This window comes from Mytilus edulis, chromosome 10, assembly GCF_963676685.1.
Source record: "Mytilus edulis chromosome 10, xbMytEdul2.2, whole genome shotgun sequence".
Lineage (NCBI taxonomy): Eukaryota > Metazoa > Mollusca > Bivalvia > Mytilida > Mytilidae > Mytilus > Mytilus edulis.
The window spans coordinates 34,450,545-34,522,633 of NC_092353.1; the positions used below are offsets into that span (position 1 = coordinate 34,450,545).

The 72,089-nt window shown below is 31.9% G+C and overlaps 5 protein-coding genes across 7 annotated transcripts; 4 read left to right on the forward strand and 1 right to left on the reverse strand.

Annotated features, from left to right (window-relative positions):
- Positions 1 to 5,021: 5,021 nt before the first annotated feature.
- Positions 5,022 to 25,321, forward strand: LOC139491000 (uncharacterized). Of its 2 annotated transcripts, XM_071278241.1 has the most exons (13): positions 5,022 to 5,320; positions 12,838 to 12,996; positions 14,290 to 14,399; positions 15,496 to 15,624; positions 16,113 to 16,220; positions 16,439 to 16,543; positions 17,815 to 18,138; positions 20,508 to 20,528; positions 21,323 to 21,574; positions 22,161 to 22,400; positions 22,966 to 23,037; positions 24,176 to 24,583; positions 24,998 to 25,321. In XM_071278241.1, the coding sequence occupies exons 1-12, from the start codon at positions 5,253 to 5,255 to the stop codon at positions 24,538 to 24,540; spliced, it is 1,953 nt and encodes a 650-aa protein (XP_071134342.1). In that variant the 5' UTR covers positions 5,022 to 5,252; the 3' UTR covers positions 24,541 to 24,583; positions 24,998 to 25,321. The 2 variants fall into 2 exon arrangements, with proteins under 2 accessions (XP_071134342.1, XP_071134343.1); XM_071278242.1 differs by having other exon boundaries at positions 5,161 to 5,320; positions 15,499 to 15,624; positions 24,176 to 25,321.
- A 2,432-nt stretch (positions 25,322 to 27,753) lies between these two features.
- LOC139491001 (uncharacterized) lies at positions 27,754 to 38,843 on the forward strand. Of its 2 annotated transcripts, none has more exons than XM_071278243.1 (5): positions 27,754 to 27,938; positions 32,814 to 32,927; positions 35,313 to 35,434; positions 37,399 to 37,461; positions 38,024 to 38,843. In XM_071278243.1, exons 1-5 carry the CDS (start codon positions 27,859 to 27,861, stop codon positions 38,422 to 38,424), a joined length of 780 nt encoding a protein of 259 aa, XP_071134344.1. In that variant the 5' UTR covers positions 27,754 to 27,858; the 3' UTR covers positions 38,425 to 38,843. The 2 variants fall into 2 exon arrangements, with proteins under 2 accessions (XP_071134344.1, XP_071134345.1); XM_071278244.1 differs by having other exon boundaries at positions 27,755 to 27,938; positions 37,405 to 37,461.
- Positions 38,844 to 41,977: 3,134 nt separating this feature from the next.
- Positions 41,978 to 63,044, forward strand: LOC139491002 (uncharacterized). Its single transcript, XM_071278245.1, has 5 exons — positions 41,978 to 42,100; positions 42,946 to 43,053; positions 43,841 to 43,965; positions 51,402 to 51,476; positions 62,620 to 63,044. The coding sequence occupies exons 1-5, from the start codon at positions 42,018 to 42,020 to the stop codon at positions 62,886 to 62,888; spliced, it is 660 nt and encodes a 219-aa protein (XP_071134346.1). The 5' UTR covers positions 41,978 to 42,017; the 3' UTR covers positions 62,889 to 63,044.
- On the reverse strand, positions 56,277 to 62,488 carry LOC139490998 (uncharacterized). The gene is made up of 3 exons (XM_071278239.1): positions 58,654 to 62,488; positions 57,745 to 57,884; positions 56,277 to 56,557 (listed from the first exon to the last, which is right to left on the reverse strand). The coding sequence occupies exon 1, from the start codon at positions 62,027 to 62,029 to the stop codon at positions 58,673 to 58,675; it is 3,357 nt and encodes a 1,118-aa protein (XP_071134340.1). The 5' UTR covers positions 62,030 to 62,488; the 3' UTR covers positions 56,277 to 56,557; positions 57,745 to 57,884; positions 58,654 to 58,672.
- LOC139490999 (uncharacterized) lies at positions 56,437 to 58,019 on the forward strand. The gene has a single exon (XM_071278240.1). It carries the CDS (start codon positions 56,437 to 56,439, stop codon positions 57,907 to 57,909), a length of 1,473 nt encoding a protein of 490 aa, XP_071134341.1. The 3' UTR covers positions 57,910 to 58,019.
- Positions 63,045 to 72,089: the final 9,045 nt, after the last annotated feature.

Sequence of the window (72,089 nt, forward strand, 5' to 3'; positions counted from 1 at the left end):
CCCCTTAAACGGCTTATCTGAAAAATTAATTCTAAAACCATAAATATTTGGTATTTGTTAAAACATTTCAATAATGCAATGAATAACTAAGTTTTCTTTATATAAAAAAAACAGAGTAACCAATAAATTGCAAATCTGTCTCCAAATTTGCAGATTTGGACAAAGAACAAGACCGTTTATTTTCTGAGTTTGTTCAATTCAAGATGACTGTATAACCCTTAACTACCTTAACCGACCGCGCGAGGGCTGAAAAGCCAGTCAAGGTCGTTAAACACTTCCATCGTCGAACTACATTAAACATAATTAAGAATCACATAACTGTCTGCCAATTCGCCTCTGATCAGCTTATGATTTCTCGCAACATTTGTACAATTGACTTTTCAGAAAATGTTTTAACAGGTAGGAAAAAGATGCACAAATCCTTTCGGGATTTCATCAGGTAGCACCTGTATAATATTTCTTAGAATATTTTGAATATCATTTGCAACGGTTACAAGAGAAGGGAATCCATTTACAATAAATAGATGTGACTATGCGTTCTCATGGAAGGAAGATTCCGCAAAATCCCTTTTAAATTTGTTTATTTCCAAAAAAGAGGAGTCCTGAATATTGGCCTTTGAATAATCCATACATGTTCTGATTAGGTACATGTATTATTTCACATAATGTACTGTAACTAACTAAATCATGTAAAAATTATAATAAAAAGCATTAAGAAAAGCGCAAAATTACATAAAAAGGTAAAACTAACATTGGTTAAATACTTATAGGCATAAAAAAAGTTTGGTGGTTGGAATGATGCAACGACAGGCAGGAGCAAGGTTCATAAAGAGAAAAAAGAAAAAGAGAAATACGTAGAGTTATTCCTGTTTCTCCTTTAAATCGTAATAATATAATAATATTCTATATAATACTGACTTTCCTCAGTGAAAATGTATTGCAAAATATCTACCAATCGTGTTTAACCTACAATGACATAATTGTAAATATTGGGTATAATTACTATTTTACAAGCTAACATATGTATATAACTATGAAACCTTTCAAACCGATACATACATAGAGAATAGATTCCTAACTAAAATAGCGCAAAGATTTGTGAGATTGTGGGGGTGGAGGGGAGGTTTTATTTTGATATGAGGAATAAAAAAAGTAAAGTCTTCTTTGGACCTTTAAGATAAAAGATTATAAAGGGTATAGACTAATTGTGTTAGTATTGATACACATGTGTTGTACAATGTAAATTTGTAATCATAATTGATATTAATAATTGAAATGATGGTTATACATGAGACAATGCTTTAACATGAATAAGAGAAAACGCATTGTACTCGATGAACTCATGGACCATAAATTGTTAATGCTTCGGCATAAACAACAATCGTGTAGAGAAAAAAAAACCAAAAGGATAACAAAACAACAAAAGTATTTTTTTGGGACACTTTTGTTCACATTTCGACTTTTCTAAACGACTAGCTGACGATTTTTATGCCCCATCTAGGGGCGTTATGGTTTTCGATCTATGCTGCATCCGTTCGTTCGTTCGTTCCTCCGTCCGTCCGTCTGTCTCGCTTCAGATTAATCTTTTTTTATTAAAGTTTAAGTCCTATCAACTAATCCTTAGTTCACATATTACCTTTGATATGATCTTTTTAAGCTTAAATCAAATTAGTTTGGACCACAAAATCACGGTCCGCTGAACAGATAATACCATAGTCCGAGTGGGTGATTCATGTACTATGAACAAATTTCTGTTTTCTTTTTTCTTGTATTCATAAAACAGGATTCAATTTTGACCAATATGTGACAATTTATTTCAGCGTTATTTGTTAACTCGCGAGAGTTGCGAACATGAAATGCTTTCGGAATTCGCTATAACACTACATCATGTTTAAAAGGAAATCCAAGGCATTTCATGGAATTAGATAAACCACTTCATTGGTACTAATGTGCTGCAATAAAACTCCTGTCACGCGATATCGTGTGCGATTGCATGAAATGTTTTCGTCCTTTTTGTGTATAATAAATCATTATAAACGATCATACAACTTCCCGCCAATTTGCGTCTGAGAAGCTTAAAGTTCCACGCAAAATTTGTACAATTGATTTTCCCCAAAATTACCACCTGTCTAATATAACTTTGAATATTACTTGCAACGGTTACTAGAGCTGGGTATACATGGCCAATGCATATATTAGACTGTGCAGTCTTAACGAAGGAAGTTCCTCCAAAATCCTTCTTTATATCTGTTTATTTCCAAAATGTTGGTTTCCTGATCTTTGCCGATAAAATAATCCATACATTATTATGGTCATTCTCCTGAATTTATGTTTTCATTAATATTAAGGTTATTTTTCATTTTCTTTATCATTAAGAATAATGTATATTCTATAAAATATTCATGTATTTGATTTTACTATCAAGTTTTTCTGTAACTCTGTAACTAAATGATATCATTTTGCTTATTTTCTCTATTCATTATTTATTTTTGACCGTCATTCTCTGTACAGGTATCATAATTAGGTCTTTCCACTTTTCGTGGAAAGACCTTTTGTTTTTCTTCTGATTATTAGGTATTTCCACTTTTCGTGGAAAGACCTTTTGTTTTTCTTCTGATTATTTTTTTTTCTTCTGCCGTCTGAGATGCTTTTTTGTCTTACAACATATCGAATGGATTTTTGGCCAATGATGTTGTACAGTAATGAGGGTTTCAAAACTCACCCTGTGTGACCGAACACTTATTCCTATAGGAGTTATCTCCCCGCATCCCCTTTTTCTTGTTATCGCTATATCTCTAAAACCGTAAAAGATTTTACCAAACTGTTTTCATCAAATTGTTCGTCTACTCTTGAGAATGATTTGGTTTATTTAGACTTTAGTGATCGGAAGACATCTTATGGGAGTTATTTCCCTTTGAAAATTTAAGATAGGCGATTTGTTGGATCAATTCATACGTTTAAGTCGTAGAGGCCTACAGTCTTTTGATATGAAGTCCTTGGTCCATTTGAAGGAAATTGAGGTCAAGGTCAAAGGTCAAGGTCATGTTCTAAATTTTGAATTTTGCTTGTTTATCGTTATACCACAGAAACTGTGACAGTAAATGATATGATGTGTTTGCTAAATAACTGTTTACAATAAGGCGCAACTTCAACCTATTTCAGTCAAAGTGTTTTGGTTAACCCTTATAGGAGTGTTCTCCCTTTATGTATTTCAAATCAGTATTTCTCCACAACAATACAAGTGATTGACCTCCGGTCTTCCGTTTTGTGTTCACTGACCAATGACCTTGACATTGAGATCAAGGTCAAAGGTCAAGGTCATGTTATAAATTTTGAATTTTGCTTGTTATCGTTATTCAAAAGAAACTGTTACAGTAAATGATATGATTTGTTTGCCAAATTGTTGTTTACAAAAAGGCGCAACTTCAATCTATTTCAGTCGAAGTGTTTTGGTTAACCCTTATAGGAGTTTTCTCCCCTTATGTATTTGAAATCAGTATTCCTCCACAACCATACAAATGATTGACCTGGGGTCTTTTGATTTGAGATCCCTGACCTATTACCTTGAAATTGAGGTCAAGGTCAAAGGTCAATTTGACATTCTAGATTTTGACCTTTGCTAAAAATAATTTCAAGTCTTCTGCATATACCTATTAGTCTTATTTTTTATATCAATTTGAAGAACCAAATAATATCAACAAGGAGTGACATCGTTTTTTAAATTTCATTCTGATTATCGAGGTGGAAAGACCTTCAATTGTTTTCTGAAGAATTGGTTTTTAATTATTTATTTTTTTCTTCTGCCGTCTTAGATGCTTTTTTGTCCTACAACACATCGAATCGATTTTTTGGCCAATGATGTTGTACAGTAATGGGGGTTTCAAAACTTACCCTGTGTGACCGAACACTTATTCTTATAGGAGTTATCTTCCCGCATCCCCTTTTACTTGTTATCGCTATATATGTCTAAAACCGTAAAAAAATTTAGCAAACTGTTTTCACCAAATTGTTTGTCTCCTCTTAAGAATGATTTGGTTAATTTTGACTTGAGTTATCAGAAGACATCTTATGGGAGTTATTTCCCTTTGAAAATTTAAGATAGGCGATTTGTAGGATACATTCATACGTTATAAGTCGTAGAGGCCTATAGTCTTTTGATATGAAGTCCTTGGTCCATTTGAAGGAAATTGAGGTCTAGGTCAAAGGTCAAGGTCATGTTATAAATTTTGATTTTTGCTTGTTATCGTTATTCCAAAGAAACTGTGACAGTAAATTATATGATGTGTTTGCCAAAAAACTGTTAACAAAAAGGCGCAACTTCAACCTATATAAGTTGAAGAGTTTTGGAAAACTCTTATAGGAGTTTTCTCCCCTTTTGTATTTGAAATCAGTATTTCTCTACAACCATACAAGTGATTGACCTGGGGTCTTTTGATTTGAGATCACTGACCTATGACCTCAATATTGGGGTCAAGGTCAAAGGTGAATTTGACGTTCTAGATTTTGACCTTTGCTAAAAATTCTTTCTGGTTCATTATAAAACAATGCATAAACCTATCAATCTTATTTTTTTTATATCAGTTTGATTTACCACATAACATAACACGGAGTGACATTTTCTAACATCGTTTTTTTAAATTTCATTCTTATTATCGAAGTGGAAAGACCTTCAATTGTTCTCTGAAGAATTGGTTTTTAATTCTCATTGTGTTCTTCCCGGTGCATTGTTGTAAAATCATAATCATAAACCACGTGACTTTTCAATATGACAAAATAACTTATTATTAAAGTACTAGTACACATATTGTACTGTGACAAGCTAAATCCTTTAAAAATCACAATAAAAAAGCATATAAAAAATTGCAAAACTACATAAAAAAGAAAAACTAATATAGTTAAAATGATTGAAGACAGATAAAAGTTTGGAGGTTGTAGACAGAAAATAACAGTTAGTGAGTAAACGTTACATGAAAAAAAAAATGAAAAAGAGGCAAACATAGAGTTAATCCTGTTTTTCCTTATCTTTGTTAAGATATTCTACAGCATACTGACATTTCAAAGTGAAATTGTGCTGCAATAAACCTACCCATTGTGTTCTAAACCTACTATGATACTTATAAATATTAGATAATAATAAAAGTGTCATTTAATTCGTGTACAGCGCCACCATTCATTTTACCAGGTGACATGTATATATAAATAGAAAGCCTTAAAAAACAGATACATACATAGAGAATACATTCCTGAAGAAAATGGCGAAAACAATTATACTGATAATTGTGATTGTGTCTATTTTGTTAGTGCTGGCGGAAAGTAAAAGGTAAGTATATGAAATATTATTTCTAATTAATAACTAATTTCACCCAGGGCCGCTAGTTTGCAAGGTAAATTAGCGGCAGGTAATTTTGTCACTGCGGTTATATAAATTGGGTAAAACAAGGTTTTTATGCATTTATCTGTTAGCATGTAATGAGTATCGATTCACCAGAGCAGTTTGTCTAAATTCCTATTATGATTTTTTATATAACAGAATTTTAAACTGATTTATTCGTAAAGTCTTGCGGTCTCCTTAATTTATGTTTTTATTAATATTAAGGTCGTTTTTCGTTTTCTTTATCATTAAGAAAAATGTCTTTTCTGTAAAATATTCATGTATTGGATTTTTCTATTAGGATTTTCTGTAACTCTGTAACTAGATCATATCATTATTCTGTTCATCGTTCAATTGAAATCAGTTGTATATCACTAGATTCTCTTTTATCCAAAGTTTTGTTATTTTTTTTTGGATACTTGTGCAATCCATTGTCCCAAATTTTATCATATTTTTGGATCATTTTCCTTAGTAATTATTTATTTTGGTCGTCATTCTCAGTACAGTCAAAGGTATTATTCCGCGAAACATGACTCTAGTAATGATCTTCCCGGTGCATTGTTGTATAAACTAGTCATAAATCACGTAACTTTTCAATATGACCAAAACTATCAAGGAAGTACGCTCCTTAGTTTACAGTTAAACATGTACGTGTGTGCATATACATATACTTAGTATTCGAATTAGAAATATTTAAAACAAAATGTCATTTACAAAAAGATATGCTTTGAACAATTGTTACAGTGCTTCGTGTAAAGCCTTCCAATGTTTCGATATGAATAGAAAATAAATATTTAATTTTTATATTTTGAAATGAAAATGAGTTGAGCCCTTTTCAACTATCTTATGTAGATTGTTCTTATGTTGTACTGTTAAATAAATGCAACATTAGTGTACCGCTGTTCGAAATTCATAAATCAATAGAGACAAAACAAATCCGAGTTACAAACTAAAACTGAGGGAATCGCATCAAATATAAGAAAACTACGACACAACAGAAACACAACATTAAAATGTAACACACACAGAAACGAACTATAATATAACAATAGACATTTTCTTGACTTGGTACAGGGCATTTTAAGATAAAAACTGTGGGTTGAATCTGGTTTTGTAGCATGCCAAACCTCCCGCTTTGGCAATGTTAATTATAACATTAAAATGACAGCATTACAAGACAGGACTACAATACAAATAAATAAACCACTATCTCAGATTAGGGTGAAGGTTTGGCATCTTCAAACATGTTGATACCTCCGCATTCATTATTTGCCTGTCTTAAGTCCAGACCTTGTAATTCAGTGGTTGTCGCTTTTTGTTGTATAATTTATTTGTGTTTCGTTTATTGTTTTGAAAATAAATGAGGCCGTTTGTTTTCGATTTAGAATTGTTTTACATTTGTCATTTCCTTTTTTTATAGTTCACTATGGTGTTTGTGTTTTGCTAATTGTCGATACGTTTGATTGTTGTTGTACTTGAACTTTTATATCATTTAGTATCTTGTGACGAGTTGTTATTGTCATTGAATCAAATATATCACATCTTCTTTTGTTTATTAAATTTATGCTTCGCATGTTTATCTTATATACGAGACTAACAAATAAAAATTATATCAAAATGGAAGTCCGAACTTTAAGTTATTTCATTGAAATTACTTCACAAAAATACATAAAATGAAATAGATTTGCACTGAAAAAGTGCATACGATTTATTGTTATGAACCCTTAAAATTGTTTCTTTTCACACTAAAAATGTATTAGTGTTGATTACGAAATGGTAACTCTTTAATAAATAATTTTTATGTCATACACCTTTTTAATGATACTTACGGCTATATCTTCAATTTTTTTTCATTTTCCAACCAGTCTCGCGCAGAATGATATCATAGACATCGTTCGCGACAGTATACTTGTGTCGTAAGCAGTATCAAAATTTTACGTTTTTCGTTAAAATATTTTCATACTGTAATATTTAAAGTGCAGTATACTTACGATGTAAGATTCCCTTGCACTGCCCTATAACTACCCAGTTATTAACAGTTATGGTCTAACATTCTGTTAATGCTCCTATTTTGGCAATGTGTAATTGGATGATGCTTCAATTACTTTTGATCTATTGGAGATGTGCTGATAGAAATTTATTCGGAACAAATGGTCCCTATATTAGTTGGCTTGGGTTAACTTTGAATAACTGCGAATACTCTTATGTATATTTTTGTGTACGTTGTCTTTTGTAAGTAATTTTTGTTTGTGCTTATATCAGCTGTCGGATTTGTCAAACTCTTTCATAATAATGGTGTCTTTATGTTGTACTGTTTTACTACATACCAGGTAAAGGAAGAGAAACACTAATACGCCGAATTTTCTGTCTGTTTGTCCAAAGGTCAGAAACCAGAAATGCAATGATTGCCATTGTTTGCTGTCCACATTTTCCATTTATTTGTTTAATTTTAACCATAAATCAGAGACTTCAGTTTTCTCGTTTTTAATGTTTCTCATTTTCTCATGTCAGTATCGTTATAGGTTACTATAAAAAAAAAAAAAAAAAAAAATTCTTAACGGCCTTAAGGTGACTAGTAGTTGTTTACACGATCGTCCATTTTCAACTGGATAATTTTGGTCGAATGGTCGAATTTTCGTTACCCACATACTAATACGCACATGTATGTAAACTACATGCTGTTCTGGCATTCGATAAAACGGTTTTCATCAATGAGGCATTTTATTTTGTCCTTTGTGTATTATCAAAAGAAAATATAATTAGCCGACACAACAATTGTGAAAATAATATAACATAAATTTTCAAACTGTTGATCTCCTTTATGACCGGTCAATACACTTTTTATGACGTACATTCTGTAATCTTTAATTTTCTTTTTGACCAGTCGATATATTGTTTATGACATACATTATTTATCTATTTTGCCCACTACGTAAACAAATAGATAGCATTTTTATTTTAGAAATAGCTGTTTCATGCCATGCTATATTAATTCCGAGCGTCAGTGAGGTGCTTAATGTTAATAAATAAAATGCCTATCGATGTTAAAATGAGCATATAGAATGGCATGATAGAATTATAACGATTCTAATAGAAAAAATTATATTTTCTGTACTTCGAAGCGGACCTATAATACACGCTCGAAGGGCAGCCATTTTGATTTGGTGAACCGAAAATGTTTAACATAATCAACAGTTTTACGATATAAATGAACAGATTCATTTAAACTTACTTTTAGAATGATTTTATTTAATTTCCTAACGAACAACACCAACAAATATGTCCATTTTGTTCTCCGTCGTTTTTCAAAATTGTACTGACGTTGTAATTTTCAATTGTTACGTCAATCACGTGCAACCATGTGAAAAATAATGAACTATTTGTGCCATTTCATTCTTGACCAGTCGATACACTGTTTATGACATACATTATACACTGTTCATGACATACATTAAACACTGTGTATGACAAACATTAAACACTGTGTATGACATACATTAAACACTGTGTATGACATACATTAAACACTGTGTATGACATACATTGTTCTTGTTGCTGTTGTTCCCCTATTTGTGACAATTTACCTATTGTGTCGTGTTGGAATTTGATGTGATTGAGAGGTTAAGCTAGCTTTAAAACCCGGTTCAATACACCATTTTCTACATAAAAAAAATGCCTGTACCAAGTCAGGATATGGCTTTGGTTATCCATTCCTTTGATGTGTTTGATTTTACCATTTTATTAGAGACTTTTCGTTTTGAATTTTCCTCGGAGTTCAGTATTTTTGTGATTTTACTTTTCATTCCACAGATTATTTCCCAATTTACAGTTTCAAAAACTATTACCCCGGTCAGTAGTTTTATAAACATATCTGTACTTTTTTATACTTATTTTCATTGGAAAACAATGAAGTCGTTGACTATACTGCTTGGATTTGTGCGCTTGTCAACGTTAAACGTTTAATTATCCCAAACGATATAATCTGTATGACAGTGTGTCGGTCGTCGTAACTTCAAATTCACATTTCACTTTTTTTAAGACCTAAAACCTTAGAAATATATGGTATTGGTCTTCACTTGTCGACTTCATTATTTGGGATTGCTTTGGTATATGGTAAAATATTTAAGCTAGCATTTATTTTATACACGTTTTCTGGTACCTTAAGCGACTGTTATGCAAGTGAGAGGTTTTGCTAACTTTATAACCAGGCTCATTCACCATTTTTTACACAAAGAAATGCCTGTACTTAGTCAGGAATATGACAGTTGTAATCAATTCTTTTGATTTGTTTGAGGTTTTTATTATGTCATTTAATTAGGAAATTTCCGTTTTGAATTTTCCAAAAAATTCGGTATTTTTGTTGTTTTACTTTTTCCATGAATGAAGTGAAAAATCTCTGATTTAGAATCTAGCAAGTGTCAGAATATAATATATGCATATTTCAAAACGTTACAGTATCATGAAAATGATTTGATTGAACCTAACTATCAAAAAATCTACAAAACCAAAAAAAAAAAAAAAAAAAAAAAAAAGATAAGATAAAAAAGCAAAGTCGAACTCTTTACCTCAATTTGAAATATCTTGAAAAACAAATGAAATACTCGAACTATGTCTTTTTTAGCCTAATATAGCAGATTAACTTTTTGAGGTTTTGCTCATTGTTAAAGGCTGAATTGTGACCTATAATTGCTTAAATTATCGTCATATTGACTCTTTTGTATAGTTGTCTCATTTGCAGTTATATTACATCTCTTTATTCCATATAATCAGATTGATGTACAAAAACATCAGCTTCAGATATATCGATACAACTAATAAAAGTCCGGATATATTAAACTCTGTTCATAAAAAATCGTCATACACTGATATATAAAACTTCTAAATCAATATCTTCTATTACTATTGTGTAATTTGAATACGATGGACTTATAGACTTGGGTAGAAAATATCATATACCAAGGCCAATTAGTGTCGCGGTTCAAAATGAAGAATATCTTGGAAAAAAGGTTTCCCCGGTTAGCGTTGTCAATCTACCGTCTGTAGAATTTGACATTGGGAGTACTGAATGTGTATAGGAAAGGAACCATTTTCCTGTACAGACACAAATGGGATGGACGGACCATCCCATTGAAATCAGGAGGTTTGATCTGTACTTCTTGGGCTGGTTTTCAGTTTGTTGCAGTCCAATTTCTTTCAAAATAAAACAAAACCAGACAAAAATAATCAAGATATTAAAAAAAAAAATGCATATAAAACTGTTTTTTTTTACCCCCCCCCCTTCCCCCATTTGAACATATCTGATTGGAAGCCATATTATCAATAGACATAGTTCAATTCGTCTGGAATCGATCAAGACAAGATTTTATCATATTACTAATAACTTGTCTAAAAGGAAGCCACTAACTTTACCTTATTATGATCTCAAGGTCGAAAATATCTTATATATACTATCCGTGGGCTTTATGTTTTTAATTTCTTTTCAAATAAAAAAAATCATAGCTTAATGTCGTGCTTATCAGATGCTTATTAAACATAATACCATTTCATTCTTTTGACATTTAAATGAGTAAAAAAACTACGGTTGTTAAAGTATAAAACCCTTCGTTTTACAGGTAAATGAACTGATCTTAATGCACGAACTACTTAATAATATGGAATCCTACTTCAATTTTTCTTTATTACAATTCTTTGTAATAATGTGCTTCTACCAGTTTGATTTTCGAATTAAAGTATTACGGGACACATGAACACGAATAAAAGTGACATAATAAAAACATGATAACTATATGAGTATTTATTTGTTTGGTAAAAAACAAAAATAACAATAACAATTAAATATTTCAAACTACCTATTTCAGATTTTCTACCTTTTTGTGCTTTTTAATAATACAAGAGAAATTCATGACTCTTCTGTGTCCAAGAAAAACATATTTTGACTTATAGATTGAGTATGCATTAATAAACTACCTGACGAGTGTGCAATTTTTATTATTTAGGCAATGTTAATATGTCAAAGAACGTCATGTTCTGTTTCTAATGAAGTTCATTAGCAGATACGAAAACCTTGTTGATATATTCCGTATAAACTTTACAAATACAAAATGATGGCTTTTAAGTATAGATCCTAGGTAATGTCGTTGTTTATCATCTTAATTACGCGTTAATGTTCCCCTTTTTGTCATTGTACATTTTAAATCTTTACTGTATATCCACATTTAATTATAAATTAATGACGCGTATCGGTCCTTCCAGCCATTGTGTTATTGTGCTATGGTAAATTTTCAGTTTCCATTGTTGCTATTTGTACTTTGTCTATATACCATTTGGTGTTTCTTAATTTTTGTTCTTTGTTGAAATAGTTATATTTTTTTAGTGATTTCAATTATATTACGATGTCTACTGCTGTACCCCATTTTGACGTTTTTCCCTATTATATCTGTTTGTTTTGAATGCACATCGATGTCAATATAATGGACCTCTATGCGACTGTCATACAAGCAAGAGGTGTAGCTAGCTTTAAATCTCTAGCTAGTGAAAAAATGTCAGTAGCGAGAGAAAGTGATTAAGAGTAGGTTTAGAACGCACCTTCACGATTAGAGATTACCAATATTTTTTTTATTTTCTCATTGTCATCTTCCGATCTTCATATAGCAACATGCCATATCATGCAGTATTCTAGTATATGTTTCCCTTTTTCTTACCCATATAGTTATCAAAGGTACCAGGCTTAGAATTTGATACGCCAGCCGCGCGTTTCGTCTTCAAAAGACTCATCAGTGTCGCTCAGATCAATATAGCTAGAAAGCCAAATACCGTCCCCATTTCTCGTTATGAAGGTCCTGCGATAGTCAACAATCAATCAAACCGATGTCTAACTTTTAAATATCAGTTTCCATTTTATTGTCAAATCTTGTAACTACTTGCCCCATTCCCTGTACGAGAAGCTTCAATTGTATAAACATACATCTCTTCGGAAAAACAATGTTTACTACCGTGAGATTGATACCCCCAAAGTATTCAAATACATCAATAATATTCTGAACTAATTTAAACGAGAATCTGATTGGGGAAAAAACAACACACAATGAATGTAAACTTATAGACGGAAGATTCAAAGGGATTATTACAACTCCTTAGTCGACAACACCCTGACTTATAAAGAGGGAAGACAAGCATACAAACCGTATCTTGTGAGAAGTGTAGAAATTCAAATATTTTGATACTATTACAAGATGAATGAGTCTTAGATTGTCTGTTCTCTAAAATGTATTTTTTAGTATCCAAATCGGATTCACGCCACCTCTAGGATAAGAAATTTCACATTAGCCTTGAAGCCCGGCTTTCATTTGCTGATACAATTGATGTTAATCAATTAAAATCAGTAGAAAACATTATAATTATACAAAGAGCACAATGATATTATCAATTTAAATTGTTAAACAAGCAGTTTGATCTGTCTATTGTAGGCACTGCAGACGATGTCCATCACGAGATGATAAAAAACATGTTTGTCGTGATTTGGAGAAGAAAACATACCAAGCAACGGTGAAATATTGTGGGAAATGCCAGGGGACAGCAGCAGACTATTCTCAGTTTTGTCCATATATAGATTACAAAACAATGATGTAAGAATACATGTATACATTGTACATTTACTTATCATTAAGTGAGCCATTATTTAACTTCAAACGTGGAGGGGGGGGGGGGGGAGTATGTTTTTTGTCTGAGTCAGAAAATCTTACACTTTGAGGTATAATGGAAATCCGGATTCAGAATTCAGCATATTGTTTTTTGATCTGCTTGACCACAATATTTTTTCATCAAATTTGGAATCAGAACTTTTTTTTTTAGAAAAAAACCCATACAAATATGGAAACGACAATCGCGGACTTTGTGAACTGAAATCGTATCAAAACATAAGAACGAAACTTGATATCCGGGAGACTATCTAGTAGTGTTCTGGCACTTGCTTCAAAATCATAATTACAAAATTAATATTTGGTTTGCATACATCTAACAACATATATTATTGTGTTGTAGCTTCCTTATTGCACTGATCTGATAATGAAAATATTCTGAACAAATGGAAATACCATATAACTGCAAACGTTTGTTTCTTTAATAATTAAGCCTTGAATAAACAGCAAAAAAAAAAAAAAAACAGCAACTTATTGCTTTCGTTTTTTTTAACTAGCAGAAAAAGAATATTAGATATGCCATGTTAAGACAATTTTCTTCAAAACAACTTGTAAAGTAAAAAATGTGACCTTAGGTCATTATCAATTTTGTAGAACACTTCAATGGAAAATAATGCAAAATGAAAAAAAAAAATCAATCTGCGTTTTCTCAATAATTGTTTTACTGTGAACAGTACTAATATGGGAAAAATTATTTCAAACGTGTAGAAAACTTTATCATTCAGCTCTAACTGAAAATATGGACTTATATATGTATATGGATTTACCGTTTTGTATAATCTTTTTTCAACTGGACTAAATTACTTCTTTACCTTAAATGCATGGCCCATTATTTACAGTATAAATTCACTCTCCCTTACTTATTATTGTATACGTCAAACATTGAGTATTGAATGGAAAATCAAAGATTTTTTACTTTGTCCATACAAAAGAAATAACGGGTAATATAGAGCGTCCAAAATTGTCCACGGTCAAATCCTGAAATAGTTGAAAACTTACCAATAACCTTTGAAAAATAAAAGGTATTTACGTAATCTAACTTAAGTAATAAATTGTATCGATTTATAAGTTTTAAAATCGAAGCTGAAAAGGTTAAAATAACTGCAAATAAAACAAAAGGCAGTGTCAAATAATCAACTATACTATTTGATGCTTTACATCATTTCAAATCTCAATGATTGAAAACAGTATTGAAATATTTTTTGATATATTCCGTTTTAGATTTGAACAAGGCTGCATAAATTATAAAACAGTTGATGTCACTCTTCTATTTTGTGTAGAAAAGTGTTGTGATGGCTGGACACGTGATGATTATGGACAATGTTCCGTCGGTAAGTTAATCATAGGTTTTTAGTTCAGCCACCCCATAAGGATGGTTTGAGAAATCGCCATCAGTTAGTGCACGTCGTCAATATGAATTATTCTAAATACTAAGGATTTTCTCATCTAAGGAACAAACTTTAGTCGTATTTGGAACAACTGTTTCAAATTTTCGGGTCCTTAATGCTCTTCAACTTCGTACTTGCTCGGCTTTGTAACTATTTTGATCTGAGCGTCACTGATGAGTCCTTTGTAGACGAAATGCGCGTCTGGCGTATAAAATTAAAAGCCTAGTTCCTTTGACTACTACTTTCTATCAAGATGCAAATATGACAACATAGAGACTTCCTCAATTCCGGTCTATCAATTGTTTCGTCACTACAACTACAAGACCAAAACCTTACCAACGTTAAAGTAACTATAACTAAATGAAAAAAAAAACATTTTCAGGGTTTTCTCAGATATTATAATAAATTGAAAAAAAAAGATATTTGGTGCTGCTGTTTCAGAGAAAAAACATCTGAAAGAAATGACTTTCTATAATCTTTATAGCATAGTATAGTATTGTCTTAATGCCTTTTGATAGGTTGTACAATGAAACGTATCTATATATCAGTGTAATATTTTATTTGTTATTTGATGATTTGAAATTGCACATTTCTGTACCTCTGAAATTAAAATCTCTAGCTTTTAAACTCGACAAGGATGATAATTTTGAAATATTAAGGAATATGGAAAATCTTAGAAACTGGACTATGATTCTTGCTTGTGAAAAGTTGTCTTATTAACTATTATATTCTTATTTTCGTGTTGGCGTCAATAACCTTCCCTTTGAAGGATTTTAATTTAAGCTTTCCGAGCTTTCAATCGATCAAACCATCAGAAAAAAATAAGAATATTTTCAATCCGGTACGTTGGTACAAGTTAACCCCTAAGTATCTAGAAGAGATTTGTTACGTAAAGATATGACGCATGACGGACGTAAATTAATGGTTTAAGCTATAGAAAAATGCTCAATATGAAATGAGTACGAAAAAACATAATAACTTGGGATGTAAATCTTTTATTCGCTAATGCATACATTGAAACTATATCTTTTTGTTTCAGAAGACGACGATGATGATGATGATGATGACGACGATGATGATGACGATATAATTTGTGAAAATGGCGGGTCTTCCGATGACGGCCATTGCTCATGTCGTGATGGATTTGTTGGGAAACATTGTGAAACGCGTATGTATACATCTCCAGTTCTGAAATAGGTTGAATAAATCTAGATGCTTTGACAAAAAGATGCAGACATCTAGTTAGTTAAATGTATATCATCTACGATATATTTTCAGTGTATGTTAATTTAGTACCAAACAACGAATGTATGAATATGTGTGTGGTGTCCGTCTAAAACATATTTAACTTTTGACTTCGGCTAAAGTATTCAACACTGACGATTCCTTTTAGAGGAGTCGGTAGTCACTAATATGAGCAATTAACTTGGGAATCAAAGTGAGAAAAATGTTACGAAAAATGCTGATAAATACAAATTAATATCTAAATAATATTTAAAAAGCTCTCAAGAGCTTCTGTTTGTATTGTTATATAAGGGGATCCGAATCAAAATGAAATTTCGTATTAAAATTCGTATAATAAAAGAAACTTAAAAAATATGTCTGTACCGTTAATCATCTAGACAGATTCTGAATTTCAAATATTTTCTATTTCAGCTGTATGTACACCTCAATGTTTAAATAATGGAGTATGTACAGGGAGAGATGGAAAAGCTGTGTGTGTTTGCTCTGAAGGAAGATTTACCGGGAAACAATGTGAAATACGTAGGATTTTAGACATACTAGTAACTTAAATCTTTATTGTAACATCTGGTAGTTAACAAAGAACAAATATAAATGCAAGCAATACTATTTTCTCTGACTGACGAATATATTTGAATCTTTATTCTTAGATCGAAATTGCTTTAATCATTACATTTAGATATTTCTGAATATATATATAAGGATTTTTAATAGTTTCTGAAATTATAATTCTACTTTAGCTGTATGTGATCCTGGGTGTCAAAATGGCGGCAGCTGTGTGGTTGGAACATACGGATCAATGTGTTCTTGTGTACCTGGCTTTGAGGGAAAGATTTGTAAAAAGAGTATGTACTAGTACTTTTAAAGAATCATTTCTATTGTTGGCATGGATTTGCATTTTAAAATATGGTCACCATTATAAATTTAATATTCAAAATTAAAAACATTCTCGAAATTTTGAGGATTTCTATCCCAGGAAAATATAACTTAAGGTGTATTTGGCAAAAATATTAAGAATTATAAGTCTTCGATGTTTTATTTGGTTTTTCTAACTTTCTTCATTCGAGCATCACTGCTGAGTCTTTTGTAGTTCAAACGGGCATCTGGTGTTCACGTTTTAAGCCTGGTATATGTGATAATGTTTACTTGTATACACGTAGTTTCGCTTTTCAATTTCTCAATAGGGGAATCACAATTGTACAAATGTAAGCGCAAAAAGTATCTTTTGAATGGCGGCCATAAAAAGAATTGTTTAGTAAACTATATGTTTTATTGAGGATTTACTTGCTGGAAAAATATATTCCCCGTAAATAGAATATCTGATCTGTTTTAACGTTCTGTCTCATTTCGTGACGTGATACAATTTATAGGTAAGACTTTTACAGCAGGATGAGTGATGCATACAACCGCGTGGTAATTTCGTATCATGAATTGATACACAATATCCCTTTGACCAGAAAAAGGCAATTCAAAATCTCATAGCTTTTTTATTTAAGATCATAGAATGGTTCTAACGATTTAATTTATCTAAATCACATCTATTTTTGAATCTTGTTATTTCTTTTAGTCAAAATTAGTTATAATCAAAACTATAGAAAATGTTGTTTCGAACGATCTTGAAATTATGACATCTATGTTGACACAAAATTTCTCACTTACTTATTACACCTTTATCTGCCAACTCCTCCGATCACCTGAAATCACTCGTGTTGTTGTACCCCTATTTGTGACATTTTGTTCACGCATGATTGTCAATATAATGGAATTTGGTGCGACTGTCGTACAAGTGAAAGGTTTGGCGCTATGAAACCAGGTTCAATCCATCATTTTCTGCATTTGAAAATGCCTATACCAAGTCGGGAATATGAGAGTTGTTGTCCATTCGTTTGATATGTTTAATCATTTGATTTTGCCATTTGATTAAGGACTTTCCGTTTTGAATTTTCCTCGGAGTTCATTATTTTTGTAATTTTACTTTTTATAATAATAGCTGTATTTTGAATATTTTGAATATTTTGAATGACACATATTTGAATTTTGGATTAGGATTCTTAAGACTGAAATTACCTTAACTTAGAATGGAAGTTTCATTAATATGTTTGTTATGTCTTTACAGGAGTAAAAGATGGTAAATGTCCAGTTCCTACAGGGTCCGGAATCTGTTCTAAAAATACATGCAAAGCAGATGCAGAATGTCAAAATAAACAAAAATGTTGCAAGAACAGTTGTGGTTCCCTTCAATGTATGGCACCAGCTCAAACAGAATGTACATACAAAGACAAACAATATCCAATTGGATTTCTTCGAAAAAACGATTCCTGCACGAGTTGTTTATGTATAGATTCTCCATACCAGTGGGAATGCGAACAAATGAGATGTCCACCGTTGTCATGTGATAAAACAAAACAGATCCCGAATGTATGTTGTCCTGTTTGTGACGGTGAGTACAGACAAACCTGAATGATTTGAAACGAGAAGAATGATGGCCATTGTTTTTTATTAAACATATATTTTAGTTAATTATGATATAGTTACAATAAATATTTTGAAACTGTATAATATCACATAATCAATTTTAACACGTTTCAAAATTTGTTTCATTTCTCGAGAACATGAAATCAACCCTGGTTTCTGGTGGGTTTCAAGTGGCGTATTCTTGAATTTTCTTTGTTGAGTTTTGTAGACAGTTGTTATCTTTTCATTGCTTTTGTTAATTCTCCTAATGATTTTTTTAAAAACTTTTCTTGAGCAATTTGCGATAAACTGCTGGTATAAACAACAAATGACCTTCGTTATAAGAATAAGTCCTTCACAACAAACTCGGCTTGCATGAAATGTTTCAAAACACACAGAAATAAAATTATTCGCAGTGACAGTGATTGCTTTACAATCATGTAACATATTCATGCTAATTGTGATGTGCAGATTCTAGAACACTATCTATTATTATAAGATTTAAAGGCAAATCTTTAATGAATGATTGACAGAAGGATGAATTTTTTCTGGCGACTAGTTTATTCAGAAGAAAATTGCTTTTATCTGCGTTATAGACTTAATTATTGTATTGATCGAGATTTTCAAGCTATAGAGAAAGCAGGGGACTTTAAAAGTTGACTTTGGTTATACTTTCAACTACCTCCTAATTTGATGAATTAGGTGTTGAATGCATTTCTGTTAGTAGTATCTTTTATTTGTACTGTATTCCTGTCATATTGTTGTCCTTTTATCGAATGTTAACATTGCCATTAAGTGCGTGGTTAGGCTAGCCACAAAACCATGTTCAACCCACCGTTTTTTTCTTAAAATGTCCTATACGAGGTCAGGAATATGACAGTTGTTATCATATAGTTCGTATCTATGTATGTTGTACTGTCGTTTGGTTATTTTTGTGGAACACTTTGGTGTTTCTCTTGTTTCGGTGTTTCCCTCGGTTTTAGTGTGCAACTCGGATTTGGTTTCTCTCAATCGATTAATGATGTTCTAACAGAGGTATACTACTGTTGCCTTTATTTAAATTATTTAACTATTGAAGAGACACTTGTCTTCTAATTAAAAACAATATATTTTTTACCTCTATATTATGTAGGTTTTTGTGTCATCTAAAACAGTTATCGTTAACTTTTCTTTTATATATAGTGATTATTAATAGCTCTTTAATTAATTTACACATTAATGTACTCCTTTTCAAAAATATTGAGATCCTTGCATAAGTATTCTATAATGTACATAGCTTCAAACATCAATACATCCATTAAAGATTATCTGTCTATTTTATGGTCTCTGTTCACTGTCATTTGAAATACAATACTTTTTATAATGTGTATGCAAAATCTGATTACAAAGAAACTATTTCTTTTCCTTTGTTCTGATAACCCTTTTTACAAAGGTAACTGAATCAGAAATTTATTTAACATCAAATAGAACCTAACATTCAAATGGATAAAATAAGTCATTTACTAGTACATAGCAACCATAAAAAACAAGAACCACAAACTGCAATACTTTTCAAATCAAAGAATATTCAATTTATATATGGAAAAATTATAACAACAAAAATATCGAACTCCAAAGAAAATTCAAATCGGAAGGTCCTTTATTTAATAGAAAAAACAAAAGCTCAAACATTAAATGAATGGAAACCAAGTACCATATTCCTGACCTAGAACAGACATTTCCTTGTGTAGAAAATGTTGGATTTAATCTGTGGTTATAGTTAGCTAAACCTCTGACTTGTATGACGACAGTCGCATAAAATTCATATATATAGACAACAATATGCGCCTAAAACAAACAGACATAAAACATGTAGGTAGAAATGTTGGGTTTTTTTTTTTTTTAGAAAAAAGACATATGCATATTAAACTTTACATTGAATTAATTCAAACAGACAGCGTTGCTAATGTTTTGAAGGGAATTTTACATCTCAGATAGACTCGAGTTCTAGTGAATTTGTTGGATATGGAATATACAAATCCTTTCGGGTCTTATAGCAGGTCATTTTGTATAAAAAACCTTACAGGTGTTAGTCATTTTATACGCATTTTGCGTTTGGTGTCTTTAAATTGGATCTCTCACGTATAACCTACCTGTAATTTTCCCTGAATCGTATGACTCGTTGGGTGATTGTGTGTTTTTTTATTGATTTCCTTTTAGTTCAACAGAAGGTTTCTTGTATATGACTTAGCAGAACTTATGTGATGATTTATCAACATTTTTTATTTGCCACGTGTCACATACGAACGTCGGCAGTCTTTTATTTTAAACATACACAACTGTTTGTAATATTATATTCATTTACTTTTATTTCAGACAATCCTACGTCAGGCAATGGTAAGCACAGTCATATATGGAATCTATTCGTTTTGTAAAAGTAATGAAATTTGTCACCTACACTGTTTTAATTTATTTTCAATGAAAAGCAACGCATTGTAGTTGATAAAGAAAACACAGATATAAATTTAAAAAAAAAACGAAAATGGTATAAGTGTAGTAAAGCAGATGCAAACTACAATATTTAATACTTAAACGATAAACTTGTAAAGATTGACACTTTTTTTACATTAACGAAACTATTTAAAACGTTAGCCAAGTCATCAATACAGAACTCTTCAGCACCATAAAAATACAAAAGAAATTCAAAAGATAGTATCGGCTAGGTTATAACCAATTACATGTATTTATAAACCTCGATTTACAACATTAGAACAACCCAAGTCATGTAAGGGAGATAACAGAAGATAATTGACAGGAATGTGAGTATATCACATGATATAAATTTAATATTCTAGTAATAGATGGCATATCGACCTGTTGTTACCGTTTAAAGAAACTTATAAGGATTAATACAAAAATCAGTACAATACGTTGAAAGTAGAGGACATAGGTCAGTAGATATAATATATGACATGGGCCAACTTGTAGTTAAAATGGGCTGAAACATTATTTTTAAACAACTATGTTTGTTCTTTAATTCACTCTGATTTATAAAAAGCAAAAACAACCCACAATAACAGCACTAGGTATACAAATAAAGTTCTCTCGCTACATGTAGCTATTTAAATTTGAAACTATATACATATAGATGAGATTTCAATTGTATGTCAAATTGTAACATAATTTTGCAGGTCCTATGTTTAAACATTGTCCAAAAGGAAAACTTGTCATCCACACTCACGAAGAAAACTTCATTGATATTCGAAAGTCTGTAAATCTGACAGTTGTCGGCAGTTCTGGACGTTACCAGGTTCAATATTCTAAGAAGGTTATAACAGCAGTGTCGTGCTCTTGCAGTAGAAATATTCATATTGTCATAGCACAATCTCAACCTGATTCATTCGGAAGAATTGCGTCATGCCACTTTTCTGTTCATGTTTTGGGTATGTTAATTGTGAATACATGTTTATGAATGTTTATCATTAGGTAAACTGAATGTTACTATCTATAAGTAAATTTTCATGTTTATTAATTATGATATAATTTATATCAAATACATACATGTACCGAGCAATTTGATTGCTTATAATACAATGCATTGTTTTCTCTCTTATAAATCTGGAAAAAAAATCAAGGGTAAACTGGTTTTCAAATGTTGGCATACAGTGCTGTATTGAAAATGTAGCATATTAAGAAAAAGATTTAATTAAAACAAATAATTATCGTTTGTTCCAAAAACTACAAATGTATATGGACTTATTATTTATGAAATGTTATGTTTTATTTTATCAATCGCAAATCAAGTTTCATATATAATGAATGAACAAACGATTGTCTTATAATTGTATAAATCGAGGCATTTTTTGTCAGTGGGATTCTTCCATACAGGTAATGCGTCAAAAGTACATAAGTGCTTGATTTTACATGAACCCAGATCGCGATGAAACGTCTGAGAGTAAAGTGGACGTATATAGATATAGCGCAATTTAAAAAAAAATAATACTATTTGTTTGTAATGTTTTGTTGTAGACAACCATCCCCCAATATACAGTTCATGTCCAGCAGATATTAATGGCTTTGAGGATGAAATAATAAGCTGGGACAAACCACAGGCTACAGACAACATTGGCATCAAATCAGAAAAAATAATTTCGGATTATGAAAACGACAGTAAATTCCAAGAAGGAACACATGTTGTAATGTATGTGTCAGTAGATCATGAGGGTAACGTGGGAGTCTGTCGATTCCTAGTGGCTATCTACAAGAGAGGTGAGTTACATGTACATATATTCTCATTCTGTTTTATATACAGCACGACCATTTCTTATATATATATTTTTGCAATTTTCTATTTCATCATTCTTTGTTATAAATTTCAAATTACTCTACTAAGTTCTAAGTCAGGTAAAGTGAGTTTTCGCAGTCGAATATAGTGAGAACTCGCTGATGCTATAAGCTACATATATCATCATTGACGCTACTGAAGAAAACAAATTATATTTTAGTCGGTTGATGAATTTGTTACTGAAAACTATATATGTTCAAAATTAATACATATGATAAAATGAAGGTATGCGATTCAATTGAGTGCGTTTGTCAAGTTCGATGAGTAGAAATATTATCAATAAAATGAATAGCAATATGTAGTATAGTGCCTCTAGGTACAAATTTTCAAACAATGGCAGTCAATTCTTAGATTGAATTAGAGCAAATAACCCCAGTTGAAATTATTATGATTTAAATTAAAAAAAAATGTGAACCAGTTTAAAAATGTTATTTTTGTAAGATAAAACAACCCAAACAATCATAACTCATTCAAATGTATAATTTTCAGGAACAAGCGATCCAACAATACCCAGTGAACTGAAGAGAGAAAATAGAGACAACAGTAAAATGCACATTACACGTGAGATTATTCTTTACTCAAAATAATTATTTAATTTTCACAAACTGGAAACAAGAGAAATGACAGGTTGAATTAAAACAATGGCATGTCTAAAACAATTAGTAGTTTATCATTTTTGTTTTAAGCTTTTATATATAAAAAGTTTTTTTATGAACATCATAATTTTATACATTAATAATATTATCAACTAACTTATAACAAAATAAAATATCAAAATTACAACCTACTCTAGACGTACACTGTTACAACCCACTATCAACCATGGAATAATCAACGGATTGTATAAAAAAATATCAAAACATCCCATACTAGTAATATCTTGTAGCCATTTCAACATGCGTTGTTGATATGCAGTCAAAAATGCCTTAATGCATAAATGTTCGTGTTGTTTCAAATGACTTTATACGTGATTTCCACACTCACAAGTGAAACAAATAAGAAGATATTGAGGGGACAATACAACAACACACGTAAAAAAGATACAGACAAAATTTAAACATCAAAATCATGAGAGAAAATAAGATATCAACAACAATCCATAAAATATTGAAATAAAGGAATGACCAACATAATTTCTGTCAAAACCGGAGTTCAAGAGATTGGATCTTGTATGCCTGTGGAGTTAAATTTGAACATAAGCCGGAAATAACTTAAGGAAGTTCGCTTGTACTGTTTTGGGATTTATGTCAAATTTTCAGAATCCTCTGGTTTTATCCATTTGAATTGCCCATTGACCCCCGTTTTTCTTTTTATATACCTTGTTTATGTATAATGATAAGTTATCTGTAAAAGTCTTATAAAATTTTCATTATTTTTTAATAGTTTTTGAGGACTTAAGTTTGTCAAGAGAGAATATTTTCCCGCCAAAATTTCAGTGGCTAATATCTCGAAAACAAGCACATTGACCTATATATTTTTTTTGCTCTTTTGATTCCTTAATTTATCCCCTATCAATATAAACTAGTTTTTCGAAAAGCTAATTACTTTAAAACTTAGAAGCGAACTCCCTTAAGAAAAAAACCTACGTAAAGGGTATTTTGAAATTCGAAAATTTTATATAGAATCGGTTTACATATTTTTCTGAACCTGTTTTGATGTGTACAATTTTGCTTACCGTTATGTTTTATTTTTATATAAGTATCTGTGGTTGGACTACTGGCTGGTGTCGTTCTTCTTATTGCTGCTGTTTTATGGGCATTGTATTGCCGTCGTATGAACAAAAGAAGCACCGAACAGCGAACCGGAAATGAAAGCAACGCATACAACAATGAAATCTACGCAACTACACCTACTTCCGGATCACCGCCCCCATCATATGGTAAAGCAGGAGGAATGAAACTCCCGCCTGAATATATTACTGGAGATGACAAACCCCCAATGTATGAGGAACTGGATGTCAAGGTCTTTGCAAAGAAAGGCATCTATAATCCGGTGTATGACACATCTGTTGATGTCGCAGCCATTGAAGTTCAAGTACAAGAGAAACAATGTCATAAAGAGTAGATAAGAAATCAAGGATGTGTTTTACTTTTGATTTCTTAAGGTGGTACCCAACACTTTAACTAAATTTATTTGGCTCGTTTAATTTTCTTAAAATTTTGACAAAGTATTTACTTTGACCCTTTTACAAAAATATAAAAATTTCAAAAAATTTGAACTAACCGTTTTATCAGAAAAATTACACTGATTATATAGCAGTTTGACAAACACTTATTTTGATCATTGAGAAGCTTAATATTCCCTTAACAACACAACGTAATTAAAACGTTTAACTGATTTAACTGATTTGTAGTGTTGTGTCGTTGTTCTCCTCTTATATTTATGCGTTTCCCTCAGTTTTAGTTTGTTACCCCGATTTTGTTTTTTGTCCATGGATTTATGAGTTTGAACAGCGGTATACTACTGTTGCCTTTATTTAACAGAGTTATCTCCCTGTAGTGGTAGGTACCACCTTAAAAAGAAACGTTATCGTTTTCAACTTTTTATTGAAATGTATTGTTATTGATTAGAGGCGATTTTATTAATAATTATTCTATGACAATCGATGTTAATATACTCATAAATTTTTGAGAATACCAAAAACAACAAATGATTTAAATTGAATTACATTCAATTAATGTGCAATATTTCTACCAATAATCAACTCAAACACAACTCTATATTAAATTGAAAATTCGACGAATATATTTATTAATGTCTTGAGAAGAGCTTTTCTGTCTGTCTTGCTTGCTTGATAAAATCAATGTTTATTATATATTTGTGAATAAACATAAATTGTTATTTATCCTGCAATTGGGTGTCCTACTATACAGATACAGACCTACAGATATCGCTATGCTGTATCCGTATACTATACAGATATCGCTTTAAAGCTCCGCCCACTGCCGGACTGAGTATTGTTTGAATCTGTCGGACCTCAGAATATGTATTCCAGTTGCATTCCAATGACGATGACAATTGTCGATTTCAAACTTGAAGGTGTATGATTGTGTTACAAAATCAACCATGTCAATTTCAGCATGCATGTTTAGTGATTGTCAAGTCTGAAGCGTAGGACAACTAGTACACTCCTGTTTCAAATTTGACAATGTTTTGTTATTTGTTTTTCCGACGTAGTCGGTATCGTTTCGGTTTGTGCCCTTTGAACTTAAGGACGCTTAACTATGACAACAGAATACGCATGCTCGAAAATCCTTTCTGTGATTGGACAAAATGCTGTCATGGTGGGTGATTTGGTTGTGTTTGAAAAAACGTCTCATTAATTATATCGTGATGGAAAGTAAGTGAAAAACTATAAATATTTGAACTAGATCTTACAAAGATTTATATTTTTTATTAAAACAATTGTTTCTCCAATAGCTCTTTGCATCCGTGACAGCTGTTTATACGGGACAATTATATAATTTTTAAAGTAAAGTTTGTTGTACGAACGTACATGACTTTTAGAACGTTAACGCACCTCCGCATGTGAGATTTCCGCGGGGTTTTGGTGAATGTAAACAGAAGGATACGAGGACAGAGAATACTGAACGCAAACAGAGTAAAACGTTATTTAAATGGTATCTTTGTGCTTCTGAAGGTTATCAAAAGGATAGTTTTAAACATAATACTCAAATTTAAATACGTCGGATATCTTTTTGAAAGATAGTTCTTGATACTGTTGAAATTAGTTGTTATGTTAAAATAGATAATTATTCACCTTGAGCGATGTATTATTGTTGACCATTCGAGATTCTTTTTTTGCGAACCCGTCTTCAGCGTATTTGTGTGATTTTGATATTACTACTCGGGCCTCAAGGGATTACAAATCGAAAATAAATGCTAAATATGTTAGTTGTTGTGTCTTTCAATACACAAACAATATACAGAATTAATTGCAGGATAAAGACAATAACTGTTTAGTGTCTTTAAATATCAGCTGTATTTGTACTCGGCTCGAAACAGGTGTAGTAGCTCGCTAATAGCTCGCATACACCTTGTTTTCTAGCCTCGTACAAATACAGCTGATATTTAAAGACACTAAACAGTTATTGTCTATGTCTTGTATTACATATTAAATACATATTATAGTTTCTAAAAGTAACCAAAACAAGGGACTACATGATTTTAGATAGAACAAAGCATGTAAAGTTAAACCAATAATTCATGTTCGTCATAGGTTTCACGAAGGAAACAAATAAAAAAAAACATGTGCCATTTACCTATTTCATCTATAAATCTGTGACAAATAATAACCTTACGGGTATCCTTAGAATCTCATTCGTTTCAGTTTTTAATAAATTGCGTAAGAATTCATATAAATATCATTTCCTCCCCTAAAAACATAATAACATCATCATCAGAAAGGAACTATATTTGTTGACAGAACATTTTTAACTTCAAGAATAAAATACCATAAAATAGTATGAACACACATTCTCGCATTTCTTCCAAACATCAAGTCAAATATTGTGGCATTTTTTTCTATGTAAAAACAACCTTAGTTGTTGGTCAATTTTAGAAAGAATGTATTTCATAGACAGTTGTTGTAGGGTTCCGCATAGATCTTAGTTAACTTAATCATTTAAAGGTCTCACTGTCGTCACTGTGTCAATTCTGGAAAAAAACGATAATCTATGTTTCCGAATGAATTTCGTCGACTGTGCTTTATTTTATCATTCAAAACGGGTAAGGGAGTATAATAAAAACCAGAATTCCCAATGATGTAACTGTCTTTTCCAGAATTCAGTCGAATTAAAAGGGTCAATCCCGAATTCACGAATAAGGTCCTTCCGCCCCTCTTCATTATCATACAATTAAAAAACCCTATCCCGATGCTTTTATATTTTGAAGACCGTCGTGAATAGAAAGTAATGTTTTATAAGGATATACCTGAAAAATCGTTTCAAAACATCGTAAGATGCAGATCATCTAGGTAGTTGAACTGGCGGTCAATTATATCTTGATCTAACTTACCGTAAACAAAAATTCGGCTATTTTCCGAAATTTTGCTTTGATCTTTTTTTTTAATTAATTTTCATATTTTCTTCATTTCTTTCTTTTAATATTTCTTTTTGTTATTTTTGCGTACTTCGTAGTTTTCATTACCTTTAATTACGTATTGTATAGTTGTGTATTGACATTATACTTCATAACACGTTCTTATCACCAATAACGTTTCTTATCACGTGAATTTGTATAGTAACATATACATGTATTTGAATAGATTTACCGTTGAATTTTTATCTTCGTTTATTATGAAAAGTCGTCCATTTTGAATAGTTTGTAGTCCTAATTTTTTACCGTTATGTAATTATTTATAAAAACCTTAATAGAGAGAACATGATTGGAGTTACGAGTTCAGATCATGTCTGGAAACACATTTTAATGGTAGTTTTGTGCTCTTTTACGTTATATTCAGGGTAAGTACACGTAAAACAAGAATTCTCACATAAAATTTCACTTCATCTTTTCAACTTTTTTTCAAGTACAATCGTCGGTTGGTTGTCTCAAATGTACTGCTTGACAAAAACAAATGAAATAGAATTCAAGGTATGTGTACTCTGAACCATATAGTTTAGTGTATTGCGTCTTATCAATTAAAGTCTTGTGTTAAATGTGAGACGTGAAAGATTTATAGCTAGCTTTAAAACAGGTTTTAATCCTCAATTTGTACATAAAGCAATGACTGTACAAAGTCAGGCATGTGGACCGTTGATTTCCTACAACAGATATGTTTTGAGCTTTTGATTTTGCAATTTAATAAAGGACTTGTCGTTTTAATTTTTCTTTGGAGTTTGGTATTTTCTGATTTTACCTTTTTTCCGTGAACTTGTCTATTCTCTTAAAGACAGGTAAGTCGTTCTTTGACCTATAATAATTGTTTACTTATTCAAGGCTCCATGTTGAAGGCTGTGCTTTGACCTATATAATTGTTAATTTTTACACATTGTGTTTGGGATGGAGAGTTGTTTCATCGGCACACATACCATATCTTCTTATTTCTATCTATTGGGTACTTCTTATGTTTATGATAAAAATTAGATGGCCGCTAATGCAGGGGCGGATGCAGGAATTTTCGAAAGGGGGGGGGGTGCTAACCCAGGGCACCCAGGGCAAAGGGGGGGGTGCAAAACATATGTCCCGATACAAATGCATTGATCGGCAAAAATAAAGGGGGGTGCGCACCCCCGGAACCCCCCCCCCCCCCCCCCTGGATCCGCCACTGTAATGTAAATCAGAAATTTGAACAAGTTCTCTTTCGTATCAGACTTGATAAGGGGTCGTTATAAAAAAGGTTTGATTTTGCTAGACGGCAAATATATATATGTACGTTAAAACTGGGAAAAGTCTATATAGTAATCTTGGATATAAATGTGGTGGTCATGTAGAAGCGCTTTTCTAGATTTTCACCAGGAAACTGAAACTCAAATATGTGAAAGCCAAAGAGGTATAAGTACACGAATACATAAGCAGACTTATGATGTGGTTCATAAGTGTTTCTTCTTTCTCGTTTTTTATATAGATAAGCCCGTTGGTTTTCCCGTTTGATTGGTTTTACACTAATCATTTTGGGGTCTGTTTGCTGTTCGGTGTGAGCAAAGCTCTATGTTGGAGACCGAACTTTCAGTTATAACGGTTTACTTTTACAAATTATGACTTGGATGGAGAGTTGTCCCATTGGAACTCATACCACATCTTCCTATATCTATCTATGAACATTCATAAAAGGTCAACATTTCACTGAAAGTTGGAACCTTATAGTTTCTAAAATAAAATATACTAAAAACAGTTTACAAAAAGTATGTTATGTTTTGTGATAGTTCAAATGCACACTGACTGCTGAGCTTGTGTATCCTCGATGACTTTCAATTTCGAAGAAGACGTTACTAAGTCTTGCCCATTTGTCATTATGAACAATAAAATATGGTTAAACTATATCGGGTTCCCGTTTGAATTGTTTTACACTTGTAATTTTTATTGCCCTTTATAGCTTGCTGTTCGGTGTGAGCCAACGCTCCGTGTTGAAGACAGTAATTTGACCTATAATGCTTTGCTTTTACAAATAATGACTTGAATGGAGAGTTGTCGCATTGGCACTCATATCACATCATCTTTTAAATTACTATATCTAACAATACACCAGTAAAGTGCCAGAAAAACGAAACAACTTGATGTCCCCAATGCTCTTTTTTATATTTTGCTTTACGTTCATATTCATGCATAAAGTGCATGTAACAGTTGTGTATGCGTACATCTGCATTCATGAATAATAGTTATTCATGGATTTAGTTAAAGGATGGAGAACTCACCAAAGGAACAATGAATAAAATATCATGGTTTTTCCCTTTAAAGAAATCTAATTGAGAAATTGCGCTTCAAATATCATCACAGTACTGTTCAAATATGAAGAAAATGGAACTTTATATCTATAGAAAATTAAAGTATAACAAGAAATATAAAAAAGATGTGGTATGAGTGCCAATGCGACAACTATCCACAAGAGACCAGAGCAATTCACAACTATAGGTCACCATATGTCCTTCAACAATGAGCGGAGGCTATAACGCATAGTCATCTATAAAAGACCCCGAAATGACAATTGTAAAACAATCTAAACGTAACGGTCTAATTTATGTACAAAAATTAACGAAAAAGTTCATTTAGATAAGCACTTAAAGTCTAAAAGGTTAAATAAAATGTTTAAAGTCACTTCTAGCTTTGAATTTATATCCTAGAGAACGTACGTGATGGGCTCTGGATACACGTACCCCTTTACAATACCAAATGATAACCAATGAGACAACGATCCACCAGGGACCAATTGGCCTAGATGTTGTTATCATAACTGCCTTGATATTATTAAAATGTTTCGTTTAGGTTAAGATAATATATTGATTTAAGTTATCTTAAAAAAAATGTTTTGATATGAATTTCGTCAAGGTCAAAGTTAAATTTGCACATTCTTTATACACAACATTATCATAAACTATCATCGTGATGAATGTTAATACTTGAGAAAAAATAAATTCTGTATTTGTAACTTTTGTCTTTCACTTTTACTAAACATTACGTATTTTGCACGAAATATCCATACAGAGCGTACACTTAATACTACATGTGGTGTGACAAACGATATGACATTAGGGGTGCATTTCTTTCTTACCAAAGTTTTGTAAATAGTTATCAAAGGTACCAGGATTATAATTTAGTACGCTAGACGCGCGTTTCGTCTACATAAGACTCATCAGTGACGCTCATATCGAAATATTTAGAAAGCCAAACAAGAACAAAGTTGAAGAGCATTTAAAATCCAAAATTCCAAAAAGTTGTGCCAAATACGTCTAAGGTAATCTATGCCTGGAATAAGAAAATCCTTAGTTTTTTCGAAAAATTCAAAGTTTTATAAACAGGAAATTTGTAAAAATGACCACATTATTGATATTCATACTTCACCGAAGTGTTGACTACTGGGCTGGTGATACCCTCGGGTACGAAACGTCCACCAGCAGTGGCATTGTAAACGTTGTGTGCCGTTTGTTATAGTTTGTTTAAACGTTACAAAAGTAGAAACAAATGCATCGTTAAATCAGTGTTGACTGACCCTGTTTGAACAGTCAAAAATGTAAACAAACTTGTTTATGCGGACTTCTGTGCATATATAATTTTATTATCAGTTCAACTTCTTCGCTGTCATCAGATGAATGTAAAATAGCAGCTCTGAAAGAAAGGAGGGCATATATTAAATATTCATAAATTTTAGCAATGGTTGGCATTGTTTTAAGTTCTGACAATTAGGATTATAGTTGTAGCTTTTTCTTTCATCAGATTCTATCTTTTTTAAGTGGGAAAAAATGAATAGATGAATTGATTCAATGTTAAAGTTAGAAAGAAATGCACCGTTTGTACTAACAATCGACGAACGACAAACTGTAGACGCATTTTTAGCGAGTGTACAGTTTGTCAAATTTTATCCAAACTTAGCAAACATATGTTAGAAACAAATGATCTAAACGTGTGCTCGCTGAACCATTTGTGTCGTTTATGTTAGAAAGAAATGAACTCTAGATTGATATAAAGTTTAATATTCAACCATTCAACGGACTTTCTTTTACCTTTTAATACTAAATACTTTATTGAAAAGCACTTTACGCCCAAATGGGCCAATGGCTTAAAACATTATACATGATATACAGTTTACATATAAACAATGAAAATAAACAATGCAGACACTTTGTACTATATTTTTGTCATGAACGAACTTAGCTTGTAATACATTGAATTGTCACCATGCACGTTGGTCCTCTGTTATGAAAACATGTTTCTGAGTTACACACGGCCATCTTTTTTTATGTTTGCTTGTTCGTGATATTGTCTTTTAGGTTTCGACGATACACATAGTATCCGATGTTGTCCAATTTGGTCCAATTTGTGCTTTTCGTCGTGGTTTTAGTTAGTTTAAACAATATTTTATTTCAAAAAATATTTTATTTCAAAAAGTGCACAAAATATAATTTTACAATATAAATACAGGGATTCGGTAACAAGGAAAACTTATATAAATCCGTCTCCCGTTTTAGTTGACTTTCTGTGTTTTAATGATGAACTTTGTCATTATCTAAGACACAACAAATATTTTTGAAAATGTTCTTATAATCAATTAATTTTAACTGAAGTCAAATGATTGAATTACCGGTTGGGACATTCTGTTAATAAAAATTTCTTCAAACTAGAGGACAATTTGCAATTCTAAGTTGACGTTACTCAGTTCAATCTGGATATTTCTTAGTTTCAATTTGACATTTCGCCCATTCATTGTTGTAATAAATCAGGCTATTGGTCTCCATTTACAATGTATTTATTTGAAATGTTGTCATATATGTACAAGTATACCTTTTGTACTTTATATACTGCAATTTTTTTTCTCATTATTGAGAATCATATGGTGACCTCGAATGGTTCGTATTTTTGTCCTATTGTCTGATTGATAATCATACCATATCTCTTCATTATGTATACCGAAAGGAATGCAAAAACATACAACATGTACGGGAAATTTCCAAAGAAGTTAAAAATGGAGTCATGAAAAATAACCTGAAATGATAAAAAAATTATATTAAGATTTAAATGTCATACATGATTTTTTTCACAAATATCTACGATCTAAGTAAATTTGGAGAAAAAAGCATTGGCCTAAAAATCCTTTTAAACTCTTCTGGTTGAGATTGTTCCTGGTGAAAATAATGCCGGATAGCGCATCAAACGCACCTTTATGTTTGGTTTTGATTTTTTTTCAGGGTTAATTCAATAAGTTGTAGTGACAAGAACTCCGATGATAACAACCGCTGTGATAAGATCATTCCCGGAGGTAGAAGATGCTACTTATTGACACAAAATTCATTTGTTTGCGGGTAAGTGACTTATTCCTTCATACTGATGTGTATAACACGAAAATTTATAGCATTGTCACTGTATCTAATCCGGATAAACATATACAATAAAAACCTGTACAGTCGGAAACCAGGTTGAAATAGAACAAAAGAATCGAAGCTCTCTATTAGAGAAGGCGATACATGTTTACTGTATTGTTTACTATAGTGACAAATTTTCAAAAAGTTAATAGAAACAAACAAAACTGCAATTTTCTTCTCAATTACGAGGTATTTTATTTCAAAAACACCATTTGCATAAGTTTTCAATTTATCTAGTACATAGTTAAGCAGAACAATTAGATATCAAGTCGACGACATGGGTATCTTTCAAGTTGGATGACAAAAATGCATAACCTCCGATTTTTTGGAAAAAATTACCACGGACGTAAAAGATATCAATCTATTAGTTCAGTAATTTTCGTGTCTGCCCTTCCATTATGTGACTGAAGAAAAAATTCCAAAAAATAGGTAACAATTGTATCGAAAAGAGAAAATCGAGTGCACCTTTTTATGTTAGGCGTGTTTGAGTTGAGTATTTTGTCTTGATATCGTTCAAAGTAAGAATATTTCATACATCGTCTCGCTTCAGATTCTATCATTTTTATATATTAAAGCTACAGGTTGACTTTATAACACAAAAAAATAACAGACTGAGTACTAAAAGATGAAATATATGGGTCAAGTGAAATACCTATCTAATGAGTCACAAAAACAGGGAAGGTGTGTTCGAATAGCTATTTTTTTACTGAAAGTACTTGACGACAGTCTTACAAGTTGGATGATGAAAATGCATATCTTCGAAAAATTCTAATTTTTTGTGTGTGATAACTAGGGTTTATAGTCTTCAACCACTAAAAAAATCTAGTCTGCCCTTCTTCGAAATATTTAATTAGATTTTTTTTTAAATGTTTATGATTTTTCGAAAATTCCACCTAACAACCGATCAGACAATAGTTTTAAGTTGAATCATTGCAGACAATATCATTAACTGATGCTCATTAGCTAGTTGATACATTTGTCTTTTAAAATATAACTGACATATAAGGATCGTATTGGTGCAATGTGGATAAATTTATCGGTTTCCAAGAGCAAAATTGGCAGCGCGTCATCGCTACAATGGCTTCCATTTTTACGATTGTGAAAATGAACTGGCGTAATGGGGAGATAATTTTGACGAGGTAGGATCCTGACTGTGTACATTGATATAAGTTTGAAAGCCAAGATAATTGAAATAACAAACCATATCACAGTTGTCATTAAGCTTTGAAATATAATAACTTTTTGATGATAAAAGAAATGATTTTTTAACCACAAACGATTCTAACAGAGAATACGAAAATCGTCGATAAAATAACGAGTGTATACAAGTTGTTGTTTATAATATTGCTATAAAGGGTATGATATCATATTACATATGTGTATCATATATCTCAATAAAATCAAAGAATTTTTCTTAACTGTTTTCATTTTATAATAAGGACAAAAAGTCTTGATTTGTTAAAAGATCATATTTTCCAGGCGTTAACAGTCTCACAAATCAAAAGCGCTCCTATGATTAGCCAGAACATATATAGAAAATTATTTTCAAATCTATTATTATAATTATAATAATATATTGTATTTAAAATGTCAAATATCGACTTTTAAATTTCTGTCGGTCGTTGAACATAAAATCTCGTATGATCTTTCGAAATTTAAATTTGTTTTAAGATGCAACATAACTGATTAACTAGAATTGTATAATTTTTGTACCAAAGACCCGAATGCCATAAAAACATAAACTTTGTTCAAGTTTTTCCCCCCGTACATATTGATAGAACTGAGAATGGAAAACGGGAATGTGCCAAAGAGACAACATCCCGACCATAGAGTAGAAAGAAAACGGCACAGAGTCATCAAAGCACATATTTAAAAAAACATGTTTATATCTAAAGTTAGTAAACAAAAAGCATTAAACAGCACGTGGTGGAACTTTATATGAAAATATAAAGTAGGAACAGATAACAAGGAGTAATAAAACATACGAAAAGGCACAAAAAAAAGAAACAGTCCTAAAAACAAGATTCCCATAAATAGCGGTTTAAACTGAGATTCTCCGTTTAGGTAAGCAGTTGTACGAGAAAAAACTAAATGATATTTATATAAAGGCATAAAAAAATAGGCCAACATTCCGACAAAATTGTCATTCCAAAACGGTACGAGAACATGGTACAAAGACATTTTGTTAAATGTGAACTACATGTATAAAATTCACTTTTTGTCTGAAAATAAGCATTTTTGTACATTGTATCGGGGAAAACAATCACGATTAAAATTTTAAGTTTAAATTATAAAATGTTTTATTATCTTATTATTCATATATAGAAAAGGTCAGATGTTTTGCAAGGTTAATAGGACATTTTGTTTCCCATATCGATCAATATGTACACCACAGTGCTGTGACGACTGGAAAGAGGACTCGGAGCATCGCTGTACAGTGAATTTACGTATGTATTACATATTTTATCAAACTAATTTTTTTATTAAAAAAAATCAATATTATTTATTAAACATAAGAAAATTTTGTATAATTGCCAATGAGACAAATCTCCACTATAGGGTTCAAATGAAATCAATGTAAATAAACTCATCATAGGTACCAGGACTAAATTTTATAAATACGCCAGACGCGCGTTTCGTCTAGAAAAGACTCACCAGTGACGCTCGAATCCAAAAAAGTTAAAAAAAAATAAATAAAAAAAATAAATAAAAAAAATAAATAAATAAAAAAAAAGCCAAATAAAGTACGAAGTTGTAGAGCATTGAGATCCAAAATTCCTAAAAGTGTTGCCAAATACAGCTAAGGTAATCTATGCCTGAGGTAGAAAAGCCTTAGTATTTCAAAAAAATCAATATTAAATTTTTGTAAACAGTTAATTTATAGATATAACAATATCAATGATAATTCATGTCAGCACAAAAAGTGCTGACTACTGGGCTTGTCATAAGCAAGTATATGCAACCTTGCGGTCTTCAACAATGAAAAGAGAAAAAAACGTATGCCCGCATAAGCCCTGATATGACAATGATGAATCATTTCAATTGAGAAAACTAACGGTCTAATTCACAACAAAACTATTTCTGACCGACATGAACGAAAGAAAACCACTGTACAGCAGACTACTGACTTGAAACAGGCACCTATATAATGTGACGGATCCTGAAATATTGGTATAACTTACAACATAAGAACTAACTATAATAACCATTTGAAAAGGGGTTAAGATGTAAACAGAAAAAAAAATCCACCATAAACACAGACCGGACGTGGTAGGCTAATTATACATCCATAAATAGAAAGACACGGAGTACAGATCTGAGCGTATTCACAGTTACTATTAACTAGTTTAAAGCCAGTAACAACTAAAAAATAAAGCCATGTATCGAAGACTAAATTACACGTCCAACATTCAATTAGTTTAGTATAAAGACGTTATTACCATTCAGAGAAAATTTGACCTTATGCTATGACAAAACATAGTATCGACTATGATTGTAGTAACGTGAATGCATGTGCATATGTGAATAACAATGATATTTTTAAAATAAGTATGGTTTTATTTTACTGATAAAAAAATTAATAGGCATATTTTACAAATGAATCTAATTCATTATTTTTTTTAGTATTAGCATTTTATCTCAATGTTGTTTTCAACTCAATTCAATTCAAACTCTTTTTGTTTATTTACACTTTAGGAGGGACGAAAGATACCAGAGGGACAGTCAAACTCATTAATCGAAAATAATCTGACAACGCCATGGCTAAAAATGAAAAAGACAACCAGACAAACAATAGTACACATGACACTACATAGAAAACTAAAGAAAAAACAACACGAACCCCACCAAAAACTAGGGGTGATCTCAGATGCTCCGGAAGGGTAAGCAGAACCTGCTCCACATGTGGCACCCGTCGTGTTGCTTATGTGATAACAAATCTTGTAAATAGTCTAATTCGGTAGGTCACATTCATGAAAGGGAAGGGGATTGTAGTTACGACGTAAAGAACATATCCGATATCATTTGTGAACCGGTTATTCCATAACGGTCAACCAACTCGTGATGGCGTCTGTAAAATTTACGAAGTAATGATTTCATCTTCACCATTTGGAACTCTTGGTTTAATAGCTTCCTTGTGAGCAGCAACCCTCTATCAAGAAAATCATGATAGGAAATACAAGCACGGGAATATCGTATCAATTGGGAGATATATACACCGTATACACAGTTAAACGTCCACATATGACATACATAAACAGACGAAACCACTGAACTACAGGCTGCTGACTTAAAATAGGCACATGGAGAATGTGGCGGGGTTGAGGATATTTGTCAGCGCACAACCCTTCCCTGACACGATAAAAAGATGTAAAAGCACAACATAGGGACTGACTGTTCTATATTATTTTAGTTTCAGGTTCTATGCCCGAAGTGCACGTGGGAGTTGATCGGACTAGCGTTTCAACTGTTATAAGTATGTTGTTTTTTTTATAATAAAAAACACAATGAATATATAAGGAGATTTCGATATACATGTACGTCCACGAAACACAACTACACGACGCAAATCGCAAAGGGCATTTAGAGGTCAGCATACTACAAGTACAGATTTCTACTATAAAAATAAAATGACTTGTTGAAATGTCAAGCTCTAAATCGTCTCGAGTTTAAAAAATGTGAATAAATAAAACAGAAAGTATGTATCCACAATCCGCCAATATTACCACATTCTGCAAAATAACGAAAACATTAAATATATATATTAAAAGTATGTATAGGACCATCAATTTTAACATGTAATAATGTAAAAATTCATATTAAAACAAGAACACTTATAAATCGTTAAAATGTAATCTTGAATAAAAACGCCACAAGAGCTGTTTATGGAAATGAAAAACCTTTTTTTCAAACCTCCACTTGTAAAAAACTTACATAATTTGCTATCTAAAAGGAATGGTGTCTATATTTGATTACATAATTCACTGATATTGGTTTATTATATTAATATTATAAATCGTGTTCATTTTTTATTCCAGGTGCCACTGTTGTTGGTTTATTATTCATTGTCCTTGCTATTATGGCATTCGCCATGTTTAGAGTATGTAAAGCCCGCCGAAATTTACGTGGTCGATTGCAAAGGAACATTCGAGGAAGTGCGACCAATATGCAAAATTACAATTCTTCAATATTTACAGTGTATAACAATGAACCACCACCGTATGATGTTGTAGAAAATTCGAAACTACCAGAGTATACCCTACATGACAATCCACCAAGCTATGAGGACAATGATCAAGCGACAGGGGACAGTCAACTACCAGTTTCAATTTCTGAACAGAGAAATGTTAACAACGAACTTAATAGCAATAGACGCATTTACACTTTGGGACATTTACCAGAACCTGCTCAAAATAACCCTAAATCCATCTCCGAATAACATTTTCACGTCATAATTCCTTATGCAGCATATAGCAGGAACTTGACTGTGTGACCTTATTGACTCATTGGCATACACGTTTAAATACCATTATACAGATCCAAGAAACCGTAAATTTCCACGAACAATGGTGATTTTAAACAATAATTCGTTTATATGATTCGTTGAAAAAATGTAAATATCAAACTTACTTATACCTCATCCATTTATGTTTTAATAAATGCAGGAGTCTAAATTTTTACATTACTAAATTTATATTCCCAAACCGTTTTTTTTTGGCGCCTAAATATGTGAATTCTGACGGTTTGTTTTACAGGTAGTACGAGCTTAAATACATGTACATACTATTTAGAAACAACAAATCAATATCAGTATTTCTTATAAATTGAATTAAATAAAACCAAATTAATAAAATCTTTCATTGTAGTTAAAAGTTATTGCCTAGTCGTCCACATTTTAGCGACTAACGTGACGGTACCCAAATTGTACCTATTTTGACAGTTTTTTCACCTACGTTTTCTTATGAACAAGACAAAATTTTCCATTCTGTGTTTATTTTGTAGCCGAATCCTTCTTTGTTATATAAGTACACCAATTTGAGTTTTAATATGTTGATATAAACTTAGGAGTTGTAGCATGATTGCCAATGCGATAACAATCCACCAAAGTTCAAATGAGGTGTATGTAAGCAAATATAGGCAACCATACGACCTTTAACAATGAGAAAATCCTATACCGTATGGTGGTCGGATTTAAAAGGCACCCACATGGATAATATTAAACAATTCATTTGAGAAAACTAACGACCAAATAACAACAAAACAGTTAACGAAAAAGAAATATGATAATCATGAACCAAAGACAACCACTGAAATATAGGCCCTTTACTAAGGACAGACACACACATAATGTATATGTGTGTGTGGGGGGGGGGGGGGGGGGGCATGTTTGTGAGCACAATACTCCCCTTACATGCGACAGCATTGTAACAGCAGTACAACATACGAATAAACTGTAATCAGTTGAAAATTATAAGCTTAAATAATCAGATGGATTCAAATACAGGCAGATCTACCAACAATACAGATTGGACGCGGACGGGTATTTAAACATCACAAAAACAAAAAGACTCTAGTTACAGATCTGAGAGTACCATCAGTTACTGGCAGTTTGTTCAAAGCCAATAAAACCTAATGACAAAAAAAAACATGTAGATAAGACTTCAGCTTGTTCCAGGTCATGCTATCGTGGCGTTATTTTTTTTTATCTTTGTCAGTACGTATTTCTTTTAGGAAGTAGTTGGGTGAATAGTAGATGGTGGTTACAGTTGTAGTATTCAATATTCTATGTATATTCCTGTTATTCTTTATATTTATTACATATTATTTTATAAGTTCAATTATTTTGAAACTGTCAATATTATCAAGATTTCCAAACGTCTGTTTGTATACCTACGTACGTTAAAAATAATCCATCCGAGGTGCATACTTATAAATAGGTTAACCCTGATAACCTTGTATCTCAACTTCCTGATTGCCTTCGTTCGTTGCCTGACTACACATATTGCAGAACTTATCAGACTATTATCTATATATTTTCATAAAAAAGATTAAGTTCGTTGGTGACCAAAGGCACAAAAATACCTATACAGTTGTATATGAACAAAATAGGTATTTACTCATCCACTATCAACAAAATAAATATAGCCAACATGAAGCGTTATGAATTATACTTCATCTTTTATTTTTTGTGCAGTTCCTTTCCAGTACGGAATTATTATGACGGCAGTTAAAATATTAGAATACCATTCACTTCGAACAAAGTATTTCTATAAATACGAACAATAGTTCTAAATATTCGGCACATCACTCACCAATCTGTTATGATATTGTATTTGGAATTTATTTTTAATTCGAAGTAGTTGTAAGAATGAAAGACAGACACACATAACAATCAGAACCATGGTGATTTTTTATCAGCAAAACTTCAATGAAAAAAAACCAAACAACGCTTATCTAAAGTACAAAACTTTCGAGACAACAAATAATGTCCCAATTATCGAGCAAATATGTGTCAATATAACATGAACACTTTCTGATTCACTGGGAACAGTTAGCTCTGTCTTATGTTTGTATCTTGCCCGCATAGAGTCCGAAAGTTATATTCAATTCAAGCATTAATTCTCTGAAAAATAGGCTTTAACTGGTATTCCTTACTTCATTTATATACATGTATATAATGGTATTAAGTTAACGTTACCAAATATACTACACCAGTATTTCGACAACTAATGTCTCTTCAGTGACCCGAAGCCCAAACCATTTCAAAAGCCTAAACCTAATACAAACATAGAAGAGTTCATATGCAAAGGCGTAGCTAGGTCATTTTTACGTGTACGCCCGAACCTTGGCGAGGGGTCTGGGACCCCAAACTGATCCATGTCAAACAATTTCTGGTAGTGGATTAGATCTAGGGAGCGAAGCCCCCGGAAGCTAATGAGTTATCGAGAATAAATACCATTCCTGTCATTAAAAACTCATCAGTAGCAACATATTTTAGAATCTACATGGTTTATTTGTTATTCATTTTGTTAATTTGAAATATAATAGTCATTGGATTCAGAGATAATGTCAAAACCAGTAGCTTTTAAATATGTTTTAAAAGAGCTGTGAGGGTAAAGCAATTAACCAACAAAATCACCTTTCTATTTCCAAATTTCGTAAATGAACATTAATCTTCAGAGATGTTCAGGTGCAATATTAGATATCGTAAAGGGTTCTGTGGAACGCTGTTTTTTTTGTCAAGGATTCCCCCTGCAAAAAGTGAATCCATTTATCAGTCCATTACAGGATTTTAAAAAAATCCAACATTTTTTTTAGATATTTTTTCTTGATCTGGAGTACTAGTTTTGGCCCAAGTTTCATGGCAATTTATGAAGATTGATGCATTGATAATTTATAAAAAGCCATATAGGATCGCTATGTCGCGCTTTGTCGTCATAAATACAAATGTATGTCACAGGCTCGACAAAACTGTAAACCACAAAACGAATCGAAGGAGATAAAGGATTGCTTAAAACAAAAGGGAAGGGAGTATAAAACTCACAGTAGCTTAAATTCAGACTTGACAGAAAATGAACAAATAAATGATATGATTCCATTTGACTGAAAGTAAATTTCGTCAATTTTATCCACAATTACAAGCCAACGAAGAAAGACTTATAAAGCTGATGTGCTTCTAACAAGTTATTCTTATTTTGAATTCTTTAGATTAAAATATTATTTTTTTTAACAAAATTCAAGTGTACGCCCGGGCGTTTTGACGTAAACGTAGCTACGCGCCTGAATATGTTAGTACAATATCTGAAGCTGTTTGCTTCACCTATCCAGTTCAGCTGCAAAGATTGTCTCGTAACTGATTCCAAAGGGCAATACGTCAATTTGGAAAACACATGAACCAGGGTCTGATGAAATCACAAGTATACGTGACGTAAAATGTACAATTTATAATCTTTGATTTATTCACAACAAATATTGATACAGATATTGAAATGCTTAATCACATTTGATTATATCAATTTAACACAACATAATATGTTCACCTTTGTTATAATGACAGAGAAAATTGCGTTTGTTTTTATTTGTTTCTTTTTCTGCTGTACATTTCTTTTCGTTGGGTAAGTAAATATTTTTTAAGAAATTAAGTTTGTAACAAAGTCAATATTCAACGTACGAAAAAATTAAGAGAGAAATAAAAAAGCGATAATTGTAAACACTTTTTCATTAATTGAAAACAGTTGTTTTTTTACACAGCTACTTTTGCATAGGTACTATTTCTGTACTAAAAATCTGTAGTACTGGAAATCTACTTTTAATATTCAGTACTATTTTGTTACTTTGAAATTATTGTAATATGTAGGTACTTGTATTTTACAGTACTAAATTTGTACTTGAAATTCAGGTACTACAGATTTTTGGTTACTACCGTTACATTTTCAGCATTTTGAAAGTTTTTCTATTTCAAATCTCTTAAAATTATGATTTTCAAACATGGAATATTGTATAATTTCTGTACCAAAATATTTAGTACAAATCAAGTACTGTAAAAGACAAGTTCCTAAATATTACAATAATTTTAAAGTAAAGAGATAGTACTAAATATTAAAAGTAAATTTCCAGTACTACATATTTTAGTACAGAAATAGTACCCATGCAACATTAGCTGTGTATATAGACTCTTGCCTTTTCAGAATATAAAGGACTATGTATAATGTAATTGTTCGTACACCAAAATGAAAATAACGTTGCGTCATTGGTTCAATTTCCATTGTTTAGGACGTCTAAATCAATCGCAATGTTTTGGTGTACGCTTTTGAAAATATTACACAGAACGCAAGTAGATTCTGAAAGCGTTGTTGTTGTTGGTTGCTATGTATCAATTCTTTTATTATTGTTTTGTGCATTTATCAGACAACTTGCTTGCATTCTAGCCATTTCAATTGTATATACATGTATCATTCAGGACAACAGCAGTTAGTTGTACACCTGCTGGAAACGATCCACATCTTTGTGGAGATTTAGAAGATGTAACACAGTGTATTATGTATCCAAGCAAAGTCATAAATTGCACGTACGTAGAACATACAACATTAAGTTTTATTTTAATAAAATATTGAATAAAAACACCGATGTTATATTACCTTACAATTTATGTCAGAAATTTGTTTAAATGTTTTTTTTTAGTTTGTTTTGCTTACTTTTTATTTTATCGAAGTACCAATAAAGGCAACAGTAGTATACCGCTGTCCAAAAGTCATATCTCGATTGAGAGAAAAAAAATATGGTTTACATACTAAAACCGAGGGAAAAATTAAAACAATAACAAACAAACACAAAAACCAAGGAAACAACAAAAACAATAACCAACAAAAAACCAAAAGAAGCGAAAGCTCAATATCTTTATAAATACAAATATACAAGAGGGGCGAAAGATATCAGAGGGACAGTCAATATATACATCAGACTAATAATTGACTTGATTATTCTCTGTAGTTTCAAGGGATAACATACCCTTTCACTTCACTTCAAAGCAAAATCCATCGATAAGCTGATCTTTGATCTGACGATCAAGGCTCAAGTTTACAAGACATATTGAAAGATGAAAAGTTACGTTACTTTACTTGTGTACTTCTGTGTAAACAAAACATTTTTGGATATATTAAAATTGTTCATTGTTTCATAGATTGAATAGGAATATCTTTACTCCAATACGACAGACCACATCTTCCTATATCTATCTAGAAGCTTTGCATCTTTAAAATGCTTATCAGTATAGGTTACATGATAATCTTTGTCAAATAGATAATAAATGGTTGCTTTAGCTCACTTTGAACATGTTTTCTAAATATATTTCGTAGCGCAAAAAAGAAATGGCCATTTTGTGATGTGACGAGAAAGATTTGTGTTAAAATTGGTACTAGATGTAAACCAAAATGCTGTGATAAATGGACGATGATAAATGGCAAATGTTCAATTAAAGCAGGCAAGTCAACTTACCTGGTTATAATTTCATTAATATATCCATAAAGATGCGGATGATACCAGAGTGACAATCCATCAAAATGAGTTACTCGCAGAGCAACCAACAACACCATGGAAAAAGCGATTAACAACAAAAAACACTACATGTAAACTTAAAAAATGAGCTAATCGGAGAAATTGAAAGTGCTCCAAAAGATACTACTTTCATATGACTGACCAACGGGAGACATTTTGGCGCATTGGTAGGACTATTTGCGAAAAAATATTCGAATATAACGACAAAGCAACACCAACTATCTAGTATCTATACCTAAAGACCATTATGTACAATTTTGATTCTGAATAATTATCAACAAGGTTATGGTGTCTTGGTGTCTTAATGAACCGTGATAGATAAATAATGAGACTATATTTGATGTAACGCTGGTGCTTCAATTTTCTTCAAAGACACTAAAGAATGTACATGTAATTTATCCTGTTGAACTTACTTTAAATAAAGCTAATACTAACAATGACCACTGCCCTTTCCTCGATCCTGATATCTATATCATTAACGGGAAGCTAAATACAAAAATTTATGATAGAAGAGACGACTTTTCATTTCCTATCGTTAGTTATCAATTTTTAGATGGTGACGTTCCCTTGTCACCATCTAATGGTGTTTATATATCTCAACGTGTACGATTCGCTCGTGTATGAAACAACGTATTATATTTTAGCAAGAGACATTTGTGCATTACTGAAAAATTATTACACCAGGGTTTTCAATATCACAAACTAGTCAAAACATTTACTTAATTTTATCATCGGTATAAGAAAATCACTCGTAAATATAACTCATCATGCAGACATCTTATACGTTCAGGTATTTAACATCCAATATGTTATGGTAATATTCTAAACAAAGCACAAAAATGTCAGTATTCACCTCAAAAGCTAACAAAACTTTTAAACAAACACTTTAAGAAGGGATATAGTTACGCTACTGTTGTCAGGTCATTAAATATTGCATATTTTAGCTTTAATATTGATTCACTTATAGGGTCTTTGCATCGGAATTAAACACATTTATTCTAAAACCAGTTGTTGGCTTGACACGGGTTATGTTCTTCTCATATATTTCATGATGGTATAATAATAAACCCCTAACAGGAGGGCTGTGCCCGATATTCATATGATGACGACAAACTCTTTCAATCAGTTTAATTGAGGTCTGGAGCTGGCATGTCAGTAACTGCTAATAGTCTGTTGTTATTTATGTATTATTGTCATTTTGTTTATTTCTTTTGTTTCATATTCTGACATCGGACTCGAACTTCTCTTAAACTGAGATTTACTGTGCATTTGTTTTTTCTACATTGGCATGTTTAACCCCGCTGCAATTTTGCGCCTGTCCCAAGTAACGAGCCTCTGGCCTTTGTTAGTCTTGTATGATTTTTAATTTTAGTTTCTTGTGTATAATTCGGAGTTTATAATGACGTCCATTATCACTGAACTAGTATACATATTTGTTTAGGGGCCAGCTGAAGGACGCCTCCGGGTGCGGGAGTTTCTCGCTGCATTGAAAACCCATTGGTGGCCTTCGGCTGTTATCTGCTCTATGGTCGGGTTGTTGTCTCTTTGACACATTCCCATTTCCATTCTCAATTCAATGATGAGTTCTAGGTATTTTGTAACTTTGTACTGTAAAATTGCAATAGGCACTGTTCCTTCTCAAAATTTTGTTTAGATTGAGGTGCACATTCCTTTTTACTTCTTATTTCGATATATGTTGTTAGAAATTTGATAATATTATTTGTGCTTTTTCCTGCTTTGTCAAAATTCTGTATATCCATAACGGTAGCCATGATATTGAGCTTTGCTTTACTCTGTTTGTTATAAAAGCATTTATGTCCTCAATGCAAATGCAAACATCTTTAATATTAATATGTGAATATTTTTCAACCATGTAAGTTTTTGTTAAAATGGGTTATCGAAAATACAGGTGAAAGGAATTATTTTTCACTTAAATGAGCCCTAATAGCTTGGCTAAAATGTCTCCTAGTATTTTGCCATTTTTCGCTAAAATTTCCTGTGCCCATCTTCACATGATTGCTTTTTAAATATTATTGTAGTATTTGTCATTTGAAGTTAAACAGCTATCTGTCTATCAATTTGTCAAGTCTAATATTATTTGGTTCATATACTTCACTGTGTCTAAACCACACCGGCAAAATTTGCTCGGACTCGATGGTATCTAACATCCGGCACAATGACGGAACACCAATAGACAAAAGAAAGGTAGGTTTCTCCTTATTTTTTAATTGTTTTTATGATATCGAAGAATATATATACATATACAACTATTTTCTATTGTGAGATGTAATATTTTCTACAACCGTTCTATATAAACGGAGAAATAAGTCAAAATGCATGTCAAAATGACGAATTGAGTGAACCTTGCCTCGAAATTGTTTAATTTCTCGTTAAATTGTTCACATTGTACGGAAAGAAAGGTACGGGAAGATAGATATTGACACGGAGATTGCAAATTTAGTTTTATGAGCATCTCCATAATTGTATCTCTGTGTATTGAACGAAAGAAATGGGTCATGTCAAAATGGAACTGGCCGGTTTCGTCAATGTATACAACCCGGTTTCGTCATAGATTTCAAAATGCATAACCCGGTTTGGTCAAATAAAAAAAATCATAATCGCATTACATTATAATTGATTATTTAACTTCAGCGTTCAAAAGGAGTTTTGTGGGTCGTTGGAAAACCAGTTTGTTCACCGGACAACGGCTTATTATTTATATGAGTCTCAGATTCAAATAAATAATAAGCAAAAACTTGAATTCCTACTCTTATAGAACACAAATGTTTTAATTTACTTTGCATTCCGAAATTTTTTAACAGCATATTGAGATTAAAGCTCTCTAAATATGCGTTTTCTATATGAGTTATGGGAAAATATGTTGAACATTTGAAATTAAAGTTTACGGTCTTAAAAATCGAAACACACAATTGATATGTGATTTTCTCGCACAAAAGGATGGACACCTTTATAAGTAATCTAATCATTCTATGTATGTAATCTTTTCTACAATCGTTAAAAATAAATCTTCTTAAGGATAAACTTTGATAATAAGACAACTGTATATGCATGCATAATCAACATAGAAAATGAATGTAGGATTACAACTACCATGCATTAAAATATTTTTTTTATCCCTTATTGTAACTATACTGCTATGTACAAATTAATATAATAGTCTCAGGTCATCGACAAAATTCAATAATAATTATTTTGTTAACATTAATAAAAAAAAAAAACGAGTCTGAACTGTCGCCGTTGTGTTATGATGATCGTACACTGACGTTGGTCAATATATTTTGACAATATATACGGACAGACGGATTCAGTTTATTTCAAAGTGGACGTAATTTGAACAACTTTTACATACCGCCGAGCGTAGCGAGTCGAACAATATTTTGATTATTTTTTGCTTTACAATATCGTTCAATACAGGAATCAATATAGTTTTGGCAACCAAATATGGGGTCGGGGCGTGCAACCTATACGTCATCTAGATTCGCCACTTATCTTATAAAGTGTATACCGAATTAAAATATTGTAAGAAATGAGAAAACAGGGACACCCGGGAAATCGGATTATGTGAGTTGGATTATGTTTATCATAATAAATGCCGAATATCAAGTTTTTTTATCGATTTCTATACATTTTTTTCAAATATATATAAAAGTTATATAGCAAAAATGATATAAGGCAGACAAATATACAAATAAATCGACTTGGCCGATATCCTAGTAAAACTTATTGACCTTTAATTACGAGGTTTTTTTTCATTTCTTTGCGTTTTTACACGCCCGTCCCAATTTTGACTGGACGTATTATTGTATACACCCGTCTGTCCGTCCGTCCTTCCATCTGTCCGTTCCTCCATCTATCAGTCATTCGGTCCGTCCGTCTGTCCGTCTATCTATCCGTCTGTCCAGCATAAACATGTCGCACCGTAACTTCAGGACAGCTTATCTTATTTTCTTAAAATTAAACATAGTTATTTCTTATAATGGTCAAACGATCTGCAAACCTTTAAGTGAAAATCAAATTAAATCTTTTTGAGTTACAGAAAATGTAAGTGAAACAGGAATGTGGGTTTTTTTAACATGTCACGCCATATCTCAAAAACGAAGTATTATAACGGCAATAAACTTTATACACTTCTTAGTTATATAAATATTTTAAACTTCTGTTTACTTTTTGGTGATGTTTAAAATTTTGGTTTAGAGTGATTGATTTTTTTTTATATAACAAAAAGGGGGGGGTCACTTATAGCGATGTATCTCAAAACCTATTTATGATTATTGTTTAAATTTTGCTCACTTATTAATATTAATCTTAAGATCTCTATACTTTTTGGTGATTATTCAAACTTTTATTTTGGAGTTATTGAGTTTTTTGTGTCAGCGACAACACTTTGACTCAGTCCATTCCCGAATCACACGCTTGTAATTCGATGGTTGTCTTTGGTTGCTTTATACCATATGCGTTTAGAACATAAAATAGGCAGGTAGTTTTCTTGTTTGAATTGTTTTACATTTATAATTTAGGGCCCTGTTATAGCTTGCTTTCATGCAGTTTGTGTGTTTTTCTCATTGTTTAAGGCATACGCTGACCTAAACTTGATTAATTCAACATAATTTTGTGTCTAAAAGAAAGTTGTCTCATTGTCAATGTTTATGGGATAAGTGGTTACCGTCACTTCTTCTTAATAAGACCTAGATATAAATGACGGTCATGTTTTGCAAACCAACTTTTATTCACATTGAAAATACAAAACTGTCAGATATTGTTTTCGAAAGTTATCTTGAAGTTTCAATTGAATTTGAACTGTACAAAAAATGAATTTGAACTGTAAAAATAATGTGAAAAACATGCCTATAAAAATAAATGTGCCTACCAGAAACGGGGAGAAAGTTACAAATCTCACTGCTATGTTATGGATGCTTTTAAAAGTGTGAAAACTCGCTTTAGTGCGCAAGTAACACAGTATATTTAGTACCAGAAAATCTGGCAGGACTGCATGCATGATTAATTTGTGCAGAACAGTATAGACTATAGTCGGTTTGGGACATTTTAATAATTGATAGTAAATATTGTAAACTAAGTGTATTTAATATAGTATAGTAAATTAAAATTATGGCACAATCAAAACACATCCTTTTATTTGTCATCTTTACATACTACTTTTATAAACAAAGAAAATATAATAATGTTACAAAATAATTAGATACCAGTGTTTGCTATTCAGTATTTATATTCCATTTAAAATTAGTTTGAAGTTAAGGGAAATAAGGGATACGCCTTTCATTAGGAAAATGTGTATTATCATAATTAATTATGTCCAATAGTGCCCGTTTAAAATAGATTTTAACACGCCAAGTTTACTTTACAATAAATATATATTTAAATTCTCGAAAGACAATGTTCAGATTCGTGCCAAAGTGTCTTTTCATAAATTGTTTGTTAAAAAAAACAAAAACAAAAACCCCGGGTGATATATATAGACGAAACCGGGTGATTGTGTAGTAACAACATTGACGAAACCGGTTTATTTTAATTTGACATGACCCTTTTCTTTCGTTCCATACACAGAGATACAATTATGGAGATGCTCATAATAACTAAATTTGCAATCTCCGTGTCAATATCTATCTTCCCGTACCTTTCTTTCCGTACAATGTGAACAATTTAACGAGAAATTAAACAATTTCGAGGCAAGGTTCACTCAATTCGTCATTTTGACATGCATTTTGACTTATTTCTCCGTTAATATAGAACGGTTGTAGAAAATATTACATCTCACAATAGAAAATAGTTGTATATGTATAAATATTCTTCGATATCATAAAAAAAATAAAAAAATAAGTAGAAACCTACCTTTCTTTTGTCTATTGGTGTTCCGTCATTGTGCCGGATGTTAGATACCATCGAGTCCGAGCAAATTTTGCCGGTGTGGTTTAGACACAGTGTACTTGTAAACTCGCAACTCGTGAAATCTAAGCAGATATCCGTCTGACTACTAGTATTTATCTAGTATTATATTCTTTGGTCCAAATACTTTTAAACTCGCAACTCGTGAATTCATTTGGAATTCAAGGCACTTGCAAGTAATCAAAGGTTATTAAAATTATTAACATACATTTCGATCAGCATTCAAAACTTGGCGTCAAAGTTATTGTGAATCGATTCTTTCCTGCTTTGTTTCATAAACTGAATGACTAACATTGCTACAAGTATCTTGTTTTAAGGAGGGCCAAATCGTATAATCACTCTGATTTTCTGAAACTGACACAATCAAGTTGCTTGATTTCTTGACTGTATATCTATTAGGCCTAGGAGCGTGTTTATCAACACACAATCGGTATCTCCACTTCTTGCCGATTTGTTCCTTTATAAATATATGAGACTGACTTAACACAAGAGCTTCTTATGAAGAATGGAAAGAATTAAGCATTATTCTTTCGCTTCACGTTCCGCTATATAGATGATGTCCCCTCACTAAACAAATCAAAGTTTTTTACTATATTGATCACATCTTTCAAATCGAACTTAAAAAAAGGATTCAACAGAAACAGTAAAATCTCCAGAAATTGACAATAGGATCAGTTGAAATATACACTTTACAACAAAGTAGATTATGTCAGCTTCCCAATTGTGTACTTTTTATATTTATGTAGCAACATTTCGGCATTTGGAAAATATATTGATAGATATTCAAAATTTCCTTGATAGAGGATTCTGCTTACAAGGAAGATGTTGAACCAAGTGGTGAATTTGAAATAATCCCTTCGAAAATATTTACAGACCCCATCACGAGTTGGTTGACCGTTATGGAACATGTGGTTCCCAATGACGATGGATATGTTTCAATTATTGTTACAACAATCCCGTCCTCTTTTCCTCGAATGTGACATATCCATTAGGCGTATCATCGGGTTAAGACTAAAAATTAGCAATAAGACATGTGCGACATGTGGAGCAGGATCTGCTTATCCTTTCTGAACACTAAAAAATCACCCCGCTTTTTGTTGAAGTTCGTGTTGCTCTGTCTCTAGTTTTCACCGTTGTGTTTTGTGTACTGTTTTTTTTTTTGGCTTTCGTGTTTTGCGATGGCATTGTCAGCTTGTTTTAGACATTCGAGTTTGAATGACCCTTCTGAATCTTTCACCACTTAGATGCAATGGGGATATATCTAAATATGCATAAAGTTCCCTATCGAAATAAATAGCGATTAGTCTTTTAATACTTAACAGATTCCGATGAATATTCAAACAAAAGTTTATTGACGATGATTTATTCACAGTGTTATAAATTTTTGCTGACAAGTAATGAACCATTCATATACTATATTAAATGTAACATCAATTGTAGGTCAGCATGACACGACAGATGACAAGACGGATGATGTAAAACACAGCATTAAAGTTACAGCACCGACGATTGTTAGTAAGTTGGAAATAAACAAATGTTAGATTACAATGTTTTTAATTCACTTTGAATGATTTTTTTTATCGTTCTTTGGTATTGTATGCTCAGTTTCGACAATGATTGAAATGTGTTATGTCTTTTTATGTCATGATAATTATATTTTTATTATTTGATCATAGATATTCAATAAAACATTTGTTAAAAATACAATAGCATATATCGAATAACTAAATAAATGTCCATAGTGTCCGAACATTTGTCCTTATTTGTTGCTGGTTTGCCTTTTGGTGTTTCTATGTCAATATGTTTTTTTGTTTTTATAGTGATTAAATTATAACACAATGTTTTGATTGCTCTACACCTATTTTTGACAGTTTTACGTATTATGTCGGTTTGTATTGTTCAGACATCGTTGTCAATATAATGAAATGTTATGCCACTGGCATACAAGTTAGAGGTTAAGCTAGGTTGGATCTAAAATTTTCTACACACGAAAATGCATGTTCTAAGTTATTAATATGACATTTGCTATCCATTCATTTGATGTGTTTGAGCTTTAAATTTTGCCATTTGAATACGGCCTTTCCATTTTGAATTTCGGAAAAGCGCAAACGCATCACGAATTGATAACAACTATTGTATTCCTGTAGAGAAGAACGACTCATATAAACATTGAATGAGTTTTAGGAGTTTTTACGGTTTTTCGATGTTGATAGACAATTATGAATATATGTGTCTCTACTAACAAGCAATATGTTTTCTTGGTCTTATCTTTGAACTTTAAAAAAACACAATTGTTATGATATTTTTACCTATTTCTAATTGAGACATTTTAATGGCGAATGATGCATGCATAACAGTATACGCTCACCCTATTACGTTAACCCCGTCTTTAAACACCGTACTGTTTCTTTGGTTGAGGTCGTCCGATTCCAACAGTGTTCATTTTCTTACCTTGATTTATGTCTTAATAATTTGAACATCAGAAACTGCTGTTGCCTTAACTAACACCTTCCCTAGCCTGGAGTAGGTTTTATCACAGTAACTCTGATGCCCGGTTTTGATTGCTGATAACATAACCTTAAAAATTGAAAGGAAAATTCGTAGAACACTTGACATACTCAGAAATATAAGGTTGTAAATTATCATCAACACTCGTGTATTTTGGGTAACTTGTAGTTTGAATGAAGATTCAGCTATTCATCTTTGGTTGAAACCCCAAGAGAATATTATAGAAAGTGACATGAGAGTATTACTTGGGTTTAAGAGAGAATTGTTTATACCTAATTTCTTTCAAAAAACAGTGTATATACTGGGATTAACCAACAAAAATGTTTTATGGCTTTGTCTGCGTGTACAACCTACTTTGAAATAGAGGTAGGACTGGTGTATAGCACAATTAGGCGAACGAAAATAGAGAGAAAAAGCAGGAATGATCACAGGGACTCGGTTAGCAGATTAAAATTTTGTTAATCAATGTTTTTTATATTTTTTTTAGTATTTCCTGTCTATTTGTATTACTTTATTAACGTATTTGACGATGTCATCGATATTTCTTTGTTTTCTAGCAATGTGCACTTTACTATCCATATCCGTATACTGAAAAAACCTAAAGGGATCTAAGTCGCCATCTTGGATTGCCTTACCTACTTGGAATAAAAAATATTTAAAAATATTAATAAATTACTGTATACCTTACAAATGCACTCGTTTTCTTCCTAAATAATTCTTCTATCACATGCATATTTTCATTTCCCGATCAACGGAACCCTTACGCAGCTTCGGTTGCATTCAGGTCGAAACATTCAAATTTCCCGGCGAAAGCAACGTTGCTGGCACTCTCGCCGTTTCGCAACGATTCAGACGAAAGGGGAGGTAACATCTTGTTATTCGGAACTTCTCGGATGAATACTCCCTACCTGACGATAACTACCCAAATTATCGAAATTAAATTTCCCGCAATAATTTCCCCGCTAACTACAAATCCGCCAAAAACAGAATCTTAACAGATAAAACAGAATTGTAGAACAAATGGAGGAGACAAGTTCGCTAGTTTCATGGTAATTATTTATTGTATTTTAATAGTCAAAATTAGTTATATAACAGTTAGTTAATTTAGTTAGAAGTCTCTTTCCTGATAAAAATACTAGATTTTTTTTCTTGGGGGGGGGGGGGGGGGGGGGGGGGGGTAGGCAAATCTTAAAAGTAATAATCTGGAAATACACAACTTGAAATAGTTATTTCAGTGTCTGTCCCATGTAAGGAGCCTGCAGTTTGATGGTTGTCAGTGGTTCATGTCTCTCATGTCTTTTTTTCTAACTTACTTATATTTTTTGTCTGGGTCCTAGCCGACTATATGATACTGTTTTTTTCGTTGTTAAGTGACGTACATTGCAAATACTTAGACCTCATGACTTCATATGAAAGAAAGATTGTTTTTCGCAAAAGGTGAAAAAAGTTTGACTAAAAAAAACCATACCCCCCCCTTCAAATTCAAATGGTTGCTGCCTAAGTCCAATATACTGGTTTGTATTGCTGTGTATTGCAGGATTATGAGAAGTGAATCAATTGACTGAACTCATATGGAACATATTCATGCATAAAGTTAGATCATCGCAAGAAGTATAATAATGGTTTACATCATTTAGACAGCAAGCCAACAAAAAATATCCTTAAAACCTCATATGCGAGTTTAGTTTGATCTTCATTTCCTGATTGTCTCATTGGCTATTGTACTGAAGATGAAAATAACTTTTTAAAAGAAGCCCAAAATGCAGCACACCTATAATTTGATGAATAAAGCAAATATTTGGTAGATGTAGTTCAGACAGACACCGGTACCCAGCAAACAAAAATTACTTTTGAAATTAAGAGTTTCAGTGCAAACACTAGACATTACACAGGTAGCTGTTGACTTTTGTCTTTTATAAATTCTATACACTGCTGTACAAGTCAGGGAAGTGCCCACATCACATTATAATCCTATTGCATACAGAAGCCTGCTATTTGGTGTGTCATTGGTTGCTGTCTGTCATATTTGATTTTCCTTTTTTTATCCGTCATAGATACATTTTTCATGTTTGAAGCTGACATAACAGCATGGTCTTTGACAAATTGTTCATTGTTGAAGGCTGTACAGTTGACTTATAGTTGCTTAAATAAAGTCATTAATTAATTATTGACACTTTCCTACTTGGCAGGCATACCACAACTCCTGTTTTGTTTGCTTATATTGTTAAAGGCAATATACTTTATAAACATAATGCAAGTTTTTATAAACAGCAATAACGTTGGATACCTATTGCAATATGGTGGATAGATTTCTTCTTAGCAATCATACCACATCTCCTTTTTCATTATATAAAGAGACTGTAAAGCTGCAAATTGACATTATACTTTATTAACATAATTAAAATTTAAACAAATAGCAATAAAACTGGATATCTGTTTCAATACACAAACTTAAATACAATTGTTCATGCCCAATCAATGAATATTTTGTATTTACTGAAGCTAGCTTTTATGGGATTTATATTACTTATGCATACATCCTTGCAACAACAAAAATTGTTGCTTGAAAATCTAGTACCATAATGTATGAATAAAAGAAGATGTTGGGTATGCATCAACGAGACAGTAACTCATGAACAAAAATAACAAAACAAGGCATATTTAAAGCAAAAACAAATGTTTAAGGCTACAAAAACAGCACTTTGTAATTCAAAGAATATATTTTTTTAGGTTGACAGAGAATATCTTTCAAGATGAGAACTCATCTATTGAACTGTATGAAATACAACAAAGAAATTTGGAATTTTCCACCCATGAAATTGGAAGAATCATAAGAAAAATTCCAATGTTTATGAATTGTGTGGCTAAAACAAAGCGATGTAAAAATAATTATAAAAAATTCACCAAAGTTTATTATGGACTTGCCTGGAAGATTCCAGTTTCAAAAGAAGATGAATTTAAATTTCAACACATTTCAAATATGATTCAAGAAAATACCATTTTAATAAGTAAAACTGACCATGCAATAACATTAGGACACTTTAATGGTTGTTTAGTCAATGGCAACAGAATTTTAACAGAAATTACTTTTCATTCCTCTGGAATATGGAATGTAACAATTTCAGGTAAAAAGGTTTTTCTTGATGATTTAAAAATATCTGACACATTTGAATTGTCTAAAGAAAGTGTAAAGTGCATAATTGACTTAGCAAAAAACTTTATAATCTGTTCTGGGGTTGATGAATCTGAAATCAACAACATCATTGATTTATAACCAAGGCCAGTACTATGTTCGTTCCTGACCTGGTTATTCATCCTGCTAGGTTGGGGGAACTAGCTGGTGTTGTATTCTGAGACTTGCTTTATAGTCACGTATTGGACACTGTGTTATAGACTTGGATTTATGTTAGACATGCTGTTTTATTATGTCTCATGAACTTATGTGATTATTGTGATTGATAACTATATTGAATGCTGATTAATAAACATTATATATTGAACTTTGAATCTGTGTTACGTTGACATGTATTCATATAAAAGCTACCAGCTAGTTCCCCCAACCTAGCAAGATGAGTAACCAGGTCAGGAACGAGCATAGTACTGGCCTTGGTTATAGATTTACCAGAAAATGCGCTGAGAGAAAATCGTGCAGATACCAGTCATGATTCGATATTTAAATACAGATCTAAAAACTGCAAAGGTGTTGTTCCGTTTCAATCAAAATTAAATGTATGTGCGGTATGCAGGAAATTTAAATAAGAACAAAAATAATGACAATGATTTTCAAAATGACAACAAGACTTTACAGAAACCATGTGATGATTTACCAGTAAATAACAATAATTTGTTACAATTAAAACAATTTTTAGGTGGTTTTCCAGAAAAAGCACAATCTTTTTTATTATCACAAACTCAGTTTGTTAATTTAAATCCTCATGCTAGGCGCTGGGATAAAGATATCATCAGAATGTGTTTATCAATTTACTGTCGTTCTCCTCGTGCATATGAAGATCTTGCAAAAAGTGGATTTATGGTTCTTCCGTCCAAGTGTTTACTCCAAACGTATAAAAACAGAGTGCAGCATGAACCTGGAATACAAAAAGACATTTTACATTGGATGAAAAATGAGGCTTTAGCCCAAAATATTGGATTAGGTGGCTATGAAGGCGGGATTATGTTGGATGAGATGTCCATTCAGGAGGACTTAGAACTTCGCAAAAAAGGCAACTCATTTGAAATTATTGGCTTTAATGAGGGACTTGATGAAACAAACTATATGAAAACTCTTTGCAGCGGTAAGGAAAGTCTTCAACTAGCTTCCCATGTGTTGCAACTTTTGTTTTTAGGACATACAGGTTTCAGGTTCCCTTTTGCACATTATCCGACGACACAAGTCACTCCATCTGAAATGCTGTTAATATTTTGGCAATCAGTAAAAATGCTAGGATTGTTTGGTTTCACAGTAACATATGTTAGTCTTGATGGTGCTCAATACAACAGAGACTTCATGAAGATATTAATTGATGGTAAGACATCAGAAACAATGTTTTCAATGAGTATTAAGAACATATATGACAGTTCAAAACCAAATATACATGTTATAATGGACTATTCCCATGTTATGAAAAAAATTCGGAACAACATATCTAAAAGCGGTCTTCTCAATACTCACAAAAAAGTATTAAAATTTGAATCAAATCATATTTTTTGGGAGCACTGGTACAAGGCATACCAATGGGACATAGCTGTGAACCCATTCAAAATTTATCAGCAGTTAACTATGGAACACTTTTTTCTCACATCTCAATCAAAGATGCGGAATAAACTAGCTGAGGATGTTTTAAATGAAAATATGCTTCATTTAATGCAATGCTACCAAATGTCACTGAAAGAAAAAGGAGACGAGCTAAACAGTAGCATTGAATTTCTAAAAAAAACTTCTGTACTTACAAAAAATTTTAGGGATCAACGTCCCATATGTCAGTATTCTGATAAAAGACTTGATGAGAACAGAGAGGTCCTGAATTGGTTCAGAGCTTGGGAGGCTAGTATTAAGCAAAGTACTGAAATCAAAGATAAAGAGAAGTGCCTATTATCATTTCAAACCAGGGAGGATCTTACCTCACTTCTGGTGGGTTTTGATGAAATGTGTAAAGATAGATTTCAACGCATATCCTCATCAATTATTCCAAATCGAATTAACAGTGATGTTTTAGAAAACATATTTTCTCAACAAAGGGGTCTACACAATGGAGCAAATACCAATCCTACTTACCTAACATACAGTAGAACCATGAACACTATTATACTTGGTGAAGGTTCAATATCAAGAAAATCAAATACAGGTGGACTGTCAAACTGTACCACAACAAACATCTATACAACTGGAACTTCCAAGGAGACATGTAGCGAGCCCTGCAAGAAAATCAGGAAACAATAAACTTCTAAAAATGTATGCAATAGAATATAATGACAAAATTTGAATTTGTTGAAATGTTTTATTTTATTTTAAATTGTTATTTATTTTCCTGAGTTCAGATAAATGAAACAGGTCAGATTATTAATGATAATTTGTTTTGGTGAAAAGCAAAATTTCTCTGAATTACAAAATTAACTTAAAAATATATAAAAGAAGATGTGGTATGATTGCCAATGAGACAACTATCCACAAAAGATCAAAATGACACAAACATTAACAACTATAGGTCACCATACGGCCTTCAACAATGAGCAAAGCCCATACCGCATAGTCAGCGATAAAAGGCCCCGAAAGAAGGCAATCTGTGTACCTATATTCTGGAAAAATACATACCATAATCAAAAAAGATTGACATTTTGACCTCTAGATGACATGTTTTTTTGTGTTGTTGGATTGCTATCTCATTGAAATACCCCATACAGTTTCTGTAAATTTGTTAACAATTTTTGTAGACATTGGACAATCTGGAATTGGGCATTGTATAGATATTTTTTCAAAAATATGTACATGATATATATTTTGTTCAGAATTTTTAGGGTCTTTGTTGTTGGATTACTGTCATTGATGTATACCCCACACCATGCACCTGTAATACATGTAGATATCAGTTTTTAAGTGAGCTCAATTTAAAATTTTTAATCAATTTGAATGGAATTGGCCAACCAATTACTAGAAATAGGTGAATGAAAGGTGAAGTATTCTTACATTCATGACATTTGTCTAACTAAACACACATTGGACAAGTATATACAGCATCAGGATTGGAACACGTCAGCCAACTGGTTTCATCTTCTAATCCGACACAGTCTCTATGATACCAAATAGAGCATATATCACAGCAAATCCAGTCCTCCTCAGATTTTTCAGGTTTTCCACAAATACCACAATTCTCATCTGAGGAATCTGGAAGTGGTGTTGTTTGTTTCAACTTTCTTCCTATACCCCTTTTCCCCTGTCTACCTTTGGCTTTACTTGTTTGCTTTCTTGTAGTTTTCTTATTACCTTTCCTCTTTGATGAACTTGCTTGGGTGGTGCAATCAGTTGTGACAAAAACACTTGCACTGTCAGGTTCAGTAACAACACTCTGAGAAGGTAAATGAGTTGTAGTTTGAGTTGTGTTATCTTGGTGTACATGTATTTGTGCATCTTCTTGAGATTGTGTCATACTTTTATCAGACACTGCAACTGTTGCACTGGGTGCACTTATTTCTGTTTCTGGCATTTCAACAATTGTATCAGGATGATGTATCTCTTTGTCTGTACATGTACTAGAATCTTTGAAAATGCAATAATTTGGCATAGCACTATTCTCATTCAACTTTTCAGCCAATACTTGTCCCAATTCTGGTTTTTTCTTACTCATTGATAAATTCACTCCATATGCTTTCAAGATTTTAATCAAATCTTTCTTTGTGAATTCTAAATAGAATTTTTCATTCTGTAATGACATAGATTTTAGTCCAAGGTGTGAGACAATTTTATTTTCAGATGTGTCAGTCATAAGAAAATTCATATCAATTGTTTTAACTCCTTTTTTCTTTTCAGTTTTTTCCATAACCTTTTTACGCAATGCTTTACTTTTCTCTCTTCTTATGGCTGTCAAGTAATCCTTCCTAAACTGGGCTATAGAAACATTTAGAAAAAGGTTCACAATAAATTTAAATATAATTTCCAAATGCACACAGGTGTTTACTAATTTTTCTCCCATTTCTAATAAAATACTCATATCATCTTGCTCTTCCTCCTCAGTTTCTACTGCTGTCCTTACATAACAATATTTTAAGCAAAATTCCTCAAGTAGTGCATTGTCAGATAAAATTTCATTTTGAGCAAATTTGAACAGTTCTTTTCTGTGATGTTGAAGGTTTTTGTAACAAAGAAGAGTTCTAACTTTTAATTCAAGACTCTCAAAGAATTCAAAAATTTTGTCATGAATGTTTGTCAGACCTTCTGATAGATTTTGCTTTCTTTTGGTCTCCTCTAAAGTCTCCTCATATATTGATTCATTTGTAATTTCTGATGCAGACACAATCATTTCATCTAAAATGTTAACCCTGAATTTCAATTGTCTAACCTCTGGTACTAACCCAGGAACAAATAAATTATTTTGTATAGTTTTTGTAAGTTTATATCGACACTTTGCAATGACATATCCACCAATATATCGGATTTTCCCTCTCCCTCCTGCAGATATTTCCATATTTATAGGACAGTTAATTTGAACTGATTGACCCGTGCTCTGGAGAGAATCTGAGGCATCTCTTAACACCCGTTTTTGAATTAAAAACATAACTGCTACCAAAATTTGCTTCCCAAACTTGTTTTCATGAATCAATGGTTTAACTGAACTTTCAAATTCTGATGATTTTAGGTACATATTGAACTTAGTATAAAATTCAGTAAACATTTTTTGCTTAAAAGTCATCTGTTCTTTTGAACAAGTGTTGAACATCTCTAGTACCTTATCATTTTGCACCTTCAACCATTTCATTAGAAAAGATTCCTTTTCCAAAAGTTTATTCTTTGAAGTTTCTGCATTATTTTCTTCAGGAGTGTCTATGAAATCTTGACAAGCTTCATTAAAAACTGTGTTGAGGTCCAAAATTTGCTCACTACTTGTACATGTATAAGTATGGTCCAACTCATTTAAAAAATTGAGAAAAAACTCACTTTTTTCAATGTCTGAATCAGATTCTGTAAAATTCTCTACATTCATATGTACTTCTGTAATATTATCTTCTTTGAACGCAATTTTACAACATACATTTTCAAAATTGATCATGTAGGGAACCTCACATAAACGATAAAACTGGTATACTGCCTCAGGATGTCTTTTTATACTGGATGATTTATAGTTGGTCACTTTTAGTCCACTGATTAATTTAGCTCGGCCTACTGCCACACCAACTTGTCCTGGTTGGTTTGAATTTTTGCAATCAATTTCCAAATAAGGAATTGTCATGCCCTGAGATTTATGGATTGTTATTGCAAACGCCAGTTTAATTGGAAACTGAATTCTTTTGGCAATGCATTTTTTGTCAACTGGATCATATTTTGTGAAAGTATACTTGGTAATAGCAACACTCTCATTTTTTCCATCGAGTACAAATTGTACTTGTATTTCATGTTCATGTATTTTTTGCACTCTCCCTATAAGTCCGTTGACCAATTTGTCACTTAAATTTACTAACAACATAACAGGTGCTGATATTTTCAACCCTAAATGTTTGGGTGCCAGCATTTTTTTTAAATAAAAATGATCCCCTTCATCTTTAGATGGGAAGCAATGCAGGGGGTATTCATTCAATGTCTCTAATTTATCACAATTGAAGAAGTCAACATCAAGGTTTCTAGAAAATAATTTTACAACCGGTTCACCGTCTGGAATTTCTATGTCTCTATTTAAAGATTTTATAAATAGATTGGTTTCTTCGGATGGTTCGCCTTTTTCTAATTCTGACACAGCATTTGATAGAGATGTCTCATTTTGTCTATAAATTTTACTGAGATTAATTCTGTGAGGAAATAAATTTATAAAAAAATTGCTTTCAAAGCAATAATGGCCATAATCTCCATACAGTTCATCACGTATTGGTGGCAGCTGAAAAAAATCACCACTAAGGACAACTTGGATTCCTCCAAAATATAATGCTGGATTTTTGATTTTTCGACAAATAAATTCTACTTGTTCAAATATTTTTTTTGACACCATTGAAACTTCATCAATAATTAATACATCTGTTTCAGTAATTCTGCATTTTGTAATTAGAAATCTTTCATCAAAACTGATTAAATTTAACAAGTCATTGTTATTATGTCGACCATCTTCTAGTCCACAAAACCTGTGTAATGTTGTAGCACCTATGGATGAGGGGTACTGTCTGCAGGCTATTCCTGTGTAGCATGTCAATTGGACGCATTTTCCTAATAATTTCAATTGCTCAAAACATGATTTAATTGTGTGTGTTTTTCCTGTTCCCCCTTGACCTGTCAAAACAAGGTTATGTCCATTGCAAATAAGTTTTTTAGCCAAATCCTGTCCTGAATCCATGTTGTTGTTTACATTGCGGGAAAATTGCATTCGATAATTTGGGTAGTTATCGTCAGGTAGGGAGTATTCATCCGAGAAGTTCCGAATAACAAGATGTTACCTCCCCTTTCGTCTGAATCGTTGCGAAACGGCGAGAGTGCCAGCAACGTTGCTTTCGCCGGGAAATTTGAATGTTTCGACCTGAATGCAACCGAAGCTGCGTAAGGGTTCCGTTGATCGGGAAATGAAAATATGCATGTGATAGAAGAATTATTTAGGAAGAAAACGAGTGCATTTGTAAGGTATACAGTAATTTATTAATATTTTTAAATATTTTTTATTCCAAGTAGGTAAGGCAATCCAAGATGGCGACTTAGATCCCTTTAGGTTTTTTCAGTATACGGATATGGATAGTAAAGTGCACATTGCTAGAAAACAAAGAAATATCGATGACATCGTCAAATACGTTAATAAAGTAATACAAATAGACAGGAAATACTAAAAAAAATATAAAAAACATTGATTAACAAAATTTTAATCTGCTAACCGAGTCCCTGTGGGAATGATCACAAACTAATTAAATTTTATTTCTGACATATGTCAACAACCTTAACTTCACAACCTTTAATGATTTCTTTCAGTTCTAGTTGTAGTCGCAGTGATGTTGGTTATTTTAATCGTGTTGGTGGCTTTGATTAAACTCGGAAAAGCAGGCCAATACCTGACCCGTAGCAGATCGCCACATGTCAGACAAAGATCTATCCAAAGAACACAAGAAAACGCAACTGTGTTTACAGTTTACAACAACGAACCACCACCGTATGATGTTGTCGTTAATTCAAATCTTCCAGAATATAGTCCACGTGATATACCACCATTATATAAAGAAAAAGAAGACACACAAAGATGAAGCTTGTTTTTTGAAGTGATGGAGTTGTAATTGTCCGCTACCTAGATTGCTTCCAATTGTACACACAATGTGTTTTTCTTATTTTTCTTTAATATTTTTTGCATATAAAAAGTATAAAAAAAGATGACACATATAACCATTAAATGCATAAGCCGACGGGTTCTTTCATCTTAATTTTGAGTGATATTTCTGGAAGGGTTGATAAACAACATACATACAATACAATTTTATATAACGTATATACAATACTGTAACCTATAAATAAGTATCATAAGGACTTAAACTACATTAACAACTGTATAAATGGAACACTTTCCAGTGTCATCGGAAATAATAATTAATTGATGTTACTTCGATATCGAACCTGTTCATCTATAAGCTTTATATTTAATAACGTACATTGTAGATGCAATGTTTGTTTCATAATAATAGACTGACAGCTGCTTCCATGCTTAACTTCCATTATTTTTAATATAGATTCGAAACTAGCCTAATTTTTTAAGTCCAAATCAAGTGTCCGTAATAGCCAAACGAGAATTGCAAAGAAAAGTATTCAGTCATTATAGTAATTATTTAATTAAGCAATTATATCCTATAAATGTAAAAACAATGTAGAACTGAACTGACAGCAAAGCAACACATACCATTTAACTGTATTGGAAACATTATCTTTTTTTTTTTAAATTTAACCTTAAATAATAAAAAAAGGTTAATATTTTTGAAAAGCCTAAAAGATAAATATAAATTTGATTTTATTGGTTTATTGGTTTATTTTCTTTATTTTATCGCCTTTATCATTAATGTGTGTGTTGTGCATACATGGTGCTCCTGTCGATCTACGTTTTTCGTTGTAAGCGTATTTGTCTATTGGCTATAATAATGCAAGGAAAAATCGTTTTCCGGTTAAACAAGCAATCCGATTACTATTCATAAACTGGCTTGCGTAGAGATTTTATTAAAATATTTTTTCTGGCCTATACAATTCAGTTAAAAGGAGACTGTGTGATCTATGCATGTTTGTGTTTCATATTTAATTGTTCTTTAGGGGGTCCTCCAAATATTCTTGAATTAATCGAGTTACTTAAATCTTAGTTTATTCGATTGTCATTGCTTCTTCTAATCTATGTTCTCGTTTATTTCCAATTATATTATCTGGTTATATTTCTTTTGAAAAATCTGTTAAAGTGTTTTGTAATTTGTTAATATTTTGTGTGTGTATAAATGTACGTTTGTTTGTTTTTCTTTTGAGATTTTTTAATGAATAAAATTATAAGGCATCTGTCATAAATATATACTAAATGTTTTTATACCACATGCCAATAAATTGAAATTACCAAAATTAAGTATTAAAGACTTTTCAATAAATCTATTCATTAAAATCAAATTAAAATAAATTATGTTTTCCCCTTAGGCTGGATAAAAGCATGTTGTTGTCGTTGCCATACAGTGTTAAGCACAAGTTCATAGTATTTTGGTGATATTTCAGATCATTATACCCAACTTTAAAAATGTTATATTTTGATTGGCTAATGCGAGTGAGATAATTTACTCTATCACATGCATGGCCGAGCGGGAGACAAATTTTGTAAGTGTCACCCTCTCGTGCAGACAAATCAAAAATCGATAATCTAAAGGATAAGGAATTAAATTAACATTAAGTAATTAATTTGGCTAAGAACTTTTTCTTTCACCGACAATATTAGAAAAAAAGTAATCTTGCTTCACTTCTGTTGATTTTTCGAATACCCGTAACGTTGTTATGTACGTGACTTCATAGTTAAATACTTTAAATTAAAAATGGAACTGTTAAAGACAATAATGATAGGTCATACTGTATAATAAATTGGATAACTCATAGCTCAGAGGGCGATATATAGCAGATTGACATTCCTCGAAAAAGCATTTAAAGCCTTGGCTTCGACTCGGTTGACAATGTTTTCTCGATGTAAAAATCTGCTTTTTTCAGCTTTTTTTTTAATATTGTTTCAATTTTTTTTTAGGCTTTAGAACTTTTTAATCAAAGTGCAAACCGATTGCTTTTTATTAAAGACCATATACTGATCTCTAGGTGTTTTAATTGGTTTCATACATGTAATACATGAAAGGAATCACATGCAGGAATTACCAAAAAATATAGAAAAAATGCAACAGACCACAGAAATATCAAACATCCGATTTCTCTGGAAATAAAAAAAATAAAAAAAAAATACTGAACTCTGAGGAAAAATCAAAAAGGAAAGTCCCAAATCAAATGGCAAAACAAAAGCACAAACACACCAACAAATAGATATTTAAAACTGTCATAATTATTCCTGACTTGGTATTGGCCTTTTCCTATGTAGAAAAAAGTGGATTAAACCTGAGGTTGCCGAAGTTTTAACGAGACATCCCGTGACTAATTAGGTCATATCATAGGAAAAGTGATCAGTGAAATATAGTACTACATGACAGTTATTGAAAAGCAGAACATTACTGAAGATTTTGATAGGATTTTTAATTTACAAGAAAGTCCACGTACACATGTTATATAGTTAAACTTAACCATTCAAGTATAGAAAACATATTCAACATATTAGTTAAATTTTAAGTACCATATGATTTTGATACGGATCCGGAGCGTCATTAAGGAAACATTGACGTGGACAGCTCATGATATCAAACTTCGAATTTCAAATGATTGTGAAATTGAATAAAATATAAAACTCCTTTATCACTGCTTACGGAAAACTTTTATTATGTTATCTTAGTATGTCCAAGTTATGAAATTTAGGGTCATATCATATCTACGGTGTATAAAGATTAAAAATACAAGTGAAAGGTCAATTGTTTTGATTATAATTCTACGATGAAGAACGTACGTGAATATAGTGTTTATGTTGCTGTTTTTTGTCAGTTTTTGGACATATTGCATGGAGGTATGTATTAAATAATTTGAAAGCTTTAGATAATGTGTCACAGTTTAAAGTAACACCATAACACCAGATCAAATAAATTGCCTTAACAGAAAGGTTTTGCAATAGACTGACTATGTTTCCTTATATTTATGCAACATAACAAAGACAACAAATGTGATTTAACGTCAATGAAATACATCACGAGTTGGTTGGCCGTTATGGAATAACCGTTTCACAAATGATATCGGATATGTTCCTTACGTCGTAACTACAATCTCCTTCCCTTTCATGAATGTGACCTACCGAATTAGACTATTTACCGGATTTGTAATCACATAAGCAACACGACGGGTGCCACATGTGGAGCAGGATCAGCTTACCCTTCCGGAGCACCTGAGATCACCCCTAGTTTTTTGGTGGGGTTCGTGTTGTTTATTCTTTAGTTTTCTATGTTGTGTCATGTGTACTATTGTTTTTCTGTTTGTCTTTTTCATTTTTAGCCATGGCGTTGTCAGTTTGTTTTAGATTTATGAGTTTGACTGTCCCTTTTATATCTTTCGTTCCTCTTTTATTGTCTTTTGTCTTTTCTTATCCGGTTTATAATTGCCCCGAAATTTAAATCATTTTACTATAATCAATGCGTGGTTTGCTTGTTATCGGTCAAACCTAAATTATGAGGTCAATATTATTATCCTCAGATGTCTTTAAATATGTCGACGAGTAAATAGATATGTACTACATTTGATACAATGTCCTTATATCAATTTGATATCTAAAGACATACTAACAATATTGTTGAATAGTAAGGGGAATCATTTACGCCGACATCTTTGTTAAACGTCACAACCATATCAAAATACAAAACGTAAATCTGTTCTTCCAATCTTGACAAACAATTTGAAAAAATGTCACTTTCCAGCGGACATATTTTTGGTTATTTGCATGATAACAACCGTGGGCAGAAATTGATCTTTCAATCCAGCAGTAAATATAGATCATTAAAGAGAAGTCAGTAAACACCCACTTTGTTTATTGCTGATTCTTAAATATGTTTCGTAAATCGATATATGTCTGATAGGAAAGCGAAAACATAATTAACTGAGTATCATAAATGATTCATAAATGAACAACAGAAATGAACAAAAGATGTTTATAATGACAGCTTTAGAGTAACTTCTCGTTTTAAAATATAAAAACAACGTTCAATTTGCTGATATAATTTACATTTAAAACATTTCATTCAATCATTTGACTATTCTTTTGACACTAAATTCTATACTACTGTAAACTAAGTCAATGATGTATGTACTGTGTGTAGCTGTTATACCGATGGTCATATAGCAACTATGGAATGTGAGAAATCTAAATGTAACTGGGACAATCAGACAGGTTATTTAATTTCAATCAGAATTGTTACAAATTATCAAAATTATACCTATCAAAAGACATGAATATATGCTGTAATATGAGACAGCAACCAACAGATAATTTGTTTTCAGCAATTATACTGCATATTAGTATTACTATTATTAGTACCAAGAAAGTTAAACAATTGAGCAATTGATGCACCAAGAGTCGGCGAACGCGTGTAAGATAATGAACAAAGTTAATCGTCACCAAAAAAAGTGAAACAAACAGTTTAACTAGTAAAAGGTTGCAATATTTCAGAAACATCCTAAACATGTAAATATATATGTAGGACTCTAAAGTGCGATGGTCTACGCTAAAGTACGATGGTGTCTCACGCTTAAGTGCGATGGTATTTTGTTTGCTAATGCACGATGGTATATCACGATAAAATGCAATGAACCAATAATATAGGTTTGAGGGATTAAATCGTTAACGTACATGAACTTTAAAAAATAGTCTTTTTGCAATAGCTAGTATATACATATGCTGAGGTATAACATATGTGTTAGACTAATTTATAATTTACCGATAGGTTTAAGTGATTGTTTCTAATTTTATAAGACCAACCACGTACTAATTGCTAAAATAATTTAGGTGTCACAAAATACTGTATGTTCTGTTGAATGATTTTTTTCTAACCATTCGTGCGTATTGAATATTGGGATAAATTGGTGAAGTTTGTCGTAGACACTTTCTATTACATATGTGAACACCCTCCTTACAGTCGTCACTGTAAGTTACAAATACCTTCATTTTACTGGCGTTAATTTTTAATTAAATCGACATTCCCATAAGTAGACTGCAACGTAAACAATGATTTTAATGCATCTGCTCGTGTCCAATAGAAGCAGGATACAGGATACCTATGCGTATACTATTTTGTATCTATATAGAAATTTGGTCGACTGCAGGACACAAGTCATTCTTCCAGCACCCGAAATTGAACACATTCGTTTCAGCCTACAAAACCCGGTTAGGTTTGAAATTAAGTTATGGACATTCCGGTTTAAAAGATTCGCGGACCATCAGACTTAAGCGTATGTAGGCATCGTACTTTAGCGTAGAAAATCGCACTTTAGCGTAACCATCGTACTTTAGCGTCCCCATCGCACTTTAGAGTCCGACACATATATTTCAGAAATATCATAAACATGTACCATATATATATATACATCATGGTTCTTACCAATCATTAAATTGAGAATGGAACATATTTAGAAAAAAAAAAAGTAGTTTCTAATATACAATACTGTACGATATGTTTTGTAGGGTTGGGTAATTTGTCTAATAAACACACTTATAACCAAACACTAAAGTCATAAATATAACGAATGTTGTTTTTTTTTGCTTTGATATAATCTTTTCGACCAGTTTCTGAATATTTGAGAGGCGGATAGCTTTCAGAAAATGGGGTAGAGCCTAAGCCATGGAATAACATCAAAATAATCATTTGGCAAAGCTAAGCTCCACCTACTTTCTCTTCAATTCTCTATGGGGTTTCAATTACATTAATCGAAGTATACTACATGTACACCATACAATTGTAGATAATAGACCATGGATTCCCCATCACACCTTTTTAGAAAATTAGTTCGTTAAAACGTAAACACAAAACAGCTATTTAATTTCAAATCTTCTATATAGTGACCCAGACCCTCTCTTAAACGAAAATATACATTGGTGGCCTTGGAAAGAATTGTATTGATTGAAACCCCTACAACATCAGTGCAAAAAAAATGTATTCCACATTTTTTAAGTTGGTATCCAGTTCTAGAAATTAAATACTATAGTAATAGCAACGAGTTTACACAATTTTGTTTGATTTATTTTGCAGATATTCCAGAAAACTATAAGCGTTTGTCATTAAGCTTACACACACAAATTCGTTTATGAACACAACACACGGCTATTTTATACAGAACCTGTATTTTAGCCGTTGTTTATGTTTCCAAGCTAAATTAAAAAAGAGTTTTTACCCCAGACATATGAAACTTTTGTTTATTAGATTATTTGAATTCGCTTTAACACAATTTAAAACGTCCATGAAAGAAATTATCAATTAACACTCATATTCAAGAATAATGTGTTTTTTAGAAGCACTGTTGATTTTATTTCTAGGAAAGTATAAACATAGCATTCAATATTGATGTTTTGTGTATAAGGTTTGTATCTATAAACGCCATCTTTTCCATTGCAGCTCTAGTTATGAGAAATACCCAAACGAAGGACAGAACGTATCAGTGTATGTTTTGAGCACTAAAAATTCTGCATATCTTGATACTAGTTCTATGCTTGCATTGGAATTCGAAGGAAACATAATGAAAGTCGACTCATCGAAGAATACATTTAGACATTGTCTGTGTGCTTATTCTACTGAGTCCGTCATTGTTAAGTCAGATTCCGACTTTTGAAATTATGCCGAAACCACTTTCAAGGTTAATATTATTGGTAAATTTGATTATAGAAGCACCATATTGTCAATTTTACTTAAAATATTTGAGATTTGATAGACAATTATCTTTTAAGCTACTAATATTTGATACCTTAAAACATTTAGAGAATTCCAAAGGAAGGGGAATCAAAACTTTCATTTAAACAACATTTAGACAAACGATAAAAGAAGTTGGGCTATTGAACAATGTCAATATATTAAAATAGATACGTCAATAAGACAATAATTCCAACCACTCAAAAATGAAAGGACAAAATATGGCCTGTTAAAATATACATATATTTATACAAAAGTTACCAACATATCACAAAGAGGGAGAATTAAAACATCACGGATAATATGTTACGTTGACAACCTTCTCTCATAACCACATGCTAGTGCTTGAAAAAATGTCATATTAAATCTGAATTAATTATGGGATTATTATATATAAATCTTAAAAAACAGCAACGCTTATTCATTGAAAACTCTGATTGGCGTTGCTTACTGTAGATAAGATAAAGTATGCAAACTTAACTTAAGATCAGCAATGAAAATACAAGTATTGACAGAGCGCTGACTGTTTACCCCCTCGTTTATTCATTTATCTATTCAAAAAGATTAACCGAATACAATGGTACAATTATGAATGTATATGTATATAGTTTGTTAGTATTACAAATTAGAACAAACAGAAGAAAAATCCTACTCAATTCATACATTGAAAGAGTTTGCATACTATTATTGCAAAGAACATCAATTTTTACATGAGGAAAGAAACCTTTTTAATGTATTTACTTAAATGACTGTTATTTTTAGAGAAGTGAAAGATTCAAAATTACTTCAACATAGCTATAAACTAGACTTCGTACCAAATATTATGTTGATATGATGCAACTCAGTAAATCCTACGCTGTAAGAAAATCATTCAAGAAGTACACGATATCATAGTGTTTTACTTGAAAGGTATTGCAAAGGTAGTCATTTCATAACATACTTATAGATATAAGGGTTACAAGATAGAGTTATACAATAAAGTGATCTGTTTGAATGGACAGCGCCTACCGTTACTGATAATGTAGGAGTTCAGGACATTGATAAACCAGTCTTACCATAAAGAAACAAAACCAATGTTGTTCCCGGGACTTACACCGTGATCTATAAAGCCATAGACTGGTCAAATAATATCGCAACGTGTCAATTTACAATAACAGTTAAAGATCCATCAGGTGATATATTTTATTTTTTTTGAAGATAAGATAATTCGATTTTTCAAAAATGCACTGATAACATTTTGGTACACACAAAATATTAAGTGCAACTTCACAAGCAGTACAAAAAACGAAAATATCAAATAACAAACAACAACCCAAACCCATAAGTGGAATACAGACAGATCATAACAAAATCAAAAGAAGAAATGAAAAATTAGTCCACAACACGCTTCACTGAAACCGTAATGAGTAAAACGAATCCAACCAAAACCCATGAAAATACACATAGAAAGTTTTATGAAATTCTACAGGATTACTGTACATTGTAATGGTTCCCTTTTCCGACAGAAATTTGTAGAAGAAACGAAACATGATTGTCCCTTCTAAATTCATACACTTCCTCCATATTTCAGTGGACTCTCTGATGTTGTGAAAAAATAGGTGATATCATTGTTTTTCTTCAAACTGTCTTTTTTATTGCATCAAACAACTACAAACTGACATCTGATTATATTGCATAATAGCTCTTTTTTTTTTTTTAAGTCAGATGTGATTACTTTACTCAGGGGCGGATCCAGTAATTTGGAAAGGGGGGCGAAATTTTAAAGATCGTCGAGCGGAGCGAGGCTAAAATAATTTTGGACCTTTTTGGAGCTAAAAAACATGCACTTTTTAAACGGTTCCTGGCGTGGGCCATGTATATTCTATAGTTGCTGTAAAGTGTAAGGGTTTGACATTTTTTATGCTGTAATCTCCCTATTGATTGTCTAGCATAAAATGATAGTATAGATCCAAAGCTATGCACTGATATGATTGATGTGGAATTTGTCATTTTGGTGAGACATGCAAACCCCGACCTAAAAAAATACGCCCGTTTTTTATTCATCATGTTCATTTCATGCTAAATAATTTTGTTGGAAATTTTCGTTTCTAATAGCAAAAAATGGACAAGATTATTGTTTTCAATCAAGATACGACCAGAAATTTTATTTAATGCAAAAATCAGTCAGATTTTTTCCCTCACAAATACGTGAGACTGCCTACTCAAATAAAATGGTTCGTACCTTTGACTTTAAATCTATCTAGAGCTTATACTGATTGGGGATCATTATTTAGCTATCATGTTATTTTAAAATATTCTGGGGCGATTGGGGTTGAACATCTTTGAAGAGGGGTATACTAACGGCTTAAATACACTGCGTTTATTAATTATTGCTTGAAACTGCAGCAGCACTAACGACAGCAGCTAGCA

What these genes read in the sequence shown, in the direction of transcription:
- LOC139491000 (XM_071278241.1), top strand. Translation starts at nt 5,253, where the DNA reads ATGGCGAAAACAATTATACTGATAATTGTGATTGTGTCTATTTTGTTA. An exon ending in ATAGATTACAAAACAATGAT is followed by an intron (nt 12,997 to 14,289) that starts GTAAGAATACAT and finishes ATTCCGTTTTAG; the next exon opens with ATTTGAACAAGGCTGCATAA. An exon ending in TTATGGACAATGTTCCGTCG is followed by an intron (nt 14,400 to 15,495) that starts GTAAGTTAATCA and finishes TTTTTGTTTCAG; the next exon opens with AAGACGACGATGATGATGAT.
- LOC139491001 (XM_071278243.1), top strand. Translation starts at nt 27,859, where the DNA reads ATGATTGGAGTTACGAGTTCAGATCATGTCTGGAAACACATTTTAATG. An exon ending in CAAAATTCATTTGTTTGCGG is followed by an intron (nt 32,928 to 35,312) that starts GTAAGTGACTTA and finishes ATTCATATATAG; the next exon opens with AAAAGGTCAGATGTTTTGCA. An exon ending in TAGCGTTTCAACTGTTATAA is followed by an intron (nt 37,462 to 38,023) that starts GTATGTTGTTTT and finishes TTTTTATTCCAG; the next exon opens with GTGCCACTGTTGTTGGTTTA.
- LOC139491002 (XM_071278245.1), top strand. Translation starts at nt 42,018, where the DNA reads ATGTTCACCTTTGTTATAATGACAGAGAAAATTGCGTTTGTTTTTATT. An exon ending in TGTACATTTCTTTTCGTTGG is followed by an intron (nt 42,101 to 42,945) that starts GTAAGTAAATAT and finishes TGTATCATTCAG; the next exon opens with GACAACAGCAGTTAGTTGTA. An exon ending in CAAATGTTCAATTAAAGCAG is followed by an intron (nt 43,966 to 51,401) that starts GCAAGTCAACTT and finishes CATCAATTGTAG; the next exon opens with GTCAGCATGACACGACAGAT.
- LOC139490999 (XM_071278240.1), top strand. Translation starts at nt 56,437, where the DNA reads ATGTGTTTATCAATTTACTGTCGTTCTCCTCGTGCATATGAAGATCTT.
- LOC139490998 (XM_071278239.1), bottom strand. Translation starts at nt 62,029, where the DNA reads ATGCAATTTTCCCGCAATGTAAACAACAACATGGATTCAGGACAGGAT.